The 55,672-nt window shown below is 37.6% G+C and overlaps 1 protein-coding gene and 1 pseudogene across 1 annotated transcript; both read left to right on the forward strand.

The window, feature by feature from the left end:
- The first annotated feature begins 3,699 nt into the window (after positions 1 to 3,699).
- Positions 3,700 to 29,319, forward strand: LOC138814257 (vomeronasal type-2 receptor 116-like). Its single transcript, XM_070003262.1, has 6 exons — positions 3,700 to 3,797; positions 22,410 to 22,695; positions 23,776 to 24,582; positions 26,865 to 27,092; positions 27,928 to 28,051; positions 28,418 to 29,319. Exons 1-6 carry the CDS (start codon positions 3,700 to 3,702, stop codon positions 29,317 to 29,319), a joined length of 2,445 nt encoding a protein of 814 aa, XP_069859363.1.
- Positions 29,320 to 32,433: 3,114 nt separating this feature from the next.
- On the forward strand, positions 32,434 to 42,612 carry LOC138814259 (vomeronasal type-2 receptor 116-like; annotated as a pseudogene).
- Positions 42,613 to 55,672: the final 13,060 nt, after the last annotated feature.

Here is a 55,672-nt window from a genome sequence, read left to right on the forward strand (position 1 = left end):
GTATTGCTCATTTTTCTAGTAGTGTTAATTACACATAGTGGTGGTAACTATTTGAATATGCATTTTTCTTGTATAATTTTGCTTCCTCCTACATAATATACAATTAATCATATTACTGTTTCTTCTCAGTTTCTTTTCACTGCTGTCTTTCTTAATCATTTTTTCTAAATTTTCAAATATACTAACTTCCTATCTTTTGGGGGGGGAGTCCGGTCGTGGGGCCTGAACTCTGGGCCTGGGCGCTGTCCCTCAGCTCTTCAGCTCAAGGCTAGCACTCTACCACTTGAGCCACCTTCTTGCATAGTCCTCAAATCCATTTCAATTATGTTTTTCTCTACACAAAGTTTCACCTTTGAGGGGCTGGGAAGGTGCCACAGTGGTAGAGCGCTTGCTTTGTGTGCGTGAGGCCCTGGGTTTGATTCCTCAGCACCACATAAGCAAAAAAAGCCAGAAGTGGCACTGTGGCTCAAGTGGTAGAGTGCTAGCCTGGAGCTGAAGAGCTGAGGGACAGTGCGCAGGCTGAGTTCAGGCCCCACAACCGGACCCCCGACCCCCTCGCAAAAAAGTTTCACCTTTGAACATGATCTTAGAGACTATTTAGTTCAATGCTTGTATATTTATACTCACACCTTTCCTTTTTTCAATAATCTTGAGTCTCTTTTGTGGGACCTTTATCCATGTATCTGTCTCTGTTTCTCTCTTTGCAACTCTCCACTCCTTCTTTCAGTTCCTTTTCCCGTTCACCCTGCTTCCCTCATTTTGTGCTAGAAATGTCTTATATACACTACACAAAAAGCTCTTCAGATTAAGATTACAATGTAGAAGATTTTTTGACTCTTCTCTTAAGATGAAAGTCTGTAATGCATCATAGTTTGTTCAACCATGGCTAGATATAACCTTTTGATTTATCGCTGTTAATCACACTTTCTTAACTTGGTACATAGAAATTTGTGCACTAAGTGTACAAAAGATTATTTCTTGGAATGTTACCACTTCTTAAAATCTGTTGAAACATGAACATTTTTTTTGTGTTGCATGTCAAAATGCTTAATATGATAAGAAAATCATTACTTATTTTTTCAAATCAGGTGACTTAGTGTGTGTTCTATATTATTTCTACAGACATATAGGCACAATTACACTCATTTCTTTTCTGCTCCAATGTTCACTACATGTGTCTTCTGAAATTAATTAAATGTATTAAGGCATGCTTCAACATAAGGCCTAGACTCTCCCTAGGATTTTCATCCTTTTTCCCTTGAACCACACCTCAATTTCTAGCTTTTGCATCTTTAATTGGAAATAAGAGTCTCATGGGTTTTCTTGCTCAGGAAGACTTCAAAACTCTTCTCACATTTACACTTCTAGTAAATAAATGACAATGAAACTGACTATTGATTTCTATTAATTAAAATTTTAGTTGAAAAATAGCAATATGTAGGCAAAATATTTTGTGCATGATCTTTCTTGGAGGGCTTGCTCTTGAACAAATGACAATGTTGCAACTCTCTCAAATGGTAATCAAAATATCCTCAAAATACCAGATTCTATTGAGATTTTTGTATCTTTGTTATTTATTTTACAATGTCATTCTTAGATACAAATTTATATAATTGTGTAAAATACTGAATCCTCATTTTTTGTTGTGAATTTGTTGGGAGAATATTTAATTTTAGAGCATTTGCAAAATATTATGTTTTCCTTTCTATTTTCTTCTTAGTTGAAATTTCATACCCAACCCTCTTTTCCCTTCAATGAAGGAATGAAGACGGTGGATGGATGGATTGTTGTGTTGAAACAAGTGAATGGATGCCAGTCATGAAGAAAGGAATGGAACCCAGTGCATCACACATGCAAGGCAAGAACTCTACCACTGAGTCACCTTCCCAGTCCTCCTCCTACATTTTCTGATACCCAGCGAATGTGAACAAGTGTACCAAAATACATATCCAACACTGCAGCACAGTGTAGAGTATGTTCACTTCCTTGAAGAATCACTATTCTCCAGTACCACTGAAGTCTCTGCATGGAATTTGGGTTTAACATATGGTGACAAGTATAAAACATAGAGTTTCTTTTGATATTGATTTATGTTTGTGATACAGAAGAATTCCCTCTACTACCAGATGTTCTCAACCCAGTGCATCATGTATGAAGGTAAACTTCAGAATGCAAAAGTGGAACTCAATTTCATCATTGACCATGAGTTATTGACATGTAATTGCTTGTTTCAACAACATCATTGCTTCCCAAGGCATGAGTAAATGTCTGCATTTCTGGAGGCCTTTGCACGTGGAATTCTTATTAAAAAATGCCAGTATCTGTGGCTGTAATGGACATTGTGTGTGGAATCCTCTGCGTAAACACTGAACACCAAATTAAGGAAGTAAAGAAGTTCATACAAGATCTAAAACAAAGCTCCAACAAGGAATTGGAAGGCATCAAAGCCGACCAATTAGAAGGAAAGAGATTAAAGCAAAGTAGAAAATCTTGACAGTAGGTTAGACCATGAAGAAGATTGAATCTCGGGGATTGAAGACAGCCTAGATATTATAGAGAAAGAACATACAACAATCCAAGACAAATCCAAGAAATATGACAGATCTATTCAACATTTGGAGACACCATCAGAAGGCCTCATCTGAGGATAATGGGTGTAGCGGAGCACCTAAAGACAGAACTTAATGGTCTAGCAAAATTTTTTAACAGGATCCTAGCAGAGAACTTCCCAAATATGCAAAAAGATAGGCCTATTCAGATACAAGAAGGTTTTAGAACCCCAAATAGACCAGACCAGAACAAGACATCCCATTGTCACATTTTAATCCCCACAGGATCAATTCAGTCCAAGGAAAAGATCTTTAAAGCTGTGAAGGAGAAAGATCAATCACCTATATAGGGAAACCAATTAGAATCACCTCAGATTTCTCAGCAGAGACAATCAAAGCAAGAAGAGCCTGGAATGATGTATGCCATGCCCTAAAGACAAACAACTATCATCCAAGAATACTGTACCCAGTTAAACTCTCCTTCATAACTGATGGTCAAATAAAAACCTTCCATAGCAAAGAAAAACTCAAATAATATATCTACACCAAACTAGCCCTACAAAAGATACTTAAAGATGTCTCAGAACTTTAGTTGATATCTCATAGGCATAGACTTTGTGTGGACTTTTCACCATTCACAGGACATGGAAACCTCTGAAGCGATAAGTTGCACCACCCCAAATGGCTTTCATGGAAATAGTTTCATGACACTGACGATACACCAACAATTTTCCAAGATAACTCCATCTCTGGGGCCTGATTATCTGTAGTCTTGGATAAAATCATAGCACCTGGAGTGAATAAGGCAAATCCACAAACATATTTTCCAACTCATATTTTTCTCTTGGATGAAGGCCACAGATGTAGAGCCTCAGGGAAGAGTATTGCATATTACTTCAGGGGACTCAGCAGAGGCTTTGATGAAAATGGAACTATAGTGTAAATCTCCATCAATAAAAAGGCACACATACATATTTTAAAATATAAATGAGGATACATGCTTAATATATGGGCTTCACTTTTTGGACTTCTGGGAGATGCTTCAGGAATGTTCTATTTGATTTTCACACTCCTTCTTCACCAACTTCCCTTCCTGGTCAGGTCCTTGTCTGGCACTAGATGCTTCTCTACCATGAAGCACCAAGCACACATGGATGGAGATGTGACAATCGCTGGGTTTTTCCCTCTCAACACTTTGGAAATAGATCATAGTAAGAGTGAAGATTCCAGTCAAGAAGAGTATACACTGTAAGTAATGCATCATTTTATTCCCATTTTCTCTTTTGTTCTGAGGATGGATGAAGGAACTCTGTGTGTACATATCAATGTTCTCTGTCCCTTTTCATTGACCTCCATCCCTATTGCACCTGGAGCAGCTCAGTTTCATTATTTTGTTTTACATCAACTGTTGAGTGATTTTCTTCCCGTAGTAGGAAACAAGTCTTTTTCCTTCTATATAGCTTCTCCTTTACAAGTCAGTAAATTCTTCACTCTACTCCAGCATGCCTGTATTTCCTCCTTTTCAGCAGTCATTGCAGAAAATGAAGTGATGTTATTGCAATAAACCTGAGTCACTGTCATGGGTTCTGTACTAAAATGCTGAAACCTCATTTTCTTCCTTCCCAGGCTAGTAGTGTGAGAAATTGTCTTTAATAGCTCCTGTATATTGAGTAGAGTGATAAAATTCCTTATGGTAGGCTGATGGCTCATGCCCTTAATTCTAAATACTCATAGTCATGATATCTGAGGATTGAGGTTTGAAGCCAGCCCAGGCTGGAAAATCTATGAGACTTTTATCTGCAATCAACCAGCGAAAAGCTGAAAGTAAAGCTGTGGCTGAAGTGACAGAGTGTTAGCCTGGTGCAAAAAAGCTCAAAGGTACTGTCCAGGAACTCATTTCATTCTGTGGGACTCTCTGTCTCTGTCTCTCTGTCTCTGTCTCTGTCTCTCTTTCTCCCTTCCTCCCTCCCTCCCCCACCCTCTCTCTTTCTTCTCTCTCACAAACACACAGTTGCTTACTGTAGGAAAGTAGTTGCTGTTTCAAACTAAACCTTGGTTCTGTTTTATGTCAGATATATTGCACAACATATGCCTTACCAGACAGGATAGCATTATAAACATCGTTTATAGGAGAATATTATATCCCCAGGATGAGTTCTACTTTATTTATGTGCATGCATGTTCTTGCCTTTTTATCTGTAACAGAGTCTCATTAATAACTGGCTATACTAAAGAAGATAAGAAATGAAAATGACTGTACAGAGTCAAGAAATTCTAGCAAACTGTCTGAAAATGTTATTGTGTCTATCATTTGCACTTGTTTTTCAAGTGCTGGTGTGACAAGTATACACTGGGATAGCTGCCCACAATTAAGAGCAGTGATCCCAGAATAGCAATTACTCTCTTCCATGCTGTATAAGATATATGTCTTTATCTTATATGTCATTGGTATGTTTTTCTTTCTTTCTATTGTGCTGTTCCTGGGAACTCAGGGCCTGGACGCTGTCCCTGAATATTTTAGCTTAAGGATAGTGTTCTAGCACTTGAGCCACAGCTCCACTCGTGGCACTTTTTGGTAGTTAAGTGGAGATAAGAGTCTCACAAATATACCTGCCCAACCTGGCTTCAAACCACAATTCTCAGATCTCAGCCTCTTCAGTAATTAAGACTACAGGCATGAATCACTAGTGCCTGGCTTACCTTATTCTTTGTGTTCCCCACTATTTACCCACATTCAGATGATTTTCATTCTCTAAATTTCCCAAAATGTAGTTGAGTATTTGTCTTAAGGTGCTAATATAGACACATTGGGTAGTATAGTTAAAGCAGTTGGGCATTAATTAGCTACACAGATAGATACAAAACAAAGTCTGGTCTGGGTTAATAACATTATATCTATGCTATTGAGTACAAATAAGAATATGTATCCACTAAATTTTTCTTGCAGATAAGTGGAGTTCCTCTTGGCGACATCCTTGCCAACATTTCTTATGGTTTTCTTGATAATGGTTAATTTAACTAGGTGAAAGTGTTGTTTTGATTTTCATTTCCTTTATGACCCAGGATGATGAACATTTTTCACGTGTCCATTGACCATTCTTATTTCTTCTTCAGAGAAATGTCTCTTTAAGTCATTAGCTCATTTATTGCTTGGTTGTTGTTTTTTTTAAGGGCAAAGTATATTTATTGAGCTTTAAGGATATTTTGAGCTTGAAGGATATTTTGGATATGAGGCTCTGCTCTGATGGATAGCTGGTTAAATGAAAATCTCCCATTCTGTGATGATCTTTCTATGAAGCTAGTTACCTATGTCCTTTGCAGGGCAGAAACTTTTAAGTTAGTTGTACATTCATTTATCAATTCTGATGTTCATTTTTTCTGATCCTGGAAGTTTCTGTAGAAATTCTGATTTGTTCTTATGAGCCCACCACTGCCCCTACTCTTCCCTATAAGTTTCATGATTTCTGGCTTTACGTTGAAATTGCAGATCCATTTTGAATTGATGTGGGTGCAAGATGATGTATGGACATGTAATTTCAGTTTTCTATACATCAATGTCCAGTTTTGTCAGTATCAGTTTTTCAGCCTATAGTTTGGGGTATTTTACTGCATATCGGATAGCTATAGGTTTTTATGTTCCTTTCTGGAACTTCCATTCTGTTCTATTGATTCTCGGGCCTACCATTTATCCAATACCAACCTGTCATCATTACTATGGTTCTGTAATAGAGTTTGAAATTTGATAAAGCTATTTGTCCAACACTGTTCTGACTGCTAATTATGGCTTTGGTATTCATTGTCGTTTTATTCTCCATGGATTTTTGGATTGTTTTCTTTTTCTATTTTAAGAACTTTTGGGATTTTTATTGATATAGCATTGACTTAGTAATTTGCTTTAGGTAGTATTGTGATTTGCCACAAGGCTAATTTTTCTAATTCAGGAGCATAAAATATCTTTCCAGCTACTTAAGTTTCTTCAATTTCCTTCTTCAAACATTTAAGTTTTCACTATGGAGATCCTTCACCTATTGCTTAATTTCCAGGTAATTTATAATTTTGAGGCTATTGCAAATGATGTTGCTTTTCTAATTTCAGCCTTGGTCAACAGCATAAAGAAGGGCAATTCTTTGGGGGTTGATTTCATACCTAGGTATTTGGCCAAAGTTCCAGGTCAATTCTAGAAGCTTAGGGGGGGAGTTTTTGGAGTCCTTTCAGTACAGTACAATGACATCTGTAAAAAGGGATAGTTTTACTTCTTGCTTCCCCATTTGTTGCCATAAGTGCTTTTTATCTTGCTTACCACTCTTGCTGGGAATTCCAATACTCTGTTGAAAAGGACCAGAGAGAATGGATATCCTTATCATGTTACTGATTTTAGGGAAAATGGCTTTACTTGATGACCATTGAACATAATGCTGACTGTAGGTTTGTCATATACAACTTTTTTATAATGAGGAATGTTCCAAGTATTCCTACCTTCTCCCAAGTTTTTATCACAAAGGAATGTTGTATCTTATCAAAGGCTTTTTCTGCACCTATGAAGATGATCATTTGGTTCTTTCCCTTTGTTCTGGTGATGTGCTATAATTTGTTAACTAATTGACATATGTTAAACCAGATTAGCATTCCTGGGACAAATCAAGTTTCATCAGAGTATATGAATTTTCTCATCAGTGTTTGGCTTCTTTTTGCCAGTATTTTGTTGAGAACTGTCACATCAATTTTCATATTGGAGATGGATCTGAAATTCCTTTTCTCAACATGCACTTCTCTGGTTTCCATAGAATGAATAGTGTGCCCTTACTTTCTATTTCATTGAAGAGTTTGAGAATAATTGATAATTCTCCTTTATAAGTTTTTTAGAACACAGTTGTAAAGCCATCAGGGCCTGAGTTTTTCCTAGAAGGGAGATTTGTTAATCCCAATTCAATTTCATTGTTTGAGATGGATCTGTTTATTCATTTTATTTTATTTAATTGGTTTTTAAAATTTTTAGTGTAAAGTTGATACACAGAAGGGTTAGTTACATGAGCTAAGTAATGTGTAATGAGGACAGTTCTTTTTTTTTATTTTTTTTTAATATTATTTTATTTTATTTGAGAACATACTGTACAGAGGGGCTACAATTACATGGGCAGGATAATGCATACATTTCTTACCAAGCATTGCAGCCTCCTCCTTTGTTTACCCTTCACCTCCCTTCCCAGTCTCCCCCCTCCCCCCACCCAATTATACTCCCCTCCCCACCCCCCACCGACATTGTAAAGCTGGTTTTGACATGACATTTTGTACTTCTCATTGTTGCAACAGGTCCACCTGAATCCTTAAACGACTTGTTTGCCCCCATCTCCTCCACATGTTATACTGACATCAAATATAGTGAAAGCGGGGGTTACAGTGTGGGGGAGGGACATACAAAGCAACAAAGAAATAATCTTATAAATGCGTTAGAAACATATGCATGAAGGAAACGAAAACATTAAAATACATATTTAAGGGTTCATTTTCCTAACATCACATTATCTGACCTTTTCTGCTTGACTCATACATATACTAGATATTGCAAATAAGGGAAACCATGGGACCTATGCTTCTTTGGGCCTGGCTTACTTCACTTAATATAATTTTTTCCAAGCCTTTCCATTTCCTAACAAATGGGGAAATGTCATTCTTTCTGATGGAGGCATAGAATTCCATTGTGTATATATACCACATTTTCTTGATCCATTCATCTACTGAGGGGCATCTGGGTTGGTTCCATATCTTAGCTATGGTAAATAATGCTGCAATAAACATAGTTGTGCTGGTAGCTTTAGTGTGGTCTTGTTTGTAAATATTTGCGTAAATGCCCAAAAGTGGGATTGCTGGATCATAGGGGAGATCTATGGGAAGTCTTTTGAGGAACCTCCATACTGCTTTCCAAAGTGGTTGAACAAGTTTACATTCCCACCAACAATGAAGTAAGGTTCCTTTATGTCCACATCCCCTCCAGCATCTGTTGTTGTTAGAGTTCTTGATTTTTGCTGTTCTAACTGGAGTGAGGTGATATCTCAATGTTGTTTTGATTTGCAGTTCTTTTATGGCTAGGGATGTTGAACATTTCTTCATGTGTCTATTGGCCATCCTTCTTTCTTCTTCAGAGAAGCTTCTCTTTAAGTCTTTCGCCCACTTATTTATTGGGCAGTTGTTTCTTTGAGGATTTGTTGTTGGGTGGTTTAATTTTTTGAGTTCCAAGTATATTTTAGATATGAAACCCTTGTCCATTGTATGGCTAGTAAAGATCTTCTCCCAATCGGTGGGCTTTCTATTGATCTTGCTAGCTATGTCATTTGCACTGCAGAAGCTCTGCAACCGTATGCAATCCCATTTGTCCAACCTTTCTTTGATTTGTTGTGTTTCCGGGTCTCTATTCAGAAAATTTCGGCCTGAGCCAAGGAGACCTAAGGTTTCTCCTATTCCATCCTGTAATGTTTTCTGAGTGTCTGCTTTGAGTTCAAGGTCTTTGATCCATTTGGAGTTGATTCTGGTGCAGGGTGATATATAAGGATCTAGCTTAAGTTTTCTACATGTAGTTAACCAATTTTGCCAGCACCATTTACTGAAGAGGCTGTCTTTCTTCCATTCTATTGTTTTAGCTTCCTTATCGAAGATTAGATGGCTACAGGTCTGTAGGTTCATTTCTGGGTTTTCAATTCTATTCCATTGGTCCTGAGGTCTGTTCTTATGCCAATACCAAGCTGTTTTGATTACTATGGCTTTATAGTAGAGTTTGAAATTTGGTATTGATATTATTCCAGCAGTGTTCTTTCTGTTGAGGCGCGTTTTTGCTATTCGGGGTCTTTTATTGTTCCATATGAATTTTTGGATTGCCTCCTCTATTTCCTTGAAGAATGAGGGTGGAATTTTGATAGGTATCGCGTTGAATTTGTAGATAGCCTTGGGAAGTATTGCCATTTTCACGATGTTAATCTTGCCAATCCAGGAGCATGGGAGGCTTTGCCATTCTTTTAGTTCTGTGTTGATTTCCTTTTTCAAGATTTTAAAGTTTTCATCATAGAGGTCCTTCACTTCTTTGGTTAAGTTAATTCCTAGGTATTTTATTTTTTGTGGGGCTATTACAAATGGAGTTGCTTTCCTAATTTCAGCCACACTTTCCTCATTGTTGGCATATAGAAAAGCCATTGATTTGGGGGGGTTAATTTTATAACCTGCTACTTTGCCAAAGTTTTGAATCAGCTTGAGTATTTTGGGAGTGGAGTCCATGGGATTCTTTAAATACAAGATCATGTCATCTGCAATGAGGGAGAGTTTTATTTCTTCTTTCCCTATTTGGATCCCCTTTATGTCTGCATCTTGTCTTATTGCTGTAGCTAGGCATTCTAATACTAGATTGAAGAGAAGTGGAGAGAGTGGGCATCCTTGTCTCGTTCCTGAGTTAAGAGGAAATGGCTTTAGTTTTTCACCATTGAGTATAATGCTGGCTGTAGGTTTGTCATATACAGCCTTTATTGTATTGAGGAATGTTCCATGGATTCCTAATTTTTCCAGAACCTTCATCATAAAGGGGTGTTGGATCTTGTCAAATGCGTTTTCTACATCTATTGAGATAACCATGTGCTTCTTATTCTTGCTCCTGTTGATGTGATGAATAATATTAATTGATTTGCGTATATTGAACCAGCTTTGCATCCCTGAAATGAATCCTGTTTGATCATGGTGTATGATTTTTTGGATGAATTGTTGAAGTCGATTCGCCAAAATTTTGTTGAGAAGTTTTGCATCAATGTTCATCAAAGAAATGGGTCTATAGTTCTCTTTCTTTGATGAGTCCTTGCCTGGTTTTGGGATGAGGGTTATGATGGCTTCATAGAATGTGTTCGGTAGTGAGCTTTCTCTTTCAATTTCATTTAAGAGTTGGAGGAGTATTGGTGTGAGCTCTGCTTTGAAGGCCTTGTAAAATTCCGTTGTAAAACCATCTGGTCCTGGACTTTTCTTAGCTGGGAGGTCTCTTATTGCTGTTTCTATTTCAATGCTTGATATGGGCCTGTTAAGCTGGTTTAACTCATCTTGGTTTAGTTTTGGCATGTCAATATTTGCTAGGAAAAGGTCCATTTCTGTCAAGTTCTCAAACTTATTAGCATAAAGTTTTGAGAAGTATTCCCTTATAATGTTCTGAATCTTGGTTGTTTCCGTGGTGATGTTTCCATTCTCATTTCTGAGTTTATTAATTTGGGTGTGTTCTCTCCTTTTTCTGATTAGATTTGCTAAGGGTCTGTCAATTTTGTTAAGTTTTTCGAAGAACCAACTCTTTGTTTTGTTGATTCTTTCTATAGTTTTTTTGGATTCTAATTCATTTAATTCTGATATAATTTTGATTATTTCTTTCCGTCTACTGGATTGGGGTTTATCTTGCTGCTCTTTTTCAAGGAGGTTTACATGTGTCATTAAATTGTTAGTTTCAGATCTCTCCAATTTGTTGATGTAGGAGCTCAGAGCTATAAACTTGCCTCTGAGTACTGCCTTTGCTGTGTCCCAGAGGAGCTAGTAATTTGTGTGTTCATTTTTGTTGAATAGCATGAACATTTGAATTTCCTTTCTAATCTCTTCCATGACCCACTCATGATTCAGCAGTGTGTTGTTCAGCCTCCATGTGATACCGGACTTTCTTTGGTGGCTTTTGGTGTTGAGTTCTAATTTTATTCCCTTGTGGTCAGAGAGAATGCAAGGTATAACTTCAATGTTTCTGAATTTAGACAAGTTTGCTTTGTGGCCTAAAATGTGGTCTATTTTAGAAAACGTTCCATGTGCTGCTGAGAAGAACGTGTATTCTGATGCTGCTGGGTGAAATGTTTGGTAAATGTCTGTTAAGTCTAGTTGATCTATGCAGCTGTTTAGATCTGCGGTTTCTCTGTTGAGTTTTTGCCGGGTTGATCTATCTAGTGGGGAGAGTGGTGTGTTAAAATCCCCAACAATTAATGTCTTTGGATCTATATGGGATTTGAGGGAAAGTAGTGTTTCTTTGATAAATTTGGGTGCTCCATTGTTTGGCGAATAGATATTTAGAATTGTAATATCCTCCTGAAGGAGAGATCCTTTAATTAGTATGTAGCGACCTTCTTTATCTCTTCTCACGAATTTTAGTTTGAAGTCTATTTTATCTGATATTAGGATTGCAACTCCCACCTGTTTATGAGGGCCGTTTGCTTGGTAGATTTTGTTCCAGCCTTTAACATTGAAGATGTGTTTGTTTTTACGGGCAAGATGTGACTCCTGCAGGCAGCAGATAGAAGGGTCTTGTTTTTTAATCCAACTAGACTGTCTATGTCCCTTAATTGGAGAGTTCAGTCCGTTAACGTTAAGAGATAGTACTGAGAGGTATTTGGGAGTTCCTGCCATGTTATCCACCTTCTTGGGGCTGCGAAAACTGGGTTCTTCCTAAGGTTCTTGGATTCTCAGTTTGGGTGCAGTTTCTTGGCCTTTGTTGCGGTCTTGTTGGTTTTCTATGTGTAGGACATCTTTAAGAATCTTTTGTAGGGCTGGTTTGGTGGAGATGTATTGTTTCAATTTTTCTTTGGTATGGAAGGTTTTTATTTGGCCTTCAGTTATGAAGGAGAGTTTAGTTGGGTACAGTATTCTTGGTTGATAATTATTTGTTTTTAGGGCATGGCATACGTCATTCCAGGCTCTTCTTGCTTTGATTGTCTCTGCTGAGAAATCTGAGGTAATTTTAATTGGTTTCCCTTTGTAGGTGATTACCCTTTTTTCCCTGACAGCTTTAAGGATCTTTTCCTTGGTCTGGGTTGATCCTGTGTGGATTATAATGTGACGGTGGGATGTCCTATTCTGGTCTGGTCTATTTGGGGTTCTAAAAGCTTCTTGTATCTGAATAGGCCTATCTTTTTGTATGTTTGGGAAATTCTCTGCTAGGATCCTGTTAAACAAATTTCCTAGACCATTAACTTCTGTTTCTAGGTGCTCCTCTACACCCTTTATCCTTAGATTGGGCCTTCTGATGGTGTCTTCCAGGTGTTGGATAGACCTATCATATTTCTTGGACTTGTCTTGGATGGTTGTATGTTCTTTCTCTATAATATCTAGGCTGTCTTCAATCCCTGAGATTCGATCTTCTGCATGGTCTAACCTGTTGTCAAGACTCTCTACTTTGTTTTTTATCTCTTTTCCTTCTAATTGGTCAGCTTTGATGGCTTCCAGTTCTTTGTTGAAGCTCTGTTTTAGGTCTTGTATGAATTTCTTTACTTCCTTATTTTGGTGTTCAGTGTTTGTTCTCAAATCACTTAGTTGATTGGTTATGGTTTCTTTGGACTCCCGTTCCTTCTGTTGGGTTCCATTCAGCATTCCCTTTGTGGTCTCCCTGACTTCCTTCAGCTCTTTGTTAATGGATTCCATGAATGCCTTTAGTGATCTTTGTGTAATCTCTACCTGGTCTCTCAATTCCTGAATTACTCTTTGATTAGCTTTTTCCCGTCTGTGGGATTCCTGCAGTTCTCTTTCTTCCCGTTCGTGGGATTCCTGCAGTTCTCTTTGAGTGTTCTCTGCCTGCTCACGCCATTCCTCCCTTTCTCTTTGAGCATTCTCAAGTTGTTCACGCAAATCCTGTATCATTTTTTGAGTAGCTTCCTCACGCTTATGATATTCCTGTATAAACTTCTGGGATGCCTCCTCTCTCTCCCTATCACGCTCATACAGAGTCCTTTGTACATTGTCAAACTTCTCATTTATCATGTTTGCTATTAGTGTTTGTAGAGCTATTTGGGAACTCTCCTCTGGATTATTCTTTATCTGTTCTAATCCCTGATTATCAAGATTGGGAATTGATATACCCGAATTTGCCATTTTTCTTGTTTTTCCGGCTTACTCGGCCCATTTGAGATGAAGATTGCACCAGTTTTATGCTAGAACACTATCTTAAGGCAACCATCAACCAAAGTTTGCGTTTGTACAGTCAATAGTCTACAGATACAATCTAGTTCAACAGATACATCTATTCAACATCAAACAACTATATGTTAAAGTACTTCGAACCGCAGAAAAGAATTTGGAAAACCAGAAATTATTAGGATTAGGGAGAGATGTGGGTAAAAAATAGGAATAGATTGGTTTGGGGAGGCACAGGGAGAGTTAACTATGTCCTAATCACAATGCAAGAAATGGGTTGGGTAGGATGCAAGTAGAGAGAGAGAGAGACCAGAAAAAAATAGAAACGTAAAAATTAATGTTATTATAGAAGTTAAAAGACCGTCTACTTAGAGAGGAATGTCAATATGTTCCGAGAAGGGGAGGGACATAGAGGAGATGTGAAAATCTTTAAGGATGGGAAAGGGTGAAGAAAAAATCAGAAGTTCAGTAGAGCTAGACAAAAAACAAAAAGATAATTAAGAAAGAAAGAAAAAGAGAAAGAAGACAAGAAAAGAAAGGAAAACGCTCATTCACATATTCCTAAAATAAAAATTATAAGAAGAGAAAAAAAAATTACTGGAAAACAATTATTTTTTCAGAAGAGGCAAAAATTAAAGATTAATAAAAGTTTTAGAAGGGAAAAAAATATATATATAAGGTAGCAAAAAACAAAAAACAAGCAAAAAAAGAAAAGAAGAAGAAGAAAAAAAAAGAAAAGAAGAAAAAAAAGTCTTTTGATTTTTTTTTGGGGGGGGAGGAGTGGGAAGAATCCTGTATCTCCCTTTTGTTTCTAACCAGTCTCTTGTTGGAGTGTCTGGTCAGCTTGAGGTCCTGTGGCTTGATTGGTTTCTTAAGTCGGTTGGTTGGAAGAGGCAGAAAAATGCTCTGCTTTACCCAGGTTAGTTTTCTGGGAGGGTGATCTGCTTTGAGAGTCACAAAAGAGGGGGATGTGGTGATGGGGCTAGGTTCTGGGTAGAGTTGAGGCCTTTCAACAAACAGTAGCTTTTCCCTGGGGCTATTTTGTGATAAAGCTCACAGCGCCCAGCCTGGAGCCATTCCCAGGGTTTCTATTTTTCAATTGATTGTGGTGGCTGCTAGAGGGAGGGGCAGCCTCTGGCTCTGGTTACCCAGTGAGGCAAGGCACTCCGATGGCTGGCGCCTGAGCTGGGTGACTTTTCCCTGGATGGTGCTGAGTCTGGCAGGTCACTTCGCCGTTAAGTTCTTGTGACCTGCTAAATGACTCGTTTTATTCCAAGGCCTGAGCTGGAGCTAGCAGCTCCTCCGAGCTTTGTCGGTATCCAAGATGGAGATCACCGGTGCTGGGGGGGGGAGGGGTAGCCTTCCCTCCTCTGCTTCCTGAGAAGGAGTGAGGATGTCGGGCTTGTACTCACGCCGAGTCTTGGATCCTGGGTCGTCTCTGGTCTGCAAACAGCAGGATGAAGATTTCCGCTCCTTGTTGGTTCTTGTTGGTGTTGAGTAGAATCCACTCTTCCGCTGCATCTGGCTCCTTCGTCTGGGACTCTCTGTGTCTCATGTATGACCCCGCGGCGGTGGTCGCCGCCGCGGCCTTGCATAGCGGCAGCTGCTGTATTTCCTTGGCTTCCCTTCTCTTGTCTAACTCTCTGTCCTGTGATGGCACACTTGGTGTGATTCTCTGGCTTAGGACTGTTCACTAGAACTCTAAAATTGCTTTCTATGCGAGAGCTTGTTCAGATTCCAGCTTCTCCTCCGCCATCTTCCCGGAACTCCTCAGGACAGTTCTTTTATACCAAGTCTGCCCTTCCCTCGCTCTCTCCCACTCTTTTCCTCCTGTCTTCACCGACAAGATGGCCAGTTCATTTTCCACTTAGTGTCTAGTGAGTATCACTGTGGTACTTGTTTATCCTTGTTCCACCGTTTACCTTGTTCCACCCAAATACAAACAAAATAAAAGGTAAAGAGACTAACAAACACCAACAATGACAAGTAAAACAGTCTTTTGTTTCTTTTTCCTGGGGTTCACTTCATAATATGTTATTTTACATGGTCATCTATACACATCTATCGAGTCCTTGTCTACCACTCCACTGAATGTCCTCCCTTGGCCTCTGTATGTTAAAGTCTAGGGTGCTATAAAATTTAATCTACCAGTATGTGTGCATGGATACATACATATATATATATATATATATATATGTATATACATATATATATATGTTCAATTTACTCAGTGTGTTTAATTGTAGATTTATAGATATAGCCTAATTACAGAAAATGAGAGAAAACATATAGCCTGTATTTCTCTGGCTGTTCCTTATGTGGCTTAAAATAGTTTTTTGAAGTCTTTCCCTTTCCTGATGAATGGTATAGTATCATTTCTTCTGTTCGTATTCCATTGTGTATATATACCACATTGTGTTGTTCTATTTTTCCATTGAGGGTCATCTACACTGATTGCATATCTTAGCTATGGTAAACAATGCTGCAATAAACATGATTGTGATTTTGGCTTTAGTGTGACCTGGTTTGTGATCCATTGGATCAATGTCCAGGAGTCGAATTGCTGGGTCATAGGGAAGCTCTATTTTCAATCTTTGAAGGACCCTCCATACTGCTTTCCAGAGTGGTTGAATAAATTTACATTCCCACCAACAGTTTTATAGGATTCCATTTTGGACACATTTGCCACCTTTTTTTTGGGGGGGGAACATACTGTACAGAGGGGTTACAATTACATGGGCAAGATAATGAGGACATTTCTTATCAAGCATCATAGCCTCCTCCTTTGTTTCCCCTTCCCATCCCTTCCAATCCTCCCCCCACCCCCCACCTAATCCTCTCCCCCCATCAAAGTTGTAAAGTTCGTTTTCGAGTTGACAACTTGTACTTCTCCTTGTTGCAATGGGTCCACCTGTATCCTTAAACTTATTTTTCCCCATCTCCTCCACAGATTATACCAATATCAAATATAGTGAAAGCAGGGGTTATACTGTGGGGGAGGGACATACAAAGCAAAAAAGAAATAATCTTATAAATGCGTTAGAAACAATTGCAGGAAAGAAAAATACATTAAAATACATATCTAAGGGTTCATTTTCCTAACATCACATTATCTGACCTTTTCTGCTTGACTCATACATATACTAGATATTGCAAATAAGGGAAACCATGGGACCTATGTTTCTTTGAGCTTGGCTTACTTCACTTAATATAATTTTTTTCAAAGTTTTTCCATTTCCTAACAAATGGGGCAATGTCATTCTTTCTGATGGAGGCATAGCATTCTATTGTGTATATATCCCACATTTTCTTGATCTATTCATCTACTGAGGGGCATTTGGGTTGGTTCCATATTTTAGCTATGGTAAATAATACTGCAATAAACATAGTTGTGCTGGTAGCTTTAGTGTGGTCTTGTTTGTAAACATTTGGGTAAATGCCCAAAAGTGGGATTGCTGGATCATAGGGGAGCTCTCTGTGAAGTCTTTTGAGGAACCTCCATACTATTTTCCAAAGTGGTTGAACAAGTTTACATTCCCACCAACAATGAAGTAAGTTCTCCTTCTGTCCACATCCCCTCCAGCATCTGTTGTTATTAGAGTTCTTGATTATAGCCATTCTAACTGGGGCGAGGTGGTATCTCAATGTTGTTTTGATTTGCATTTCTTTTATGGCTAGGGAGGTTGAGCATTTCTTCATGTGTCTATTGGCCATCCTTCTTTCTTCTTCAGAGAAGTTTCTCTTTAAGTCTTTAGCCCACTTATTTATTGGGCAGTTGTTTCTTTGACAATTTGTTGTTGGGGGATTTAATTTTTTGAGTTCCAAATATATTTTAGATATGAGACCCTTGTCCGTTGTATGGCTAGTGAAGATCTTCTCCCAATCGGTGGGCTTTCTATTGATCTTGCTAGCTATGTCCTTTGCCATGCAGAAGCTCTGCAACTTCATGCAATCCCATTTGTCCAACCTTTCTTTGATTTGTTGTGTTTCCGTGTCTCTATTAAGAAAATTTCGGCCTGAGCCAAGGAGACCTAGGGTTTCTCCTATTCCATCCTGTACTGTTTTCAGAGTATCTGCTTTGACTCCGAGGTCTTTGATCCATTTGGAGTTGATTCTGGTGCAGGGTGATATATAAGGATCTAGCTTTAGTTTTCTACAAGTAGTTAACCAATTTTGCCAGCACCATTTACTGAAGAATCTGTCTTTCTTCCATTCTATTTTTTTAGCTCCCTTATCGAAGATTAGATGGCTATAGTTCTGTAGGTTCATTTCTGGGTTTTCAATTCTATTCCATTGATCCTGAGGTCTGTTCTTATGCCAGTACCAAGCTGTTTTGATTACTATACATTTGCGAACTTTTGTTGTCAGTTTTCCTGATAAAAGCTATTCTAACTGGAGTGAGGAAGAATCTCAGTGTTATTTTTATTTGCCCTTCTCTTTTGGCCAGATATGTTGAACACTTGTTCATGTGTTTGTTGGCCATTCTTTTTTCTTCCTTTGAGTAGTCCCTCTTTAAGCCTTTTTCCCAATTATTGATTGGGTAGTTGAGTTTTAGAGGTTCCTTTGGTGGATGTCAATTTTTTTAGCTCTATGTATAATTTAGATATGAGTTTTTTTTATCTGATGTATAGCAAATGAAGATTTTCTCCCAATCTGTGGGCTATTTATCTTGTTAGCTATGTCCTTTGCTAGGCAGAAACTCCTCACTTGATACAATTCCATTTTTCCAGTCCTTTTCTTTTCTTTTTGATTTGATGTGATTCTGGATCTTTATTTAGGATGCTTTACCCCATTTCTGGAGGGTTAGGATTTCTCCTACTCTTTCTGTACTATTTACAGCATAACCAGCCTTGAGATCTTTTATCCAATTAAGAGTGGATTCTGGTGCAAGGTGTTATATACATAGCTAGCTACAATTTTCTGCATATAGATACTCAATTGCTCTAGCACCATTTCTGTAAGAGGGTATCTTTCTCCCAAACTGTGTTTTTGGCTCCCTTATCAAATATTAGGTGGCTATATGTTTGTGGGATTTTTTTCTATGCTTTCTATTCCATTATATTTGTCCTCAGGTCTATTCTTGAGACAGTACTAAATTATTTTTCTTACTATGGTTTTGAAATAAAACTTGAAGATTGATACAGATATTCTTCCAGGTTCTTTCTGCTATGGATTGATTTTGTTGTCCTGGGTCTTTTTGTATTCCATATGAATTTTTGGATTGATATCTCTATTTCTTTGAAGAAAGTTTCTGGAATTTTAATGGTTATTGCATTTAATTTGTAAATTTCTCTGTGCACAGTTGTGATTTTCAAAATATTAATTCTTCCAAATCAGGAGCACAGGATGTTTTCCCATTTCCTTAAGTATGATTCAATTTCTAATTCAGAGTCTTAAAATTTTCACAATACAGATTCTTCCCATCTTTGATGAAGTTAATTTCAAAGTATATTATTTTTGTGAGGCTCTTACAAATGATGTTTCTTTCTGATTTCAACATTGTTGGCACACAGAAAGGCGACTTAAATTTTTTTCTGGGTTCTTGTCATGGGCCTGAACTCTAGGCTTGCGTGCTGTTCCTGAGCTCTTCACCTCAAGGCTAGTACTCTACAACCTGAGCCACAGCACCACTTCTGCCTTTTTTTCTGCTTATGTGGTGCTGAGGAATTGAACCCAGGGCCTCATGCATGTAAGGCAACCACTCTCCCACTGAGCCACCAGCCCACCCAGGAAGAAGACTGATTTTTGGAGGTTGATTTTATAACCCACTACTATGCCAAAGTTTTAAATCAACTCAAGTAGCTTGGGTTAGGAATCCATAGGATTCTTTAAATATAGGATCGTATCATCAGCAAATAGGGATAGCTTTACTTTTTCTTCTATTTGGATCCCCTTTATGTGTTCCTCTTCCCTCTTTTCTCTTGGAAGCAATTCCAGAACTATACTGAAGAGAAATGCAAAGAGGGGTATCCTCGTCTTATTCCTGATTCTAGAGGGAATGGTTTAAAAGTTTTTCCATTAAATACAATGCTGGCATTATATTGTCATATAGAGCGTTTGTTATATTGAGGAACCTCCCTTGGATTCTTAGTTTCCCCAGAGGTTTTATTAGAAAGGGGTGCTGACTCTTGTCAAATTACATCTCTGCAGCTATTGAGGTGATCATGTAGTTATTATCCTTACTTCTGTGATGTAATGATTTACATTAATTGACTTGCATAAATTGAACCAGGTTTGCAATCCTGGAATGAATCCCATTTGATAATAAAGTATGATTTAGTAATTTGTTTAGAAGTTTGTATCTATGTCCATCAAAGAAATGGATGTATAGTTCTCTTTTATATTATGGGTTCTTATCTGGTCTTGGAATGAGTGTTATGTTTGCTTCATAGAATGAACTTGGTAGTGATCTTTCCCTTTCTATTTCATTGAAGGGTTTGTGGAGTAAGAGAGTGAGTTCCCCAAGGGAGAACTTATAGCAAACTGCTCTAAAATACATCTGGTACTAAGTTTTCCTTGGAGAAGAGGTTCTTTATTGCTATTCCAATTGCATTGTTATGGGTCTATTTACTAAAGCTAAATCTTCTTAGTTAAATTTGGGACTATCAATGTTCTCTAGAGATGCTTTCTTTTTTCCCCATAATCTTGAATTTACTGGCATGAACGTTTGTGGCATATTCCCTAGCAATAATGTGAATATTTGATAGTCATATTCGTGTGTCTTCTCTTCTTTTCTTACTCGAAGTTGCTAAGGGTCTGTCAAATTTGTTAACTTTTTTAAAGAACCAGCTTTTTGCTATGTTCATCCTTTCTGTGGTTTTGTTTAACTCTAATTTGTTGATTTCAGATTTATTTTTATTATCTATTTCTGTCTATTGTATTGTTTATTTATTTTATTGTTTATTATATTTTATTCTGTCTATTTTGTTTTGTTTCTGACAACTTAGGGTTTGGCTTTGTCCTGCTTTTCTCAGAGCCAGGGTTGAATCATTCAATGAGATCTGAGTTTCGTATGGGACATAAGAAAGACAGTAGTCAGAGGAAAATTTATAGCTCTGAATGACAAGAAGTTGGAGAAAATTGCAGTATTCTTTTCTTAGATGTTTGAAGAGCTACTAGTTATTAAGTAATGACTCGTTAATTTTCCATGAGTTTGAGTCTTTTCTGTGATGGGTTTTCCTGTTGAACGCTACTTTTATTGTATTGACAGGATACAAGGTATATATTCTTAGATCTTTTTCTTGGCCATTAATGGTTCTGTCTTTTTGTCTGAAAATTTTACTTTAATAGTTCTATTAGGAAATGTCTGCAGGAGTTACATTCTTTATCTGTGCTTGTCTGGATACATCTTAATCCCTTCTTCATTACCAAAGGATATCTATTTTCCATAAAATATTCCTGGTGGATAAATTCAGTATTTTATCATCAATACTGTAAATAATGTCAATAATATAAAACATGTAATACTAACGTATTCTCCTGACTCTTACATATTCTACTGACAAGTCAGCAGTTTAGGAAACAGGGGCAGAGCTATGTGCAATGTCTCCAAATTCTGATCTAGTCTAGAGAATGTACCCTGTATTTATATTTCACTTGTGAGAACTTGATCATTAGGCAGCTTGATGTATATTTTAGATCAGAGATTTGATGATCCTTTCATATTTAGGTAACTTACATTTTATCTTTTTCTGCACTAGGATTTTGAAATTCTGTCACTGCTTATTAATCAGGCATTTAAAACTTTGGGCATTCCCAATCATTTGCTGAATTTGGAAAACAGTATTATGAGATTTTGGGAAAATGGTTTGTCAAGTTTTACAAACCATTTTCATACATCTTCATTCTTACAGTTTGTTCCTCCATATGTGTATGTATAATTAACTTTTCTACAAGCTCAATATTTTCTTCTGTTTAGAAGATTTTACTCACATGATAGTCTTATATTATGATTATTTCACATGTATTTTTCTATATGTTGAACAAGTTAATACTTTCATTTGTGTTTCCATCATACCTCCATTGTTTCCTTTTAAAACAATGCCAGTTGATTTCATTATATTAATTTCTATAAAATATGCACACTCACAAACAAACCCTTACACAGAAACACACACACACACACACACACACACACACACACACACACACACACACACACACACACACACACACAGAACTCAGAGAAAGAAACTAAAATATTTTGATCCTGTGTCTTCCATGCTACTTTTTTTTTAGTATATCAAACTAAATATATTGGCAAGAGAGTAGTCAGCACTGCATTTTACCATGGTGGGCTTGGAAGTGAGATTGCAACAGTTCTTTCCTCATCCACTGTATTTGAGGTTCCCTTTACCATAATGATTTCATTGGAGTTGGATGCCCCTTTTGTTTTTGTACACAAATAAAAATAAACTTTCCTCGCCTTTATTTGAGCTCTTGTTCTGGTTCATATTTCATGAAGAACTGTTCAATAGATTGGGTCTGTGAGAAGACATTGCTATGGAATCTTTCATAGCTAACACTTTGCTTATAAAAGTTGCTCTTGAATTGAACTTTTGATAGTTAGACTGGCCTGCCACGTGAACACATAACATAAACTTATTTTCACAAGATGGACCTAGTTGCTCTATGATAAAGGCAAGAGAATTTTTGCTATCTCAAGAAAACCTAATACAATGGACAACTGCTTTTTCCAGCGGTCCATGTGATAGTGGGGGAAAAGTGCCTTTCTCTCACTCTATCTCTTTCTCATCTTAAATAAGTTTCTGAATCTTATTCATGACAAATTCCCTTTATGTTCTTACCTAGTTCAGTATAGAAGCATAAGACACTACATGTTCACATTCCTTCCTACTTGAGGTTAATATTATAATATGTTCATTAGCAAAAAAGCAAGAATTCAATACAGCAAAGTCATAAGTTTTGAAATACTCCTTCTCAATTTCTATGCTCATTATGTAGGATCTTCAAGAACTATCAGTTTGTTTTGGCTTTGGTTTTTGCTATTGAGGAAATCAACAAAAATCCTGTTCTTTTACATAACATGACTCTGGGACTTGATATCTATAATGTTGAATTCAGAGCTTGGACACTGTTTAAGAATCCCTTCATTTGGCTCTTTGGAAAATACAAGATTCCAAACTACTCTTGTATGAGAGACAGGAGGTCTGCAGCAGTACTTACAGGACCCTCAGGAATAACATCTGACCAGATTGGGACATTGCTGGGACTCTACAGATTTCCACAGGTGAGGGTGGGAGGTGTGGAAGTTTATAAAAATGTCTAATTGGTGCAATTTCAGGTGTTAAAAGAAGATGAAATGAAGAGACTCTATTCATAAAACTATTTAATTTTGTAATATCAAAGAATAAATTCTCAAAGATCATGGGATATATATAGTCCAGTGTTTGGAAAAGAAGATTGGAAGAGTTCAAACAGACAAATGCTAATTTATTGTTTCAAGCTATCTTAATAACTTTTTTAATAAATGAGGAAATGCAAGCCGACTTTGCAGTGTGCAGATATGTTGAGCAGGGTATTCTTGGTTCACACATTTAAGCTAGGCTACTCAGAAAACTTGTATCTTCAATTAACCAACAAGGAGCACTCAAATGGTATAGCACTAGTCTAGAGGGAAAAAAGCCAAGACAGTGCAACAGGCCATGTGTTTCTATCCCTCTATTGGCACGCACATAATCATGTGCGCGCGCGCGCGCGCACACACACACACACACACACACACACACACACACACAGTCCTGGGAAGATATATGTTGAATTAAGAAATCAGTATCAGAACAAGAAAGGGTAAAAATGTTCTCTCATATGTGAATGTTACATCAAAAATATGAATATATAATGGGAAGCAAATATGGAATATGCACATAGCCATTTACATACTTACATTATCAATCTGACTAAAATATGCTGTACGTAGGAATGGAACACTATGGTTTAACGTTTCTGATCTATTAACAGTATAAAAAAGAACAGCAGAAAGATGAATTACACCCTGTCTCATGGAATAGATGTTAAGGAAAAATGAGTGATGAATAAAAAAATGGATAGGTGAGAAAAACAACTTAATATTCAAAGTATGTATGTGGAATAGAATTAGGAAAGTAAGGGAATGATTGGGGTTGGTATAGATGGAAAGTGTTGATAGAAATATTGAAAAAGATCAACAGACATTTTACAATTAATTAAATTATCTTCTCAAAAACAACAAAACTATCTTCTAACTACTTCAACTGGTTCTTAGCATACTTCAAGCCTGAGATTTTGTTGCATGGAAATCTCCTCATTCATGAATTTTCTTTCCCTTCAGTTTACCTTTGGGCCTTTTGATCATGCTTTGAGTGACCATAACAAGTTTCCTGCACTCTATCAGTTGGCCCCAAAGGACATATCAATAGCCACTGCCATTGTCTCCTTACTGCTTCACTTCAACTGGAACTGGGTGGGACTGTTGACCTCACAGGATGAGAATGGTTCATGGTTTCTGGCTGAATTGAAAGAAGAGATGGCCAAAAACAGAGTTTGTGCAGCTTATGAGCTAGTCGTCTCAAGTCAATACATATCACATTTTTTAAGAGTCATGGCAGCTTATAACAAGATCAATAATTCTTCAGCAAGTGTACTCATCGTATATGGTGATAAAGATTCCCTAATAATTATAGTATTGAGTCTTGAGAAAATGTTAATACAAGGCAAAGTTTGTGTCATGAATTCAGAGTGGGATTTCACCATGAAAACGAGATATTTCATTCTAGGCTCATTGCATGTACCTCTTGTTTTTACACAGCATCATGTAGATGTTTCTGGATTCACAGATTTTGTCAAGGCAGTTAATCCTTCCAAATACCCAGAAGACATTTTCCTTGCTAGGCTGTGGTATCTGTCATTTAATTGCTCAGATGCTGAGTCTGACTGTGTAACATGGGACAACTGTCCTCATGACGCTTCTTTGGATTGGTTGCCTGGACATATTTTTGACATGACTATGTCTGGATATAGTCGTAATATATACAATGCTGTGTATGCTGTGGCCCAGGCTCTCCATGAGATGCTTCTTCTTCAAACAGAAGTTCACACAGTGGGAAATAGGAAAGGAGGAGTGCCTTCCCCTGCACAGGTACTTATTTCTCCTTTGGAGGGCACACACCATTAGGAAAGACTCTTGTTGAGAGGATTCTCACTCTATGAATTTCCAAATTTCTGCATATACCCATGTATTTATATACGTGTATATACACACATTTATGTAAGTGTTTTTAATCAAAAGACATACATACCTTGGTTTCTTTCTTACTATATATATATGTTTTTATTGCAAAGATACTGTACCGAGTGTTTACATTTCCTATCAAGCATTGTTAACTTGTTTGTTTCTGCCCTAATATCCCTTCCCTCCCCACCTTCCCTACTCCTTAGTCCCTCCACCCCAAATTAAGTTCATTTTCAACATAGTGTCTTGTACATCTCATTGTTACAATGGGTCAGCCTGTATCTTTATTTTAGTATTTTGTTATTTCCCTTCCCCTCCTCATATTAGAAAAATGTATATACAAGATGCAGACCACTGGAATCAATTACAATGAAAAAATCACATACTACATTATAAGTACATTAAAAACAACAGCAAAAATGTTAAAACCTCTTGTGTCTCTACCTTGGGGTACATTTTGCTTAGTATCATATTGTAAGGTCAAATGTACATATCTTTTTACATTTCTGCTTGTCTGCTAAGATTATCCTAGATGTATACTAGTTATTCAAAAAAAAGAAACCATGGGACCTATGTTTATTTGTGCCTAGCTTACTTCAGCTAAAATTTTTTTCCATGTCTTGTCATTTTCTAATAAATAGGACAATGTCATTCTTTCTGATGCAGACATAAAATGGAATTCCACTATATATATATATATATATATATATATATATATAGGTATGTATACACACATACATCTCATTTTCTTGAGGGGAATCTGGTTTTTTTCCATATCTTAGCTATGGTGAATAATGATACAATAATTGTACTCATAATTTTAGTATGGCTTTGCTTATGATTGTTTGTGTAAATGCCTAAAAGTGGGATTACTGGGTAATAGGGGAGCTCTATGTGGAATCATTTGAGGAAACTCCATAGGGCTTTCCAAAGAGGTTGAACAAGTTTGCACTCCCACCAACAATGCAATAGGGTTCCCTTTTGGTCACATCCCCTCCACCATCTGATGTTATTAGATTTTTTGATTATAGCTATTATGATTTGTGTGCAGTGCACACATTTTTTATGGCCAGAGAGTATGATGATTTCTTCATGTGTCTATTGCTTATTGTTATTTTCTCTTTAGAGAAGGCTCTCTTTAAGACTTTGGCCCACTTATTAATGAGGAAATTGTTTCTTTGAGGATTTGCTGTTGGGGTATTTAATATTTTGTGTTCTAAGTATTGTTTATTTATGAGGTCCTTGCTATTGAAGATCTCCTAAACTGTGGGCTTTCTGTTTATCTTGCTAGCTATGTTCTTAGCCAGGCAGAAGCTCAGCAATTTAAGGGAATACCATTTGTTCAACATTTCTTTGATTTCTTTTGTTTCCATGTCCTTATTAAGAAAATTTCGGGGATGGGAAGGTGGCTCAGAGGTAGAGCACTTGCTTTGCAAGAATTAGGGCCTAGGTTCGAATCCTCAGCACCACATAAGCAGAAAAAAAGCCAGAAGTGGCACTGTGGCTCAAGTGGTACAGTACTACCCTTGAGTTTAAAAGATTAGGGACAGCTCCCAGGCCCAGAATTCAGGCCCCACAACTGGACCCCCCAAAAAAGAAAAGAAAAAGAACAAAATTTTGGCCTGTGCCAAGGAAGCCTAGAGTTTCTCTTATTTCCTCCTGAAAAGTTTTCAGGGTGTCTGCTTTACTTAGAGGTCTTTGTTCCATTTGGATATGACTTGGTGCTGGGTGATATATAAGGATCTTGCTTTACTTTTCTACAGATATTTAAGCAGATTTTTCAGCACCGTTTACTGAAGGGCCGTCTTTTTTCCATTCTATTTTTTACCTCCCTTATTGAAATTTAGGTGACTATATATCTGTGGGTTCATTTCTGTGTGTTCAGTTCTATGGCACTGGTCATCAGATCTGTTCTTGTGTCAGTACCAAGCTGTGTTGATTACTATGGCTTTGTAGTAGAGTTTGAAATTTGGTATTGATAGTCCTCCATCACTGTTCTTTCTGTTAAGGATTGTTTTGCTATTGGAGGACTTTATTGTTCTATGTTTATTTTTGGATTGCTTCTTCTATTTCATTGAAGAATGAGGTTGGGATGTTAATAGCTACCACATTGAATCAGGAGCTTTCTTACTTCATGTTTTCTGTCTTAACTCTGGGATGTACTTCACCATACAATGTCTCTCTTTTAGCTGCACCTTTTTCTGAAAAACAACCAGTTTTACAATGCTGCTGGAGATCAAGTGATTTGGGATGAGAAAAGCAAATTGGAGCCAGAGTATGACATTCTGAATATTTGGAACTTTCCAGAAGGCCTTGAACTTGCAGTGAAAGTAGGGGAGTTTTCTCCATATGCTGTACATGGCAACCAACTGTCTTTATCTGAAAATTTGGTAGAGTGGACAATAGGAACTACAGAGGTGGGTTAGATATAATCCAAATAATTTTTAAGAACATACAAATCAGCAAAAGTGTCTCTTTTAGTGTATACATGGCTGAGTGCCACCAACTTTCTCCCATAATCCTAGCAACTCAGATAGTAGAGATCTGAATATCATGGTTTAAAATCAGCCCAAACAGTAAAATCAGTGAGACAGTTAAATCCATTTTACCACGAAGAATCTGGAAGTTAGCTATGTTTCCAGTACTAGAGTGCTAACCTTGAGCAAAAAAGCTCAAATCTGGGACCAAGATCTTGAGTTATAACACAAAGATAGAATACCTGTGAGTTGCTTTCCAGGGATGAAAGGTTTCTTTTGCTCCCTTCTGTGGAGATTGGTTTAATGCTTAATCATCATTGGTGAAAGGAGTCCTCGAATGCACCTCTGAGAATATTACTACCCCATGGCCATGGGAAAATGAAGAAGATACCATGGGCCTGAGGTTCATAAAACACTGCATAAAGGAGGTCTAGCTTCTTCTATTCTCCATGCCTCAATTGAATAGGAGGTAAGGTATGATATGAATTGAAGTAAATACCATAGGGCTGTACACTAGGAATTACTTTCTCACCACTACATCCACCTTTGAAATATCCCATACTTCACAATGATTCAACAGGCTTGAAATCAAGATTGTAGCACATAAGCATTTGCAAATTATGGAATAAGGACTCTATAACAGAATTCAATTAGTTGACTGCACTTACCTGCATAGGAACATTTTGTTTAGTAATCCATTAGTTAAAACAATGGACTCTGTGAAGTGTTAGGTAGAAGTCTGAACTGTTACTGACACATCCATGATTTTCCTCAGACTCCTCACTCTATCTGCAGTCAGAGTTGTGTTCCCGGATTTAGGAAATCTCATCAGGAGGAGAAGGCTACCTGTTGCTTTGATTGTACTCCTTGCCCAGAGAATGAGATTGCTAATGTCACAGGTAATTCTATGACTTATTAAGAAATTGTTCCTCCTACCCTAGTTGTCCTCAACCCAAACAAATCAATGCAAAATTTATATATTTGGACTACAGCAAAAATTTTGGTTCAATTATTATAACACTCCAATGCATACCTTTTCAATACGTGTGGGAGTCATTGAAGGAAAAAAAAAACTTGAATAAAAATACCTAAATCAAAAGGAGATGGAAATACTAGGTGGTTGTGCTTTCAAAAGAAACAAAAATACTATTATGAGAGTAAATGGTGTTATTTTAAGAATATCACCGAAGTGAACAATTTCTTAAATTCTTTGAAGAAAAAGAAGTTTACAACAAGAACTAATAGTAATTTACACTTCTCACCAGATATGGAGCATTGTGTGAAGTGTCCAGATCATCAGTATGCCAACACAGAGAGAAACCAGTGCCTCCTGAAAGCTGCAAGTTTCCTGGCTTTTGGAGATCCCTTGGGCATGGCTCTGGCATGCATGGCTCTTTGCTTCTCTATGCTAACTGTTGTTGTTCTTGGAGTGTTTGTGAAACACAAAGACAGTGCTATTGTCAAGGCCAATAACCGGACTCTCAGCTACATCTTGCTCATCTCCCTCATTTTCTGTTTCCTCTGTTCCTTGCTCTTTCTTGGACGTCCCAACACAGTCACCTGCATCCTACAGCAGATCACATTTGGGGTTGTGTTCACTGTGGCTGTTTCCACAGTGTTGGCTAAAACGGTGACTGTGGTTCTGGCCTTCAAGGCCACTTCTCCAGGGAGAAGGATGAGGTGGCTGCTGGTATCTGGGGCTCCTAACTTCATCATCCCCATCTGCACTTTGATCCAGGTGACCCTCTGTGGACTCTGGCTGGGATCCTCTCCTCCCTTCATTGACACAGATGCACACTCTGAACATGGCCATATCATCATTCTGTGCAACAAGGGCTCCATCACTGCTTTCTACTGTGTCCTGGGATACCTGAGTTCCCTGGCCCTGGCCAGCTTCACTGTGGCTTTTCTGGCCAGGAACCTGCCTGACACCTTCAATGAAGCCAAGTTTCTGACCTTCAGCATGCTGGTGTTCTGCAGTGTGTGGCTCACCTTCCTGCCTGTCTACCACAGTGCCAAGGGGAAGGTCATGGTGGCAGTGGAGGTCTTCTCCATCTTGGTCTCTAGTGCAGGGCTTCTAGGCTGCATATTTGTTCCAAAGTTCTACAACATCTTATTAATGCCAAATAAAAATTCTCCATATCGTTTTAGGGATAAAAAACAATAAGATAAATATACATTCTTATGATAAAACTCAGAGGTTTGATTAGTGTACAGACGATCTGATGTACATTTACAGTAATCATCTCTTCTTGTAGCAGTTTATATTATGGGATTTTATTTCAAAGATAAGGGTCTATTGTGCATTTTCCTTGTACTGGTAGTACAAGTGATGGGGATCAACATTTAAAATGGAATTTTGCTTCTATATTTTTAGTTCCTCCTATTCAATCTGTGATTAATCTTATCATATCCTCTTATTAATGCCATTTCACTACTGTCTTTTTCAATAACTTGTCTCATTTTTATGCACATTACCTTCAAGTCTGTACATCACCATGTTTTAGAGTCCTCCAATCCATTTCATTAATATTTTTCTCCTCACAAATTTGCATATACTGTTAACATTCTTAGATATTGTTTTGTTCAATACTTGTTTATTTCTACTCACATGTCATTTTGAAATTATCCTGAGTCTCTTTTGTGGGACCTTTCCCTCTGTTCTGGTGTGCCTTTTTCTTTGTCTCTCTCCATCTTCTCTGTCTTTCTCTTCCTTCTCACACTACTTTCCTCATACAAATTTGCAATGACTTGTATCTGTTATGGAAAATACACTTTGATTTAAGAGTACAATGTATGATTTTTAAATTTTCTCCTAAGATTAAAGTATGTAATTAAAAGCTAGCCCCTTCAAGCATCGATATTCTTTTTATTTTATCATTGATTAGTCAGGCTTTATTAATTTGACACACAGATTTTAAAATATTAAATATATATATAAGATTATTTATTGTGATGTTATCACTTCTGGAAATCTCTTAACTTGAACAATTTCATCTGTCACATTTCAGGCTTAATTTGAAAAGGAAGCATTACTTATAATTTTAATGCATTGATTTTATGGGTTCTAAACTACTTTTACAGAATCACATATTTAAAACATATGGACACAATTGCACTCATTTCTTTTCTCTTCTAGTGTTCATTACATGTTCCTTCTGATATTAATTAAATTCATTTATGCATGCTTCAACTCAAGGCCTACTTTTTCATTCATGCTTTCTTTAGCACTTGAACCATAGTTCCATTGGTCTCCGATCACTTATTGGAAGTAAGTGATCCTACCCAGGCTGACTTGGAACTTTTTCTCACATTTATATTTTTAATAAGTAAATGGCTATGCAAGTTCTATAGCTTTCTATAAATTAAATTTTAGTTGAAAATATAACAATGTGTAGGCAAAAATTATTGTGTGCATGTACTTTTGTTGAAGGCATGCTATTTAACAATTGAAAATGTAAATAATTTCGAACTTCCTCAGTATGGTAATCAAATATAATAAAAATACTAATCAGTTTCTATTAAATTGTCTATCTTCCTTATTTATTGAAGAAATTTCATTAATAAAGTTGAGTTTATATTATTGAATGAAATACTGAATCCTCATTGTGTGAAGTGAAATAAATTGTGGGTAGAATAAGTAATCTCAGTGATTTTGCACAATATTTTGTATTCCTTGCTATTTTTTCTTAGGATTTTAGAAAACTTGCACAACACATTTTCTCTTAAATGAAAAAATGAAAAGCATGTATCCATGGTTGGATTGATATGTTGAAGCAAGCTTTCATGGATGAGACAAGGAGAAATAAATGCCATATAAAGGAGGAGTTCATGGATAAATCGATGGTCAGAAGTAAGTAATAAGGGAACAAGGAACATGTAGCCATATGAATTTGTGTGTTACAATAAACTTTTATTCATGAGAAGCAGCCTGGATTTGGCACTTGGGTCATGATTTACTAATCTTCCTTGAGGGCAGGGGAGATGTATGTCTGGTTATGGTATTGGAAATCAAATGCCTTATATTTTTGTCTTATTTTTTGTACCTATCAAAAGGTTTGGATATACTCTACCAACTATTAAGGATTTCATATCTATGGCTGAAAATAAAATATCTGAGATCATTAATATAATTTAAATATATAGAGGAAATAAATTATAATGGACACAAGAGCATTTGGACAAAAGATTTATGTGCCCAATTAAAACTAACATAATAAAATTCATTTTAAACTGTTACCTCTCTGTACAATATCTTTATAATAAAAGGTATATAAAAAAGAAAAACATATATATATACATTAGTGAAAATTTAAAGTAATACTAAAATTTGAAAATCAATCTATTTAGATTGGAAAAATAGCATCTCTCTTTTCTATTTGGAACAAACTAATTTTAAAATCTACTAAAATAAAAGAAATAAAAGATGAAACCAAAGTTGATTTCATACCTACCTTCAAATGTTGCCTTAATAAAAACAATTACCTACTACTCAAAACATATCAAAAGATCTATAAAGACATCTACAGTGAAAAGTAAAGCTACAAAATAACAAATTGGCAGGAAGCAGAAAATGAAACTATATCCTCTGAAAGTTTGGCAGAATTAAAACTGTGAAAGTGGAGCCGGGGGCTGGTGGCTCACGCCTGTAATCCTAGCTACACAGGAGGCTGAGATCTGAGGATCGCGGTTCAAAGCCAGCCCGGGCAGGAGAGACCGTGGGACTCCTATCTCCAATAAACCACCAGAAAACCTGAAGTGGCGCTGTAGCTCAAGTGGTAGAGCGCTCGGCTTGAGCTGAAGAACTGAGGGACAGCACCCAGGCCCAGAGTTCAAGCCCCACAACCGACAAAAAAAAAAAAAAAAAAAAAAAAAACAACTGTGAAAGTGGCTATGTTCCCAAAAGCACACTATAGATGCAATATTATTCCACTGAAAAATACAGTACACTTGTTTGCAGAAATACAAAAATTAAGACTAAGCCTAAAACCAGTGAACTCTGATAACCCTTGTTGAGAATCAGAATACTCTTCTTTTAATCGAGGCTGGAAATCAAAAGATAATGGGATGTCTTAACCACGCTGAAATATATTGCCTTAGCAGAGAAACAATGAACACACCTGCATAAAATCTGTCAGTGAAACAAAGGTGAAAGATTTCATGTGGGCAGGACATTGGGACCAACTACATCTCTAAACTTTCCCTTTAGCTGTCGGAGGAACCAGAGCTCAGCAGTTTCAAAGGAGGAAAATATTGGCCAAGAGCAAAATAAACTGAATTGATGGTTGACTTGGATGAAGGAAAAGCCACAAGCTTGGTCAGAGTGGATGAAGCAAGGGGGCCAAGGGCTCAGACTTCTAAAACTTTCAGTGAAGATCGCATTGATCACCTGTGCTGGAAAATGAGGTCTAAGAGATTGAATGCTAGAGTGACATCTTATCAAATGCCACATCTTATCAAACGTCACTCCCAAGTAATGGACAGAACTGTGATATCTTCAAAACCAAATAAATAATTTAAATCCCTTCAGCAAAGTATCCTAAACACAGCAACCACTAAACTGAGGAAGAAGTCAGGGAAACCATCAAAGTCCAAATAGTACCTAACAAACTTTGGAGAAGTTGTAAGCCAGGCCCAAAGAAAAATAGGTTTCATGGTTTCCCTTATTTGCAATATCTAGTATATGTCTGAGTCAAGCAGAAAAGGTCAGATAAGGTGATGTTAGGGAAATGAACCCTAAGATATGTATTCAATTTTTTTCTTTCATGCGATTGTTCCTAACACATTTATAAGATTATTTCTTTGTTGCTTTGTATGTCCCTCCCCCACAGTATAACCCCTTCTTTCATTGTATTTGATGTCGGTATAATTTGTGGAAGGGAAGGGGAAAAACAAATAATTTAAATAGGGATACAGGTGGACCCATTGCAACAATGAGATGTACAAGTTGTTATGTCCAAAATGAACTTTACAACTCTCATGCGTGGGGGGCAAACGGGGAGGATTGGTTGGGGGGGGGGCAGGGAGAGGATGGGAAGGGATGGGAAGGAAAAACAAAGGAGGAGGCTACAATGCTTGATAAGAAATGTACTCATTATCCTGCCCATGTAATTGTAACTCCTCTGTCCACTATTTTCACAATAAATAAAAATAAAAATAAAAATAAATCTTTAGCCGAGTTATTTATTGGGCAGTTGTTTCCTTGAGGATTTGTTTTTGGGGGATTTAATTTTTTAAGTTCCAGGTATATTTTAGATATGACACCCCTGTCCGTTGTGTGGCTAGTGAAGATCTTCTCCCAATCATTGGGCTTTCTATTGATCTTGCTAGCTATGTCATTTGCCAAGCAGAAGCTTCGCAATTTCATGCAATCCCATTTGTCCAACTTTTCTTTGATTTGTTGTGTTTCTGGGTCTCTTTTAAGAGAATTTTGGCCTGTGTCAAGGAGATAAGGGTTTCTCCTATTCCATCCTGTAATGTTTTTAGAGTGTCTGCTTTGACTCCGAGGTCTTTGATCCATTTGGAATTGATTCTGTTGCAGGGTGATATATAAGGATCTAGCTTTAGTTTTCTGCAAGTTGTTAACCAATTTTTCCAGCACCATTTACTGAAGAGGATGTCTTTCTTTTGTCATCCAGATGTGTCTCTTGTAGACACAGAAGGATGGCTCTTGTGATTAGATCCAAGTCACTATATGCCTTTTAACTGGAGAGTTAAGTCCACTGATTTGAGGGTAAGATCTGAGAGGTGTCTGGTAATACCTGCTTTCTCTTTCTTTCTTAGGGGCTTTGACTACTTTACTCTGATAAAGCAAAATTTCTTTGCTTATATCATATTCTTGTTGATTTTATGTACTAAGAGTAGCTTTAAATATTTTTTGAGTGCTAGGGTAATGGATATTAATCAGTTCCATTTTTCTTTGTTATGGTATATATAAATTTTTCCTTCATTTATGATGGAGAGCTTTGCTAAGTGCAGTATTCTTGGTTGATAATTTCTTGATTGTAGGGTTTGGAACAGAACATGCCAGGTTCTCCTAGTTTTCATGTTCTCAGCAGTAAAGTCTGTTCTTTTTCAGAAAGGTAATCAACTTTTTCTCTTTGACACATTTTAGGCTACTTTCTTGGATCTTTACTATCATGTATGAATTATAATGTGTCAATATGATGATCTGTTCCAATCTGGGATTTTGGGTGTTCTAAATGCTTTTTGTATCTGAAAAGGCCTTTATTATGGGGATTGAAGAGTCTTTCTGCTAGGACCCTGTGAACTATGTTCCCTGTCCCCTTGACCATTTGCTCTTCCCCTCCTGGTTTCATATCAGCCTTAACCTGGATCTAGAGGTGGAGTCTGGTAATTCCTATAGGTTTCTTTCTTCTTTCTTGGATTTGTTCTCTATAATGATCTGCTGACATTCAATTCAATCTCTTGTGTCTTCCAGTTCTAAGACTGTCTACTACTTATTTTATCGGGCACAGAGGCTTTCTACATGATTGTTTAATTCTCTGTTTTCTGTTTGGCCATTTCTAAGGCTTTCTGCATCTTACTTGAAGTTTTGTTTTAGGATGTCCAAAGACCTCTTTACATCACTCATATTTGCTGTCTTATAGAAACCTAATCCAACATACAACAGCTTTTGGCTGCAGTGCATGTGGTAATTGGTAAAAAGCAAGCTCTCTCTCCACTTGAATACTTTTCTGAATCTCATTCATGACAAATTCCATTCATGTTCTTACTTAATTCTGTATACAACCATCAAACACCACATTCATATTCCATTCAAATTGGGGTCATATTTTAATATATTCATTGGCAAATAAACAAGTATTCAAACCATGAATGCCATGAGTTTTTTAAATATGTTTTTTATTGTGAAAATACTATACAGAGGAGTTACAGTTAATGAGCAAGGTAATGAGCATTTTTCCTATCAAGCATTGTTACCTCCTCCTTTGTCTTTCCCCTACCATCCCTTCCCACTTCCACAGCTATACTCCCTCCCCTTCCCTGTTTACCCCTCCCCTTCCCACCGCAATATTAAACTTTGTTTTTCAACATCATGTCTTATGCATCTCATTGTTACAATGGGTAATCTGTATTCCCATTTTAGCATTTTGTTTTTTCCATTCCCCTCCCCAAGTTAGAGAAGTGTATATACAAGATTCTGGGCATGTGAGTTTTGAAATACTTCTCAATTTCTGTGCTCATTTAGCAGGTTTATCTTCAAGAAGTATCCGCTTGTTTGGGCCATGACTTTTGCTTTTGAGGAGATAAACAAATACCCTGATCTTTTACATAACTTGACTGTGGGTTTTGCTATCTATGATGTTGAATGAACAAGTTGGATGATGTTTAAGAATCCCTTCATTTGGCTCTTTGGGAAGTATGAGATTCCAAACCACTCCTGTATGAGAGACAGCAGGTCTATAGCAGTACTTACAGGACCATTAGCAATAACATCTGACTACATTGGGACATTGCTAGAACTCTACATATTTCCATAGGTGAGGGTGGCAGGTGTGGAAGGAGATTTTAAAAAGTCTGATTTAGAGGGAGAAGAATGAATTAAGGGGTAGCAAGATGGAGAAGAAATGTAATCACAACTTTACTTATGATACTACAACTTCACTGTACATCACCTCGACAACAGAATTTTAAAAACATGTCTGATTTGGTGCCACTTCAGGTTTTGATATCAAATAATAGGATTCATGTACTTATCTGGATTTATGTTCTTACCTAGTTTTGTGGCATTTAAAAATAAGTACTCAAAGATTGTGAGATATTTATATTTCTACTGTTTGGAAAAGGAGAAGGAAGATTTAGAGTAGAAAAATGAATAAATTATTCTTTGAAGCCTTATCTACTTTTTTTTATACTGGGAAAGGAAAGAGGAAAGAAAGGAAAGAGAGAGAAAAGAGCTAGAAAAGGGAGAGAGAGCAGAGAGCTAGAAACGAACAGAGAGAGAGGTAAGAACAGAGAGAGAGCTAGAATAGAGAACAGAGAGAGCTAGAAAAAGGAAGAGAGCAAGAAAAGAGCAGCAAGAGAGATAGAATGGAACAGAGAGAGCAGAGAGCTAGAAACGAACAGAGAGCTAGAAATGAACAGAGAGAGAGAGCTAGAAAAAGGAAGAGAGAGCAAGAAAAGAGCAGCAAGAGAGATAGAATAGAACAGAGAGAGCAGAGAGCTAGAAACGAACAGAGAGAGCTAGAAAAAGGAAGAGAGCAAGAAAAGAGCAGCAAGAAGATAGAATAGAACAGAGAGAGCAGAGAGCTAAAAACGAACAGAGAGCTTACCTACTTTTTTAATGAGTCAGTAAGTGGAAGGAGACTTTGCAGTATAGAGATATATTGAGCAGGGTACTGATGGCCCACACCTGTAATCCTATCTACTTAGGAAACTTATACCTCCAATGAACATGCAACATGTAAAACATGAATGTGTAATGCAATTGGTGTTGCACTAGGGTTGAGGGAAAAAGCCAGGGGAAGTGCAAGAGGCCAAGTTTTTGCCCCTGTACTGTCATGTATGTACACACACACACAAACAATCACACACACACACAGGCAAGAAATTATTTTGAAGAAGTAAATCAGGCTCAGGGCAAGAAGTAATAAATGTGTCCTCTCATATGTGAAAGTTAGATCTGAAAACTGAACATTTAATACAAACTAAATATGGACAAGCATGTAGTCCCTTACATATTTATATATACATGATCAGTCACTAGAGTACAATATACATAGGGGTAGAATTCCATGGCATAACCTCTCTGATCTACTGACAGGATAAAAAATGAACATATGAAAACTGAACTATATCTTGTCTGAATGAGTTAGATTATAAGCAAAAATGGCAGAGTAAGAGAGAATGGATGGATGGGCATAAACAACATAATATTCAATGTACATATGTGAAAATGGAATTAGGAAAGTCAGGGAGTGGATGAGGTTGCTATTATAGGAAGAGATGAGGGAAATTGCGACAAAGATCTATAGATGTTTTAAATACATTGATATGTTGTACAACTATTCAAAAACAATTCTCTGTTCAAAAACTAAAGCAAACCTACTTTCTCTCTACTTAAACTGGTTCTTAACATACCTCAAGACTGAGATTGTGATGCATGGCAGTCTTCTCATTCATTGAGTTTCCAATTTTCTTTCTCTTTAGTTTACCTTTGGGCCTTTTGATCATTCCCTGAATGGCCATCACAAGTTTCCTGCTCTCTATCAAATGGCCCCAAAGGACACATCAATAGCTACAGCCATGGTCTCCTTATTGCTTTACTTCAGCTGGAACTGGGTGGACTGTTCACCTCACAAGATGAGAATGGTTCCTGGGTTGTGGCTGAATTGAAAGAAGAGATGGTCAGGAACCGAGTTTATGTAGCCTATGAGGTATTAATTTCAAGCCAATTCATGTCACATTTAATCAGAGTCATGGCAGTTTATAATGAGATCAATAAAGTTTCTGCAACTGTTCTCATCATATATGGTGATAATTATTCACTGACAGCTGTAATGACTATTTTTGTCCATCGTGGGGCTCGAACTGTGGGCTTGGGTGCTGTCCCTGCGCTCTTCAGCTCAAAGTGAGTGCTCTATAACTTGAGCCACAGCACCACTTCTGGTTTTCTAGTGGTTTATTGGAGATAAGAGTGTCAGGGAGTTTCCTGCCTGGGCTGACTTTGAACCATGATCTTCAGATCTCTGCCTCAAATAGCTACGATAGCAGTCGTGATTCACCAGTGCCCAGCAGCTTGAATGGTTTTTATTAAGCAAGTTTTCACACAAGGGAAAGTTTGTATCATAAACTCACAGTGGGATTTCACCTTGAAAAGGAGACATTTCATGCTAGGTTCATTGCATCTACCTCTTATTTTAGCACATCACGGTGTAGAATTTTCGGAATTCACAGATTTTTATCAAGGCAGTTAACTCTTCCAAATACCCAAAAGAGATTTTTCTTGCTAGGATAAGTTATCTCTCTTTTTATTGCTCAGATGTTGAGTCTAACTGTGGAACATGGTACAATTGTCCTCATGATGCCTCTTTGGTTTGGTTACCTGGGCATATTTTTGGCATAATTATGTCTGGACACAGTTACAATATATACAACACTGTGTATGCTGTGGCCCAGGCTCTCCATGAGATGCTTCTTCATCAAACAGAATTTCAAACAGTGGGAAATAGAAAAGGAACATTGCCTTCCCCTGCATAGGAAATTTCTTCTATGTTGGATGGCACACACCATGATTAAAGGCACATGCTAAAGGGGCTTCTTACTGTATAAATACTTATTAAATATTAAAAAATAAATAACATTAAATATTTCCATATGTCTGCATGTGTGTTTGTATATGTATGCCTATACTTTGAGTATATATGCAGTATTTGTATATGTTTGTATTCATAGGTCATACCTATGTCGGTTGCTGATTTTTATTAACACATATTTCATTATTTGAAGTAATTTGCTCAAATGTTATGCTTTTTACTTTATATTAGCAGAAACTAATGTAAGTGCAAAATTAATCATATGTAGATTAACTTCACAATAATAATATTTCAGGTGCTTTTCAAAACCCTACATAATCCTTGAAGTTTAAATGGCTGTGTGACACTCCAGACATGCATGCATATGCTCTTAAGAAAACAACAGGCAAATAAAAAGGACAAACTATATTCCATGTTCCTGCAAATTAATTTTGGCTAGTCCACAGGCTTGCACTCAGGGCCTTGGCTATGTCCCTAAGTCTCCCTATTCTCATCCAGTTGAGCACAACACTACTTCCTGCTTTTTTCTGAATAATTTATTAGAGGCAACATTCTCATGGACTTGTCTGTCCAGGGTGACTTTGAAGCATGATTCTCTGATATGAGCCTCTGATATGAGTATCTAGGATTACATGTGTGAACTACCACCACCCTGTTTATAAGTAACTTTAGTTACCAATAACCTCAACATGCTCATGACTAGTGTTTGAACACTGTAAAATCAGCTTTTTCCTAAAAGTTTCTTCAGTCATAGCAAAAGATGCTCTGTTGAACAGAATTGTAAGTATTTTTCATAAGTGACCCAGTTCATTCAAATTTTGCTATTAACAAGCTTAAGCTATAGAAATTCTTGAAAAACAGTGGTGTGGTAAGCTACAGCAAAATGGTTTGTCTGGAAATGTGGTCTTCTACTCCTTTCCTGACTGATCAGGAAAGATTCTCTTTCAGAAAGAATATTGTTATCATTCCATAGATTTTCTTTTTGGATACTTCATTAGGTGGCTGTGCTATTCTTGAATTCAGAATCCAAGATTAAATGCAATCTTCTTACTTCATGTTTTCTGTCTGAAATCTGGGATGTACTTCACCATAAAAAAGTGTCTCCCTTTTAGATGCATTCTTTTCTGAAGAACATCCACTTTTACAATTCTATAGGAGAACAAGTGATTTGGGAAAAGAAAAGAAAATTGGAGCCAGAGTATGACATTCTGAACATTTGGAGTTTTCCAGAAGGTCTTGAACTTGTGGTGAAAGTAGGGAAGTTTTCTCCATATGCTCCACACGGCAATCAGTCTTTATCTGATAATTTGGTAGAGTGGGTCACAGGTACTACAGAGGTGTGCTGGATCTAATCCTAATAATTTTGAGGACACACAAATCAGCAAAAATCACCCTTTCAATGAATATCTCATTGATTTTCAGCAACTTTTCCCCATAATCCTAGCTACTCAGATAGCTGAGATCTGAATATCATAGTTTAAAATCAGCTCATCCAGTAGAGTCTGTGAGACACTTCTCTCCAATTAACTACCATAAATCTGGAAGTAGAGCTCTGACTCAAGTAGTAGAGTGCTAACCTTAAGCAGAAAACCCAAGTCCAGTGCCGAGATCATAACCCAAAGATACTAACCAAAAAAGTAAATGTGTTTCTAAATGTTGATTTAGAATATTGCCATAAGATATAAATTATATTTTTATCTGTGGGTTTCTAACACTATGATAAAGTACATGATGGGTTGCTTTATGTGGTTGCAAGGTTTATTTTTCTCCTTATGTGAAGATTCATTCAATACTTCATTGACTGACGATTTAACCATTTTGGTGAAATGAATTATTCAAGGCACCTGTGAAAACATCCTCATGTCATGGACAATGGAAAGCAAAGACAAAGTTACAATAGCCCTGGGATTCATATAACCCTATTAATAGAAGGTCTTCCTCCTTGTTCTTCCCCATGAAACCGATGTGTAGAAGACAACATACAATGAAATGAATTCAAGGAAATCCCATAGGTCTCTACACTAGAAATTACTTTCTCACCACTATTTTCTGCCTTTTAAAGACCCCATACGTTGCAACAATTCAACAGGTTTCAAATCAAGGTTGGGACATGTAAGCCTTTTGGAATCATGTAATATGGAACTTGTAAACGAATTCAATTAATAAACTGCACTTACCTACATAGAAATTGTATGTTTAATAATCTGATTCTTTAAACAATGGACTTTATCATAAGCCAACATTCCTGACACATCCTTGAATTTCCTCAGACTCCTTACTCTGTGTGCAGTGAGAGTTGTGGTCTTGGATTCAGGAAATCTCTTCAGGAGGGAAAGGCTGCCTTCAGCTTTCATTGTTACCCTTGTGCAGAGAATGAGATTGCTAATAGGACAGGTAAATCCATGAATTATGAAGAAATTCTCCATTTCTCCCTAATTTTCCAACATCTTAAGAAGTTAATGTCAAAGTTGTATATTTGGATTACCGAGCCCGTTTTCCTTTTATCTTTTTCATAATTTAATTTTGAGATGTCGGGGGTTTTCTACTTGCAATATGATAGATCATGACTTTGAATTGGATATTCAGTTATGTTTCTATCTATTGGAGGGAAGGTTATCTCCAGGTATCCTTCTTATCACTAACCATTAGGACAAGTGTAAACTCTAGCATGAAATTAAAGTAAGTCTTATGAAGGACAGTGTTCATTTTAAAGGTTACATTTTACCCACAAAGAAATCAAGGATCTGGCATAGTCTTTATTTCTCACTGCCCAGAATGGGTCTTGGCACAGTGCAAGTGGTCATAAAGGTGGATTCAGTTTAATAATGAGCATGACCATAGAGTGTCCAAGAGTGAACCTGCAGTTTCACAGGTGATCAGTCGAGATAAACATAATGACATGAATGAAAAGATAATATCCCACAGTTATAAAATTAGTGTTTTATGGAGACATGTAGGAAAGTATAAGCTGTATACAATTTTCAATAGGATCACAGAACTGTTCATAGGAATGAGAAAAAGTATAGAAAATTTTTGTTAGTATATTACTGTAGCCCAACTGTCACATTAAAAATACATGTGATAGCCACTGAAGATAAAACAGTTCAATAAAAGAAAGCCCTGAATAAAGAAGAGGATGGAAATGTGAGGCCATTATGACTGAGAAAAGAAACCAAAATACTTTTATGATAGTAAATTTCCTCAATTTCCTAAATTCTTTGAAGAAACAGAAGTTCATAACAAGAACTAATGGGAGTATACTCTTCTCACCAGGTTTGGAGCAGTGTGTGAAATGTCCAGAACATCAGTATGCCAACACAGAGAAAAATCAGTGCCTCCTGAGAGATCAAGTTTCCTGGCCTTTAGAGACCCCTTGGGCAAGGCTCAGACCTGCATGGCTCTCTGTTTCTCTATGCTAACTGCTGCTGTACTTGGGATGTTTGTGAAACACCAAGACACTACTATTGTCAAAGCCAATAACCAGACTCTCAGCTACATCTTGCTCATCTCCTTCATCTTCTGTTTCCTCTGTTCCTTGCTCTTCATTGGCTGTCCCAACACAGTCACCTGCATCCTGCCACAGGTCACATTTGGGGTTGTTTTCACTGTGGCTTTTTCCACAGTGCTTGCCAAAATGGTGATTGTGGTTCTGGCTTTGGAGGCCACTTCTCCAGGGAAAAGGATGAGGTGGCTGTTGGAATCAGAGGCTCCTAACTTCATCATCCTCATTTGACCTCTCGTCTAGCTGACTCTCTTGTGGACTCTGGTTGGGAACCTCCCTTCATTGACACAGATGCACACTTTGAAAATGGCCACATCATCATCCTGTGCAGCAAGGGCTCCTTCACTGCCTACTACTGTTTCCTGAGATACCTGGGCTCCCTGGCCATGGCCAGCTTCACTGTTGCTTTTCTGGCTCGAAACCTGCCTGACACCTTCAATGAAGCCAAGTTCCTGACCTTTAGCATGCTGCTGTTCTGCAGTGTGAGGCTCACTTTCCTGTCTTTCTACCAACTGCCAAGGGGAAGGTCATGGTGGCTGTGGAGGTCTTCTCCATCTTGGCCTCTGGTGCAGGGCTCCTTGGCTGTATATTTGCTCCACTGTGTTACATTATCTTGTTAATTCCCAAAAGAAATTCTCTAAATGGCATCAGGGATCATAGACATAGTAGGAGAAATTAGATTTCTCATGGATTTTTCATTTGGGTGATTTGTATTTAGATCCTATCTAATTCTATATTAATTTTCCACTGTTATATTAGTATGTACTGTGGAATTTTTACTTTAATGAATAAGGATGTATTGCTCATTTTTCTAGTAGTGGTGATTACACATGCTGGTGATAACTATTTGAATCTGCATTTTTCTTGTGCAATTTTTCTTCCCGCTATAGAATCTACAATTAATCATATTCCCTTTCTTCTCAGTTTCTTTTCACTGCTGTCTTTCTTAATCTTTTTTTCTAAATTTTCAAGTGTGCTAATTACCTATCTGCACACTACCATGTTGCATAGTCCTCGAATCCATTTCATGTATGTTTTTCTCTTCACAAAGTTTCACCTTTGCCTTTTGCAATAGTCTTGAGTCTCTTTTGTGGGATCATTCTCCATGTGTCTGTCTCTGTCTCTCTCTTTGCAACTCTCCACTCCTTCTTTCAGTTCCTTTTCCCTTTCACCCTGCTTCCCTCAAATGATGTTAGAAATGTCTTGTAAACACTATATAAATGCTCTTCAATTTAAGATTACAATGTAGAGGACTTTTTGACTCTTCCCTTAAGATGAAAGTCTGTAATGCATCATACCTCACTCTACCATGGCTAGACATATACTTTTGATTTATTGCTGTTATTCATACTTTGTTAACTTGGTACATAGAAATTTGTGCACTAATTATACAAAAGATTATTTCTTAACAAATCATTTAAATAGGGATAGAGGTGGACCCATTGCAACAATGAGATGTACAAGTCCTGATGTGGAAAAAGGAAATTTACAACTTTGGTGGGGGGAGGGGGAGATTTGTGGAGGGGAAGAGGGTGGGAGATAGGAAGGGATGGGACAGGGAAACAAAGGAGGAGGCAACAATGCTTGATAAGAAATGTACTCATTATATTGCCATGTAATTGAAACTTCTCTATACAGTATTTTCACAATAAAACAAATTTTAAAAAAGATTATTTCTTGGAGGTTCCGTGAAGATAGCGGAGGAGAAACTGGAGGCTAAACAAGCTCTCGCATAGAAAGCAGTTTTAGAGTTCCAGTGAACAGTCTTAAGCCAGAGAATCACACCAAGTATGCCAACAGAGAGTTAGGCCAGAGAGGGAAAATCCAGGCAAAGAGACAGATCTGAGCACTTGCCATCAGCCATCACTGCAGCAGCAGTGGTGCCGGTGGCAGCCGTAGCAGCCATACCTGCAACACAGACAGTCCGAGACAAAAAAGCCAGACGCGGTGGGCAAGCGGATTCTACTCAACACCAGCAAGAACCGACAAGGAGCAGACATCTTCATCCTGCAGTTTACAGACCAGAGAAGACCCAGGAACCAAGACTCAGTGTGAGTAGAAGCCTGGTGTCCTCATTCCTTCTCAGGGAGCAGAGGAGGGAAGGCCACCCCTCCTCCCCCCCATTACCTGAGATATCCATCCTGGATACTGACCAAGCTCGGCGGAGCTGCTAGTTCCAACTCAGGCCTTGGAAGAAAACTAGAGTCATTTAACAGGTCACAAGAACCTATTCTGACCTGCCAGACTCAGCTCCACCCAGGGAAAAGTCACTAAGTTTGGGCGCCAGCCCCAGGATTGGCTTTCATCACTGTGTAATCAGAGCTAGAGGCTGCCCCTCCCTTAAACCCTGATAGTGGCTCCAGGCTGGGCTCTGTGAGTTTCTCACAAGCTATCCCTCGGGAAAAGTTGCTCTTTGCTGAAAGGCCTCAACTCTACCCAGAACCTAGCCTCATCACAGCATCTCCAAACTTGAGGAAAAAGCCATCTCCCTCTTTTGTGATACTCAAAGCTGATCTCCCTCCCATTGAACTAATCTTGGAAGAGGATCACAAAATCCTGGATAAAGCAGAGCATTTTTCTGCCTGTTCAAATAAACTGACTTAAGAAACCAACCAAGCCACAGGAAAATCAAACACTACAAGGAGACCAGAGACTTCAACAAGAGACTGGTTATGGACAGAAGGGAAAGAGAGGATTTTTTCCCACCCCTCCCAAAAAAATCAAAGAACATTTTTTTCTTTTTTTTTGTACCTTTTATAAAAAATTTTTTTCTAAAACTTTTTTTTTAATTTTTAATTTTTACCTTTTTTGAAAAAAATTATTTTCTAGTAACTTTTTTCCCCTTTATAATTTTTTTTAATTGTATTTTATTTTATTTGAGAACATACTGTACAGAGGGGCTACAATTACATGGGCAGGATAATGCATACATTTCTTACCAAGCATTGCAGCCTCCTCCTTTGTTTACCCTTCACTTCCCTTCCCCGCCTCCCCCCCCCTTTATAATTTTTATTTTAAGGGTATATATGTGTGTGTGCATTTTTCTTTCTTGTTTTTTTCCTTTTGAAAAAATTTCTTTTGTTTTTTTTTAGCTCTACTGAACTTCTGATCTTCTTTCTTTCTTATTCTTTTCAACTTTTCTTCTCTTTCTTCTTTATGTGACTTAATTGTTGTTCTGCACATCCTCAGATATACATGTAGTCAATTATTAGAACTTATCCCCCATTGTGTACACATTTAATCCACAAATTTATTACTCAATTCACAACCTCTTAGACTTAAATTCCTTAATAGCAGTACTACCTCTTTATACCTATACAATATTTTAACTATTTTTATTTTTAAGTTTTTCACATCTCCTTTATATCCCTCCCCTTCTCTCATTATATACACGTTCTTTTCTGAATATTTGATTTTCAAATCTGCATAATATTTTTAATTTTTACTTTACTATTTTTCTGGTCTCTTTTTTTCCCTTTCTCTTTCTTCTTTTTTTTTCTCACTCTCTACTTTCATCCTATCCAACCTATTTCCTGCTTTGAGATTAGGACTTAGTTAAGTTAACTCTCACTGTGCCTTCCTACATCACTCTATTCATATTTTTTACCCACATCTCTCCCTAAACATAATAATTTCTAGTTTTCCAAATTCTTCTTTGCAGTTTGTAACCCATTAATATACAGTTGTTTGATGTTGAATAGATGTATCTGTAGAACTAGATTGTATCTGCAGTCTATTGACTGTGCAAATACAGACTTTGGTTGATGCTTGCCTTAAGATAGTGTTCTAGCACAAAACTGGTGCTATTATCATCCCAAAGGGGCAGAGGAAGCCGGAAAAACAAGAAAAATGGCAAGTCCCGGTATCTCAATTCCCACTCATGATATTCAGGGGACAGAACAGATAATGAATAATCCAGAGGAGAGTTTCCAAATAGCTCTACAAACACTGCTGGCAAACATGATAAATGAAAAATTGAAAACATACAAAGGATTCTGTATGAGTGTGATAGGGAGAGAGAGGAGGCAAACAAAAGGTCAATGGAGACAAACAAAAAGTCAATACAGGAAAAGATTGAAAACTTACAAAGGACTCTGTATGAGCATGATAGGGAGATAGAGGAGGCAAACCAAAGGTTTATACAGGAATATCATGAGTGAGAGGAAGCTACTCAAAAACTGATACAGGATTTGCCTGAGCAGCTTGAGAATACACAAAGAGAAAGGCAGGAATGGCATGAGCAGGCTGAGAACACTCAAAAAGAATTACAGGAATGGCGTGAGCATGAGGAAGCTAAGCAAAGAGTAACACAGGAATTGAGAGAGCAGGATGAAAATACACAAAGATCACTAAAGGCATTCATGGAATCCATTAACAAAGAGCTGAAGGAAGTCAGAGAGACCACAAAGGGAATGCTGAATGGAACCCAACGGAAGGAATGGGAGCCCAAGGAAACAATAACCAATCAATTAAGTGATTTGAGAATAAACACTGAACACCAAATTAAGGCAGAAAAGAAGTACATACAAGATCTAAAACAAAGCTTCAAAAACGAATCTGAAGCTATCAAAGCTGACCAATTAGAAGAAAAAGAAATAAAAAACAAAGTAGAAAGACTTGACAGCAAGTTAGACCATGGAGAAGATCAAATCTTGGGGATTGAAGACAGCCTAGATATTATAGAGAAAGAACATACAACCATCCAAGACAAGTCCAAGAAATATGATAGATGTATCCAACATTTGGAATACACAATCAGAAGTCCTAATCTAAGGATAATGGGTGTAGAGGAGCACCTAGAAACAGAAGGTAATGGTCTAGGGAATTTGTGTAACAGGATCCTAGAAGAGAACTTCCCAAACATGCAAAAAGATAGGCCTATTTAGATACAAGAAGCATTTAGAACTCCAAATAGACCAGACCAGAATAGGACATCCCACCGTCACATTATAATCCACACAGGATCAATTCAGACCAAAGAAAAGATCCTTAAAGCTGTCCAGAGAAAAGATTAATCACCTATAAAAGGAAATGAATTAGAATCACCTCAGATTTCTCAGCAGAGACAATCAAACAACAGGAGCCTGGAATGATGTATGCCATGCCTTAAAGACAAACAACTATCAACCAAAAACACTGTACCCAGCTAAACTCTCCTTCATAACTGAAGGCCAAATAAAAATCTTCCATAGCAAAGAAAAATTGAAACAATACATTTCCACCAAACCAGCCCTACAAAAGATTCTTAAAGATGTCATACACATAGAAAACCAGCAAGAACACAATAAAGGCCAAGAAACTGCACCCAAACTGAGAATCCAAGAACCATAGGAAGAACCCAGTTTTCACAGCCCCCAAGAAGGTGGATAACATTGCAGGAACTCCCAAATACCTCTCAGTCCTATCTCTCAACATTGGAGGATTTAATTCTCCAATTAAGCGACACAGACTGTCCAGTTGGATTAAAAAGCAAGATCCTTCTATCTGCTGCCTTCAGGAATAACATCTTGCCCGAAAAAACAAACACATTTTCGGAAAGTTCCAGGAAGATGGCAGAGGAGAAGCTGGAATCTGAACAAGCTCTCGCATAGAAAGTAGTTTTAGAGTTCCAGTGAACAGTCCTAAGCCAGAGAATCACACCAAGTGTGCCATCACAGGACAGAGATTTAGTCAAGAGAGGGGAAGCCAAGGAAACACATCAGCTGCCGCTGCTGTGGCAGGGTCCCGGTGGCGACCACCGCCGCGGGGTCATACCTGAGACACAGAAAGTCCGGGATGAAGGAGCCAGATGCAGCGGACGAGCGGATTCTACTCAACACCAACAAGAACCGACAAGGAGCGGAAATCTTCATCCTGCTGTTTGCAGACCAGAGACGACCCAGGATCCAAGACTCAGCGTGAGTACAAGCCCGACGTCCTCACTCCTTCTCAGGGAGCAGAGGAGGGAAGGCCACCCCTCCCCCCCCAGCACCGGTGATCTCCATCTTGGATACCGACAAAGCTCGGAGGAGCTGCTAGCTCCAGCTCAGGCCTTGGAATAAAATGAGTCATTTAGCAGGTCACAAGAACTTAACGGCAAAGTGATCTGCCAGACTCAGCTCCATCCAGGGAGCTCAGCTCAGGCGCCAGTCATTGGAGTGCCTTGCCTCACTGGGTAACCAGAGCCAGAGGCTGCCCCTCCCTCTAGCAGCCACCACAATCAATTGAAAAACAGAAACCCTGAGAATGGCTCCAGGCTGGGCACTGTGAGCATTATCACAAAATAGCCCCAGGGAAAAGCTACTGTTTGTTGAAAGGCCTCAACTCTACCCAGAACCTAACCTCATCACAACATCCCCCTCTTTTGTGATTCTCAAAGCAGATCACCCTCCCAGAAAACTAACCTGGGAGGGGGATCTCAAAATCTTGGGTAAAGCAGAGCATTTTTCTGCCTCTTCCAACAAACCGACTTAAGAAACCAATCAAGCCACAGGACTTCAAGCTGACCAGAGACTCCAACAAGAGACTGGTTACAGACAAAAGGGAGATACAGGATTCTTCCGACTCCTCCCCCCCCAAAAAAAATCAAAAGAGTTTTTTTTCTTTTTTTATTTCTTCTTCTTCTTTTCTTTTTTTTGTTTGTTTTTTGTTTTTTGTTACCATATATATATATATATATATATATATATATATATATATATATATATAAATTTTTCCCTTCTAAAACTTTTATTAATCTTTAATTTTTGCCTCTTCTGAAAAAATAATTGTTTTCCAGTAACTTTTTTTTTCTCATCTTATAATTTTTATTTTAGGAATATGTGAATGAGCGTTTTCCTTTCTTTTCTTGTCTTCTTTCTCTTTTTCTTTCTTTCTTAATTATCTTTTTGTTTTTTGTCTAGCTCTACTGAACTTCTGATCTTTTCTTCTCCCTTTCCCATCCTTAAAGTTTTTCACATCTCCTCTATGTCCCTCCCCTTCTCTGAACATATTCACATTCCTCTCTAAATAGACGGTCTTTTAATCTCTATAATAACATTAATTTTTACGTTTCTATTTTTTTTCTGGTCTCTTTTCATTGCCCTTTCCGTCTCTTCTTTTTCTCTCTCTCTCTACTTGCATCCTACCCAACCCATTTCCTGCATTGTGATTAGGACATAGTTAACTCTCCCTGTGCCTCCCCACACCAATCTATTCCTATTTTTTACCCACATCTCTCCCTAATCCTAATAATTTCTGGTTTTCCAAATTCTTTTCTGCAGTTCGAAGTCCTTTAACATATAGTTGTTTGATGTTGAATAGATGTATCTGTTGAACTAGATTGTGTCTGTAGACTATTGACTGTACAAACGCAAACTTTGGATGATGGATGCGTTAAGATAGTGTTCTCGCACAAAATTGGTGCAATATTCATCTCAAATGGGCCGAGTAAGCCGGAAAAACACAAGAAAAATGGCAAATTCGGGTATCTCAATTCCCAATCTTGATAATCAGGGATTAGAACAGATAAAGAATAAGCCAGAGGAGAGTTCCCAAATAGCTCTACAAACACTACTAGCAAACATGAAAAATGAGAAGTTTGACAATGTACAAAGGACTCTGTATGAGCGTGATAGGGAGAGAGAGGAGGCATCCCAAAAGTTTATACAGGAATATCATAAGCGTGAGGAAGCTACTCAAAAACTGATACAGGATTTGGGTGAACAACTTGAGAATACTCAAAGAGAAAGAGAGGAATGGCATGAGCAGGCAGAGAACACTCAAAGAGAACTGCAGGAATCCCACGAACGGGAAGAAAGAGAACTGCAGGAATCCCACAGATGGGAGGAAGCTAATCAAAGAGTAATTCAGGAATTGAGAGACCAAGTAGAGAATACACAAAGATCACTAAAGGCATTCATGGAATCCATTAACAAAGAGCTGAAGGAAGTCAGGGAGACCACAAAGGGAATGCTGAATGGAACCCAACAGAAGGAATGGGAGTCCAAAGAAACCATAACCAATCAACTAAGTGATTTGAGAACAAACACTGAACACCAAATTAAGGAAGTAAAGAAATTCATACAAGACCTAAAACAGAGCTTCAACAAAGAACTTGAAGCCATCAAAGCTGACCAATTAGAAGGAAAAGAGATAAAAAACAAAGTAGAGAGTCTTGACAGCAGGTTAGACCATGCAGAAGATCGAATCTCAGGGATTGAAGACAGCCTAGATATTATAGAGAAAGAACATACAACCATCCAAGACAAGTCCAAGAAATATGATAGGTCTATCCAACACCTGGAAGACACCATCAGAAGGCCCAATCTAAGGATAATGGGTGTAGAGGAGCACCTAGAAACAGAAGTTAATGGTCTAGGAAATTTGTTTAACAGAATCCTAGCAGAAAACTTCCCAAACATACAAAGAGATAGGCCTATTCAGATACAAGAAACTTTTAGAACTCCAAATAGACCAGACCAGAATAGGACATCCCACTGTCACATTATAATCCACACAGGATCAACCCAGACCAAGGAAAAGATCCTTAAAGCTGTCAAGGCGAAAAGGTTAATCACCTATAAAGGGAAACCAATTAGATTCACCTCAGATTTCTCAGCAGAGACAATCAAAGCAAGAAGAGCCTGGAATGACGTATGCCATGCCCTAAAAACAAACAACTATCAACCAAGAATACTGTACCCAGCAAAACTCTCCTTCATAACTGAAGGCCAAATAAAAACCTTCCATACCAAAGAAAAATTGAAACAATACATCTCCACCAAACCAGCCCTACAAAAGATTCTTAAAGATGTCCTACACATAGAAAACCAACAAGACCGCAACAAAGGCCAAGAAACTGCACCCAAACTGAGAATCCAAGAACCTTAGGAAGAACCCAGTTTTTGCAGCCCCCAAGAAGGTGGATAACATGGCAGGAACACCCAAATACCTCTCAGTCCTATCTCTTAACGTTAACGGACTGAACTCTCCAATTAAGGGACATAGACTGTCTAGTGGGATTAAAAAACAAGACCCTTCTATCTGCTGCATGCAGGAGTCACATCTTGCCCGTAAAAACAAACACATCTTCAATGTTAAAGGCTGGAACAAAATCTACCAAGCAAACGGCCCTCATAAACAGGCGGGAGTTGCAATCCTAATATCAGATAAAATAGACTTCAAATTAAAATTCGTGAGAAGAGATAAAGAAGGTCGCTACATACTAATTAAAGGATCTCCCCTTCAGGAGGATATTACAATTCTAAATATCTACTTGCCAAACAATGGAGCACCCAAATTTATCAAAGAAACACTACTTTCCCTCAAATCCCATACAGATCCAAAGACATTAATTGTTGGGGATTTTAACACACCACTCTCCCCACTAGATAGATCAACTCGGCAAAAACTCAACAGAGAAACCGCAGATCTAAACAGCTGCATAGATCAACTAGACTTAACAGACATCTACCGAACATTTCACCCAGCAGCATCAGAATACACGTTCTTCTCAGCAGCACATGGAACGTTTTCAAAAATAGACCACATATTAGGCCACAAAGCAAACTTGTCTAAATTCAGAAACATTGAAGTTATACCTTGCATTCTCTCTGACCACAAGGGAATAAAATTAGAACTCAACACCAAAAGCCACCAAAGAAAGTCCGGTATCACATGGAGGCTGAACAACACACTGCTGAATCATGAGTGGGTCATGGAAGAGATTAGAAAGGAAATTCAAATGTTCATGCTATTCAACAAAAATGAACACACAAATTACCAGCTCCTCTGGGACACAGCAAAGGCAGTACTCAGAGGCAAGTTTATAGCTCTGAGCTCCTACATCACCAAATTGGAGAGATCTGAAACTAACAATTTAATGACACATGTAAACCTCCTTGAAAAAGAGCAGCAAGATAAACCCCAATCCAGTAGACGGAAAGAAATAATCAAAATTAAATCAGAATTAAATGAATTAGAATCCAAAAAAATTATAGAAAGAATCAACAAAACAAAGAGTTGGTTCTTCGAAAAACTTAACAAAATTGACAGACCCTTAGCAAACCTTATCAGAAAAAGGAGAGAACACACCCAAATTAATAAACTCAGAGATGAGAATGGAAACATCACCACGGAAACAAACAAGATTCAGAACATTATAAGGGAATACTTCTCAAAACTTTATGCTAATAAGTTTGAGAACTTGGCAGAAATGGACCTTTTCCTAGCAAATATTGGCATGCCATAATTAAACCAAGATGAGTTAAACCAGCTTAACAGGCCCATATCAAGCATTGAAATAGAAACAGCAATAAGAGACCTCCCAGCTAAGAAAAGTCCAGGACCAGATGGTTTTACAGCGGAATTTTACAAGGCCTTCAAAGCAGAGCTCACACCAATACTCCTCCAACTCTTCAATGAAATTGAAAGAGAAAGCTCACTACTGAACACATTCTATGAAGCCATCATAACCCTCATCCCAAAACCAGGCAGGGACTCATCAAAGAAAGAGAACTATAGACCTATTTCTTTGATGAACATTGATGCAAAACTTCTCAACAAAATTTTGGCCAATCGACTTCAACAATTCATCCAAAAAATCATACACCATGATCAAACAGTGTTCATCTCAGGGATTCAAAGCTGGTTCAAAATACGCAAATCAATTAATATTATTCATCACATCAACAGGAGCAAGAATAAGAACCACATGGTTATCTCAATAGATGCATAAAAAGCATTTGACAAGATCCAACACCCCCTTATGATGAAGGTTTTGGAATAATTAGGAATCCATGGAACATTCCTCAATACAATAAAGGCTGTATATGACAAACCTACAGCCAGCATTATACTCAATGGTGAAAAACTAAAGCCATTTCCTCTTAACTCAGGAACAAGACAAGGATGCCCACTCTCTCCACTTCTCTTCAATCTAGAATGCCTAGCTACAGCAATAAGACAAGATGCAGACATAAAGGGGATCCTAATAGGGAAAGAAGAAATAACACTCTCCCTCTTTGCAGATGACATGATCTTGTATTTAAAGAATCCCATAGACACAACTCCCAAATTACTCATGCTGATTCAAAACTTTGGCAAAGTAGCAGGTTATAAAATTAACCCCCCAAAATCAATGGCTTTTCTGTATGCCAACAATGAGAAAAGAGTGCCTGAAATTAGGAAAGCAACTCCATTTGTAATAGCCCCACAAAAAATAAAATACCTAGGAATTAACTTAACCAAAGAAGTGAAGGACCTCTATGATGAAAACTTTAAAATGTTGAAAAAGGAAATCAACACAGAACTTAAAAAATGGCAAAACCTCCCATGCTCCTGGATTGGCAAGATTAACATTGTGAAAATGGAAATACTTCCCAAGGTTATCTACAAATTCAACGCGATACCTATCAAAATTCCACCCTCATTCTTCAAGGAAATAGAAGAGGCAATCCAAAAATGCATATGGAACAATAAAAGACCCCGAATAGCAAAAACGCTCCTCAACGGAAAGAACACTGCTGGAGGAATATCAATACCAAATTTCAAACACTACTATAAAGCCATAGTGATCAAAACAGCTTGGTATTGGCATAAGAACAGACCTCAGGACCAATGGAATAGAATTGAAAACCCAGAAATGAACCTACAGACCTATAGCCATCTAATCTTCGATAAGGAAGCTAAAACTATAGAATGGAAGAAAGACAGCCTCTTCAGTAAATGGTGCTGGCAAAATTGGTTAACTACATGTAGAAAACTTAAGCTAGATCATTACATATCACCCTACACCAGAATCAACTCCAAATGGATCAAAGACATTGAACTCAAAGCAGACACTCTGAAAACATTACAGGATGGACTAGGAGAAACCCTAGGTCTCCTTGGCTCAGGTCGAAATTTTCTGAATAGAGACCCGGAAGCACAACAAATCAAAGAAAGGTTGGGCAAATGGGATTGCATGAGGTTGCAGAGCTTCTGCAGGGCAAATGACATAGCTAGCAAGATCAATAGAAAGCCCACCGATTGGGAGAAGATCTTTACTAGCCATACAACGGACAAGGTTATTATATCTAAAATATACTTGGAACTCAAATAATTAAATCCCCCAACAACAAATTGTCAAAGTAACAACTGCCCAATAAATAACTGGGCTAAAGACTTAAAGAGAAACTTCTCTAAAGGAGAAAGAAGGATGGCCAATAGACACATGAAAAAATGCTCAACCTCCCTAGCCATAAAAGAAATGCAAATCAAAACAACATTGTGATGCCACCTCAGCCCAGCTAGAATGGCTATAATCAAGAACTCTAACAAGAACAGATGCTGGAGGGGATGTGGACAGAAGGGAACCTTACTTCATTGTTAGTGGGAGTGTAAACTTGTTCAACCACTTTGGAAAGTAGTATGGAGGTTCCTCAAAAGAGTCCCATAGAGCTCCCCTATGACCCAGCAATCCCACTTTTGGGCATTTACCCAAATGTTTGCAAAAAAGACCACACGAAAGCTACCAGCGTAACTATGTTTATTGCAGCATTATTCAGTATAGCTAAGATATGGAACCAACCCAGATACCCCCTCAGTATATGAATGGATCAAGTAAATGTGCTATATATACACAATGGAATTCTATCCCTACATCAGAAAGAATGACATTGGGCAATTTGTTAGGAAATGGAAAGACTTGGATAAAATTATATTAAGTGAAGTAAGCCAAGCCCAAAGTAAAATAGGTCCCATGGTTTCCCTTATTTGCAATATCTAGTATATGTCTGAGTCAAGCAGAAAAAGGTCAGATAAGGTGATGTTAGGGAAATGAACCCTAAGATATGTATTCAAATGTTTTTTTTTCTTTCAGGCGATTGTTTCTAATGCATTTATAAGGATTGGGTGGGGGGGCAGGGTGAGGATGGAAAGGGATATGAAGGGGAAAAAAAAGGAGGAGTCTACAATGCTTGATAAAAATGTTCTCATTATCTTGCCCATGTAATTGTAACCCCTCTGTACAGTATTTTCACAATAAAAAATAAATAAAATTTTAAAAAACATTATTTCTTGGAATGTTACCACTCTTTACAATTTGTTGAAACATGAACGTTTTTTCTGTCACATGTCAAAACACTTAATATGATAAGGAAATCATTATTTATTTTTTCAAATCAGGTGACTTAGTGTGTTCTATATTGTTTCTACAGACGTATAGAAACAATTTCATTCATTTCTTTTCTGCTCTACTGTTCACTACATCTGTCTTCAGAAATCAGTTAAACTTATTTAGGCATGCTTGAACACAGGGCCTAGACTCTCCCTAGGTTTTTCACTCAATGCTCCTTTTCCACTTGAATGACACCTCAATTTCTAGCTTGTGTCTTTAATTGGAAACAAGAGTCTCGTGGATTTTCTTGCTCTGGAAGACTTCAAAACTCTTCTCACATTTAGAATTCTAGTAAATATATGACAGTGAAAGTGACTATTGATTACTATTAATTAAAATCTCATTTGATATATAACAATGTATTAACAAAAATAATTTATGCATGGTCGTTTTTGGAGGCCAAAAATAATTTATGCATGGTCTTTTTTGGAGGCCAGGCTGTTGTTTTTTAATTTTTAATTTTTTTTGTGATCATGCTGTACAGAAGGGTTACAATTACATGGGCAACATAATGAGTACATTTCTTATAAAGCATTGCAGCCTCCTCCTTTGTTTATCCTTCACATCCCTTCCCAGCCTCCCCCCCCCCACACCTCAGCCATTCCTCCCCCCCACCAAGTTG

This window comes from Dipodomys merriami, unplaced genomic scaffold, assembly GCF_024711535.1.
Source record: "Dipodomys merriami isolate MVZ:Mamm:240054 unplaced genomic scaffold, mDipMer1.0.p SCAF_6, whole genome shotgun sequence".
Classification (NCBI taxonomy): domain Eukaryota; kingdom Metazoa; phylum Chordata; class Mammalia; order Rodentia; family Heteromyidae; genus Dipodomys; species Dipodomys merriami.

What these genes read in the sequence shown, in the direction of transcription:
- LOC138814257 (XM_070003262.1), top strand. Translation starts at nt 3,700, where the DNA reads ATGGATGGAGATGTGACAATCGCTGGGTTTTTCCCTCTCAACACTTTG. An exon ending in GAGTGCCTTCCCCTGCACAG is followed by an intron (nt 24,583 to 26,864) that starts GTACTTATTTCT and finishes TCTCTCTTTTAG; the next exon opens with CTGCACCTTTTTCTGAAAAA. An exon ending in TGAGATTGCTAATGTCACAG is followed by an intron (nt 28,052 to 28,417) that starts GTAATTCTATGA and finishes ACTTCTCACCAG; the next exon opens with ATATGGAGCATTGTGTGAAG.